Source organism: Acipenser ruthenus, chromosome 2 (genome assembly GCF_902713425.1).
Source record: "Acipenser ruthenus chromosome 2, fAciRut3.2 maternal haplotype, whole genome shotgun sequence".
NCBI classification, from domain to species: Eukaryota; Metazoa; Chordata; class Actinopteri; order Acipenseriformes; family Acipenseridae; genus Acipenser; species Acipenser ruthenus.
The window spans coordinates 7554478-7614631 of record NC_081190.1 but is presented as its reverse complement, the minus strand read 5'-3'; the positions used below and the strand labels follow the sequence as shown (position 1 = coordinate 7614631).

The following is a 60154-nucleotide window of genomic DNA, read 5'->3' as shown; positions in this document are numbered from 1 at the left end:
TGCATGAAACCAATTATTCTCACCTGTGAAGTGTTCATTTTCATAGATTTCAATTCAAAACAACTAATTAGCAGAAAGAACTCGCTAATTACACTTGATTAACTCATAACTTTTGGAAATCCACTTTTTCAGCATGTCTTATTTATGGGGTATTGGTAATTAGGTACCATACATTCTAATAGTTAAAATACTGGCAAACATATTATTAAACTACTATCTTTTTGTTGCATTTAATCAGTCGTGTGTTTAGGGTTCATGAATGTTATAATCCTGTCAGCTCTGATAAACAAGTACTTTGTGTGGTTATTCAGCTATAAACCTCACTTCTTCTCGGGGGGGGGGGGGGGGGGGGGGCAGAGTTGGTCCCACTTCTGGTCTGTTCCAACCCTGTTCTAAGTTGTTTAATTGAACCAATTAAACCTCCATCCAGACCCTGAAGGAGTTCATTATATAATATCCCCTGTTAAACCTGGAGTGGAATGGCCCTCCAGGACTGTGATGGGACACCCCTACTATAACTGACTGTTGAATGGTTGACGTCTTAATACAGTCATTGTTATTGGTATCAGTGGTATGAAGCTGATGGCACAGTAATTTCCTATTAACAAGGGGTATCTTTGGCCTCAAAGTCAAGGTTACAGTGACCAGGCAGTAAGGCAGTGCTTGATCGACAGGTTATTGTAAAATTCCGTTTCTGTTCTTAAACTAAAATAACCTTTTTCTCACGGATCTCAAAAGCAGTCCCTCTCCCTGTTATAACAGATTTGAATCTTTAAAAACACGCGCGAACACACCCACACAGGCGAGGCACACAGTGAGAAAGCCATGTCTGACAGCAAGGCAGCATTTTACAGAAGTAAAAACACTTCCCTTTTTCTTTTTAAAATAAAAAAACTACAAATGAAAATGAAAATTGGGGATGACTGAAACTGGGCTGGGGTCCAGCAGTGCTGCTTCCCTTTTATCTTTCCTTTCTTCCTCAGTAAGACCCATATTTTTTGTGGTGAAGTTTTTGCTGACTTTTCATTTGAACTTTCTTAAACCAGTGTATGGTGTTCTATTTTATTGCTCAGCCCTTGATTGACCTTACCTGCAGGTACAGTAAAGCCGGTGTTAACAGCAGACTCAATCTTTTGCATATATTGCAGGCTGCTGTATAAGCCCACAAGTTAAAATGCAGAAGACCACTTTCATCCAGAACCAGCGCTGGTCATCCAGGACAGGTTACAGCTGAATTACATTTCGCTCCACATGCTTCCTTCAATCACATTCCTGGGGCTATACTGTCATATATTATCATTAAAATATCCCAAGCAGAAATGCAGTAGAACTCTGTTAGCTGGCCTGCCTAGCTCACAAATCCAAGTACAACATTTTATTCTCCAATGAGTACACACTTATTTTAAGCACAGAACAGAGGCCTACTTTTAAACTACTAAATCAGAACACAAGTTGTATTTATGTAAACATAACGAGAGTAAGTTATCACAACAATATAGTTAAAGAGAAAATTAAAATAAAAAGGCTCCAAAAAATTACAAAGTAGCATGTCCTCAAATGAGAATAATGGCACTGAATGGGTTAATGCCATACTTGATGTCTCATGTTGATAATACCGTTAACACTTTTCTGAAATTAAAATAATAGTTGTGATATGCATTTACAACTAAATGCTAGCTTTTTTTAAATAGACACAATTTAATTGGTCTTGGAAAGCTCCATAATTGTGCAAACTACCTGTCAGCTAAATCAAATCTTCAGCGAGTAGGATTGGTGCACAATAAAATGATTCAGGTCAATTCATTATTCTGCCACTTGCAGCTAGGCAGTGTGCACTGTGCAAAACATATAAGCCACGAGTGAGAGAGCATTCTTCATACTTGCACTGAAACCTTTTAATACTGACAAAAACTCTCTGGATGTTACAAAGTTCTTGCTTGGACTGAATAAAGTCTGGGGGAATGCTTGACACATTAAACTGTAGTTTTATGCATACACTTACTTGTTAAATAAGATAAAAACAAGACAACATGATAACTAATATTCGCTTGCAATAATTAACAGATGTAAAAATACAAAAGAACGTCCTGATATTGTTTTCACAGTGCACATGACCAATGAAAACAAAGCAACCCTGTCATTGTATAGCATATAGTATAGGTTTGAGGCTTCTCTAGGTAGTTTCACTTGAAGCATTAAATAATGATATGAAAGTCGTTGACATGAAAAGGAGAAGTGTCCATCCTTCTATCCTAGTGAGAAGAAGAGCAGGGTAGTTTCCCAGAGAGAACTGAAAACGTATTGTAGACCAACCTTACACTGACAATGTGTTTGCAGGGGGAGAGGTGAGCTTGGAAGCGTTTACTTCCCCATTCACAACAATACACTCTCATATTTTACTGGCAGTGCAGTCAAACCTGAGGATCTTTGAGGGCTGACAAGAAAACCCCAAACCTGGAGACTGAACAATGCCTTGACACATTTCAGGGCCCTAGTTAGAAACAATTACAAAGGAAAAGGCATCCTTTCTGAAAGGAGCAATGCAAGTGTGACAACGAGCTAGGAATTGCTCAGAATCATAGCATACCTGCTCCTAGCTGCACTAACTGCTTTCCTGCTGGTTTTATTCATTTGAAATTCTTTTAACCCTTTCATTCCGTGTGCTCTTTTCTAAACCAGACTGCAAAGACAGACTAAAGGGTGGAGAAAAACTACTGAGTCTTTATATATTGAGCAGTACTGAACAGCATGGCAAATCTAGGGGACATGTGTTCCAAATGTTTCTGAGCAGATCTACACACTGACATAGGCAATGTGAGATGGCTTCATTAATGCTGTTCATGTTAAACAGATGCACTCCCGAAAACATGGGCCAGGTCATTGTTTAAAATGTAACCATGTAATAGGCTTTACTTTCTTTAAAAGGGGGTACCAGTTTTGTTTTTTGAGTATTTTACAATCTCAAAATGTGCATTATGTTTATAGCAACTATAATTTTTAACTATAATTATTATTATTATTATTATTATCATTATTATTATTATTATTATTAGTAGTAGTAGTAGTAGTAGTAGTAGTAGTAGTAGTAGTAGTAAGCGATAGTGCCCCTCGATGAAGGCTCTACCGTGTGGTAGTTGACCATGACTGGAGCTATGCGTCCCGAGCTGAAAGTCAAGGTCAACTACCACAGTTAGAGCCTTCATTGAGAGGGCACTATCACTATTAGAAAACTATGTTTCTCATTATCTTCTTTAAAACAGCACTATATATATAGATTTACCTTGAACTTGTAATGATTCATCGGGTATCCTTCCACTGAGAAATCTGAGTTTAAACTGGTATTTCTACAGTTAAGAATTATTTACCGATTTACTGGTAAAATAGTCTACCATCCAATAGCATTTATTTTTGCAAGAGGTCATTACCAGTAAACTGAATATGTTTTAATACTTCCAACTGGCAATACAAGTGGACTTTTTTCTTTTTTTTTATCTCATCTTTTTTCATGTTTCCCAACAAATACATACTCATGAAAATTATACATGATATACATATGCAGTGTCAGGATATACACTACACAATGGTTGTGTATATTTCTTCTGGAATAATAATAATACAACAAATCTAATTAAAGAAATTGTTTTCATTTTGAAAAGGTGAAGCTGTTCAAAAATGGAGATGGATGCAACACGGATTAGAGCTGAAGCGAGTCACTTGACTGATGGGAGGAAGACACCACCCACCAATTACCTGCAGCCTTTTCCCCTCCTGAAGCCTTCCAGATTCCCACATCTGGGGGACACATTCAGCAGGAGCTTTCTAGACTACAGACCTGAGCACCTCATGGGGTTCGAGAGGTTCCACGTAACCTCGGAAGGTTCTCGAAAACGCAAGAGGACTCCCTTCAAAGTGACACAAGTCCCGCGAGACGTGGAATCCTCTGACGAGATGGGCGAGGAGAGCAGCAGCAGAAAGACCGTGGACCTGTCTCACCTGCCTTATCCTCCCCCCCACCCCCCTCCCCCACCGCAGCCAACATACAACCCTCAAATGATAGACCTGAGCAGGTTTCAGTTTTACAGAGCGCTGGATCGCTTTGATACCAGGCGGGTGAAGCAGGAGCCCATCCAACACGACGTCATGTGGTCCAGCAGTCCACTCATGATGCACCCTCCCTCTCCTTACTTTTCCAAAATCCATCCCAGAATGATTCCCTTTCCTTTCCTCATGCCGAACCCAGCCATGCATTTCCCACACAGGTTCTATCCCAACGAATCCCTGGTCAATCACAGAGCCGACGAAAACGAGAAAGGGCAGGACAGTGGCGAAAGGGTGGACGTCAACATCCACATCGATGACAGCTACTATGTGGACATGGGAGGCGGCCAGAAGCGCTGGAAGTGCCGCATGTGCGAAAAGTCCTACACCTCCAAATACAACCTGATCACCCACGTCCTGGGCCACAGCGGCATCAAGCCTCACTCCTGTAATCAGTGTGGGAAGCTCTTCAAGCAACTCAGCCACCTGCACACCCACATGCTGACACACCAGGGGACCAGGCCTCACAAGTGCCAGGTGTGCCACAAAGCCTTCACCCAAACCAGCCACCTGAAGAGACACATGATGCAGCACAGCGACGTCAAGCCCTACACCTGCAGGATCTGTGGCCGGGGCTTCGCCTACCCCAGCGAGCTCAAAGCCCACGAGGTGAAGCACGAGGGAGGCCGGGAGAATATCTGTGTGGAGTGTGGCCTGGACTTCCCTACTCTGACCCAGCTGAAAAGACACCTGAACGCCCACAGGGGCCCTGCCCAGTACACCTGCACAGAGTGCGATAAGACTTTCCAGTACCCCAGCCAGCTGCAGAATCACATGATGAAACACAAAGACATTCGGCCCTACATCTGTACTGAGTGTGGCATGGAGTTTGTTCAGCCCCACCATCTCAAACAGCACACTTTAATCCATAAGGTAGGACTTCCGTCTCACACTGTGGGGACCAGCAGGGAGGCTCTGCTTATTTTTCAATACTGTGTAGTAAGTGATAGTCTTAGTGTTCCTAAAACAGCAGCTAGCTTTCAGAAATGTGTTTTATTCATCTAGAATGAATAAGCAGCTGTAATATTGTATGAATGAACGATGTATATCTTATTTTTCTTTTCTTAATTCCCTTCAGTCATTTCGTTATTTTTTCATTTATAATCTGTATTATCTCATGATCTTGACTTTATTACGATAACAAAATAATCACTTAACATTTTAAATTAAACTCTTTCTTTTCTTTTAAATGATATATTGTATTTATTTTAATTAAAATATAACCCCAATTAAAAAAAAAAACTTTCAATTATCAGTAAAAAATGAACACTAGGGGTGTGCAGCTGAAGTCACTATAAGTGTAATTTTGTATTAAGATTTTCCATGTTTAACTGGGCCAGACATTACAGGTACACATTATTAAAACTAAAAACATTACTCAGATTCACATTTAGGAGTCTTTTCTGAAGCAGACCTTCTTTATAGGAAAGGGTTTATAGTCTAATGTTTGCTGCATATGTAACAGGTCAGAGGTGGGGCGTGAACTGGCACACTGCCCACCGCCAGCGAGCATCTTAACCACAATGCAAAAGAGCCGGGCTCATCTGCATTCGTGGTTATACATGTTGAGCGTTTAACCTCATCTCATCTCACCAACGGGACAGAATCTGTGATGTTAGTGTATCACACAACACTGCCCACTACACATATTTGAAATATTACATACATTCAAATACTGAATCATGAAACCTGAATAAAACTAATGAAACTCCAAGGTTGATTTGATCAAGCTATACCCAGTCAGGATAATCCACATCTGGATATTATTAGATTTTTAACCTCCTATTTTCAGGGGTTCAAGGTGGTTGATGCAATCCAGGGAGATTCCCCAAGGCTTTACAATTTTGACTAAGTTGACCCCCAGACATATTGATTTGGAGTGTTTGTCCCGTTGACTGTGCATCCCTTTTCTTCCAGGGTGTGAAAGAACACAAGTGTGGGATCTGTGGGCGGGAGTTCACCCTGCTGGCAAACATGAAGCGCCATGTTCTCATTCACACCAACATCCGAGCCTACCAGTGCCACCTCTGCTTCAAGAGCTTTGTGCAGAAACAGACTCTAAAGGCACACATGATCGTGCACTCAGACGTCAAACCCTACAGATGCAAGGTCAGTAAGCCCTTCAAATCACGCACATGGAAATATCTCCGATCAATTCAGTCCCTTGGTGTCCAAGGGATTATTTCTATATGTATGCAATGTATATTTCTGTTTGGGTTTTAAAACACATTTAAACTACAGTACATTGCAATAGCTTGATGATAAAATAAAATAAGAACAATAAGTTATACAATTAGTTTGGGGCTTCCCTTGAAATGCTTTGATAGAATCTTCACTTACCTTAAAACCTTCAAGTACAATGTCGTTTTTTGCTGGCACTGTGTTATAGGGCATGTAATAACATATTTACACCATGGCATAGGTCACTGCTATATAATATTCCACCAGTAGTTATCATGTAATAACATTAACATGGGCAGTAACCTAGTTATTGACATTTTATTACACATGTATGTATTCCCTGTAATCAAAAGTGCTATGAGTTTTTTCTAAACAATTTTCTAGAATATGAAAAGTCTATTTGCATATTGTGCCTGTAACTGGTTTACTGTACTTATAAAATGTACAGTCTATTTTTTCAGGGCTAAGATTTAGATAGGCAGTAATAATTTACTGTAATGAATATTGTGACATGGCCTAATTTGCCATAATTTAATTTAAATTAGAATAATTAAAATGATTACATTATTACAATTCAATTCAAAATATTTTAACAATTGTACCGTTTAATGACTATGCAGACTGTACATTGATCCACCCTATTAGTTTTGTAATAGACACATTCCTTTATATAAACCTGACCTTCCTAAGAAGTCCCTCACAGTTGGCTCTGTGAAAATGTACCTAGCAGTGGAGTTGAGGTCTGCCTGAATGAAAACATTGCATAATGACCTAAAGGTGCTGGTGATACAAAGAGCACAGCCCCCACCAGGCCCACAGCAGCCTCAGCTGGAGCGCACATTGGCACACTGGGGGTTAAGGCGATGACCAGATAGCTGTGTTTTGGCCCGAGGCTCCTCCTCACTTGAAGGAAGGATATAGCTGCATAAACTGCCTGCTTAACAATGGCTCTTATGTCCCTTGAGAACTGCCTGCAAATAGATTTCATCTCGCTTTCTCTTGTACTTTTTAAAACTTCCTGTTTTCTCACGGTGCGTTTGGACAGTATACAGTCCTTCTCTCCCTCTTGGAGGAAAGGAACACCCTTCTAAAAAAGAATACAGAGGAAGGACAGCAAGGGACTGCCCTCTCCACCTCTCAGTCCACCCCAGTTATAGTGGGATTCCTCTCACAAGCAATTCCATTTAATATTATTATTATTACCTTCAGTATCTACAAAGAGAACCCCCCCCACCACACACCCCCCACCACCACTCTGAACAGATTTCAATTGTCAAAGAAAAACATACTCCTGCATTTCTTTGTTCTTCTAAAGCAGCAGGATTGTATAGGGCGAGGCAGTTCAGCAAACTGTGGGACTGAAATAATTCACAGCAGGACAGGGCTGGCTGGAGGGTAGGACCGGGAGTTGGATGAGGGTGTGTCACTAAAGCATCCTACTTCCTTTATAACAGACCTGTTAATGGTGAGGTGCTGTATTAGTGGTGCTGTTATAACAGGTGTAGAAACGCAAGGCTTTCTGGAAAGATTTATTGTACTGGCCTATCTAATCTAGCCATGTCCCAGAACATGTGAAAAGTGAAGAGCAACCACCCACACTGCAGTATTACTGTTAGCAGCAACAGTGGTGTAACTACACCACAGCAAAATGTTTAAAATAACTCCATGCTATCATTTAAAAGAGCAAAAACAGAAGTTCTTATTTTGCGCTCCCTTTCGTAGAATTGTTTGAGATTTTAAATGAATTGTGTTGAGGAAAGAGAAGACATACAGCACTGCCACGCAATTCTGGGCTTTCCCTAAATTGCAGTTATGGATTTGTGTTTGTACTTAATGTTTATATCCTACTTTCTGGGGAAAATGCTGCATCCACACCTTCAAACACTCAGTCACATGGTGTATGGGAGCACTAGAATGAAACTGCATCCATACCTTCAAACACTCAGTCACACGGTGTATGGGAGCACTAGAATGAAACTGCATCCATACCTTCAAACACTCAGTCACACGGTGTATGGGAGCACTAGAATGAAACTGCATCCATACCTTCAAACACTCAGTCACACGGTGTATGGGAGCACTAGAATGAAACTGCATCCATACCTTCAAACACTCAGTCACACGGTGTATGGGAGCACTAGAATGAAACTGCATCCATACCTTCAAACACTCAGTCACATGGTGTATGGGAGCGCTAGAATGAAACTGCATCCATACCTTCAAACACTCAGTCACACGGTGTATGGGAGCACTAGAATGAAACTGCATCCATACCTTCAAACACTCAGTCACACGGTGTATGGGAGCACTAGAATGAAACTGCATCCATACCTTTAAACACTCAGTCACATGGTGTATGGGAGCGCTAGAATGAAACTGCATCCATACCTTCAAACACTCAGTCACACGGTGTATGGGAGCACTAGAATGAAACTGCATCCATACCTTCAAACACTCAGTCACACGGTGTATGGGAGCGCTAGAATGAAACTGCATCCATACCTTCAAACACTCAGTCACACGGTGTATGGGAGCACTAGAATGAAACTGCATCCATACCTTCAAACACTCAGTCACACGGTGTATGGGAGCGCTAGAATGAAACTGCATCCATACCTTTAAACACTCAGTCACACGGTGTATGGGAGCACTAGAATGAAACTGCATCCATACCTTCAAACACTCAGTCACACGGTGTATGGGAGCACTAGAATGAAACTGCATCCATACCTTCAAACACTCAGTCACATGGTGTATGGGAGAGAATGAAACTGCATCCATACCTTCAAACACTCAGTCACACGGTGTATGGGAGCGCTAGAATGAAACTGCATCCATACCTTCAAACACTCAGTCACACGGTGCATGGGAGCTCTAGAATGAAACTGCATCCATACCTTCAAACACTCTGATGAAACGGGGCACATTTAGCACACAGAGTCTCTCTTCTGCTTGCTGTGGTGCAGAGCTCAGCTCATGCAAGTTGTTTCTTTTTCTTGGCAGCTGTGTGGAAAGGAGTTCAACCGAATGCACAATTTAATGGGCCACATGCACTTGCACTCAGACAGTAAGCCATTCAAGTGTCTTTATTGCCCGAGCAAATTCACTCTGAAAGGAAACCTCACCAGGCACATGAAGGTCAAGCACGGCGTGATGGGTGGAGGACTCAGCTCACAAGGTAATGGCTGCTTTTCACAGGGTAGGTTTTAGGATGTCTTCATAGGGTGATGGGTGGAGGACTCAGCTCACAAGGTAACGGCTGCTTTTCACAGGGTAGGTTTTAGGATGTCTTCATGGGGTGATGGGTGGAGGACTCGGCTCACAAGGTAACGGCTGCTTTTCACAGGGTAGGTTTTAGGATGTCTTCATGGGGTGATGGGTGGAGGACTCGGCTCACAAGGTAATGGCTGCTTTTCACAGGGTAGGTTTTAGGATGTCTTCATGGGGTGATGGGTGGAGGACTCAGCTCACAAGGTAACGGCTGCTTTTCACAGGGTAGGTTTCAGGATGTCTTCATGGGATGTTTCCATGCTTACTGGATGATAAGTTGGTATGTGAATATACCTTGATGCATGCTGATCCCTTTTACCCGGTGTGATGATGTCAGATCATTTATTTGAAAGGTGTTATTTTTAAAATGAAATATATTTGTGTTTAGCTGTTTGAAATACACATGAATAACAAATAAAACAATGTAGTTAACTAAATGCTATGCAAATAATTAGCAACCGCCAACTTTGTCCAAAATCAATAAATCAAATAACTTAGGGGGATGGCACACGTGTGACTCCAAGATTACCCTTTCAGTGTTTCTTTGCACTGCACAGTAATCATCTTGAGGAGATATGCATGCACATTAATGCAGGGATGGCTGTGTACAAACTGTGAGTTAAAGGGAGTTACAACTGATAGAATCTTTAAAGCCAGCAGTCCCAAAGCAGTTCTTGGTCCAGCTTTGTAAATGAATATATGTGTGGGCCACAATTTACAATGGTGGCATTTCATATGGGGTTGGGAGGAGGCTGCATGGAATTACATTTGCCAATTTCCGTAAAGTGCAGCTGATATTTGAGTAACAGATGGACTATAAAGGGAAAATGACCTACTGTTAATTAATGTAATCTGTTATACTCCCTGGCAGGCTTCAGAAGGAGAGGAAGGTTCCGACTGTCATCCCAAACAGATGTGGTGGCCAGCTTTGTGCAGCAGGAGCCGTTTGACCTTTCCCAGAAGAGAAGACCTAAGCTGCGGGTGTCTCACTCAGACGGAGAAAGTGCCAAGGGCAGCTCGTGTCAGGAAGAAGAGGAAGACAGCTACAGGATGGGCCAGTACAGCCCTGAGGACTATCACCATGGCATCAGCGCATTCCTGCCTCCGAATCTGGCTTACAAACAGAAGGGCCTGGCTGAGGCCTTTACAGAAGCACAGGGAGCCAAGGAGGATGGAGATGTGACGAAGGAGCAAGTGGGAAAAGAGGAAGAGGAAGAGGAGGAAAAACAAAAGTATTACCTGATGAAGGAAAAGTATCCTCGTATACAGTATTTTCCAAACCAGCTGAGTGATTCTTCAGGTCAATTCTACACTCAAAACATTAGAAGGAACAGGAGATACAGCATTCAAAGCCGAGCGATGATAGAAAACTGAGAAATACACTGTGCTCTTTGTCTGATAGGCTTCAAAAGCATTCCCTTCCAAAACTAATGTGAAGGACATTACCATTAGAGAAAACATGTATCCATCCTGTGAAGACTCTTATCGTCACAAGAAGCTAGGATTGGTGGTTAAATGATAGATCAAGTTCTGGATTGGTTCATGATGGGATATGTGGGTAGGATATGAAATTAAGCTGTTCAATATACAGGTAGTGGACAAAAAAAATGGAAACACCAATGTAAAGTCACTTAATAGGGCGTTGGGTCACTATGGTATCCAGCTCTGTGGTTTTCTCGGCTGACTTTTTGCTGCTCACACCCCAGGTTGATCTGCAGTTGCTCGCCTGTTTTGCCTTGCACTTCTAATTAATGCACGGATATCACGATCCTGGAGTATGCGCATCTGCCCACTGTTGCCCTTTTCTGATGATGTCTTTCCCTCGGAGTTCAATGCCGACATCACCTTAGACACTGTTGCTCATTAAACATCAACAAATAATGTGCACTAATTGCTTTTTAATATGTGTTACAAAGTTTGTTTGTTATACCATGATATGTGGTTATGGTGTATTACTGTTTCAACACTCATGAATGTTTGACATGTTTATTAAAGTCCTCAGCATATTTTACCTTTGGGACTGTATCTGTGCAAACCTGAGCAAAGTGGGAAACCAGTAATGAGGCAATATAAAAACTCTCTCTGACAAACCTCACACCCCCAATATCTGTGAGTGCAGAAACAGTAATAGGTGGTGATTAAGAACACACAGCATGGGATAATAAACTGATAACATTGTTTTTATAATATGCACATTCAGAGTGTATACAGTACTCATCTGAACTTGAGTTTCATCACATATGATGTTCAGGTATTTATTGTTTTTTTGACACAACACAAATGGATTGCTAATGTAAGGACAGAACTGAAATAAGGGAGCCTATATACAAAGCTCATGCGTTATTTAATGAATGCTTATGTAACTTCATTATTTAAGTGAGTTAAAGCTGTGTAGCTATGATACACTGACGTTCTAGATCCAGACCTACAGTTCTTGCTTCTTAGCACAACAAAATGTATATACTTTACTAAAGAAAACAAACATGGATCTTAATTTGTTACAAACAACCATGTTACTTATTAACTGACATGTTTCCTTTTGAATTTATTTGAAGTTAAACATAATTTTTTTTTATCATATTTGTGATAAAATAAACGACTGCACAGTAATTTAAGATGATTTAATATTAGGTTTAAGGTTTATTATAAATAATGATTGCTTCATGTGAATTTAAAGTCAATTCTATAAGCTTTAACACAGATTATAAAATGTTACCATGATATCTTTCCTGTTAATACAATGTATGTTCTCCATAGACAAGGGCATTACACTTTTCAATACATATTTCCAATTGTTGGCAAATAATTACATTTTTTTTAAAACTATTTGTTTGCTTTTGAGTTTCAATCTTTCATTTGTATTGACAGAAGAAGGGAAGAGGGTATCATTCTTGGCAGAATCCATGCATTAAACCTATGGTTAAGAGTTAACCTGCAGTCATCTTAGAAAATGTAGCTGAGCAAGCAAGTTACCTGTGCAGTGCTGTATGTGACATGGCCTGATTGCACAGGAAGGGAAACAAAAAGCTGCTGCAAAACCAATAACATGTAAGAAACAGTGCTGATAATACAGATAACATGTAAGAAACAGTGCTGATCATACCAATAACATGTAAGAAACAGTGCTGATAATACAGATAACATGTAAGAAACAGTGCTGATCATACCAATAACATGTAAGAAACAGTGCTGATAATACAGATAACATGTAAGAAACAGTGCTGATCATACAAATAACATGTAAGAAACAGTGCTGATAATACGGATAACATGTGAGAAACAGTGCTGATCATACCAATAACATGTAAGAAACAGTGCTGATAATACAGATAACATGTAAGAAACAGTGCTGATCATACAGATAACATGTAAGAAACAGTGCTGATAATACGGATAACATGTAAGAAACAGTGCTGATCATACAGATAACATGTAAGAAACAGTGCTGATCATACAGATAACATGTAAGAAACAGAGCTGATAATACAGATAACATGTAAGAAACAGTGCTGATAATACAGATAACATGTAAGAAACAGAGCTGATAATACAGATAACATGTAAGAAACAGTGCTGATAATACAGATAACATGTAAGAAACAGTGCTGATCATACAGATAACATGTAAGAAACAGAGCTGATAATACAGATAACATGTAAGAAACAGTGCTGATAATACAGATAACATGTAAGAAACAGTGCTGATAATACAGATAACATGTAAGAAACAGTGCTGATCATACAGATAACATGTAAGAAACAGAGCTGATAATACAGATAACATGTAAGAAACAGTGCTGATAATACAGATAACATGTAAGAAACTGGATTCAGCGCTCCTTTAAAACAGACTCCATCATCACATGCAAACAGAAGCCTCTTTTCCTGGTATGGGGCTGCACTTGTATACTCTTTCTGTAATGTTAAAATAAGAATAGTGACTTTTATGACAAAACAGATACACCCGGTGCCATATGCTGCCTATGAATTGTATAACTGAGACCCGTTTAACTAAGCTAACTGCAGCCAATTAAATGCATTAGTGCAGCATCTTACTTAAATACAGATGATTATACAGTATTTGAGTGTATGTGAGATATATTGCTATGAATAAAGCACTGCTGTTATTGAATTGGAATGGTTGTCTTTTTTTTGCTAAAAATAGAAACAATAAAAAATAATACATACAGTAAACAAGAAACGCTCCTAAACTAAATTAAGAAATATTGGGCATATTTTGAACGCGTTTATTTCAGTCTTTAGTACACTTTTATTGAATGAAGAACATCTCAATGACTATGTTTATATGCACAAGTAATCAGTCCTTTCTTAATTCATTGTTTTGGATGTGAAAACAAATGTGCAGAGTGTATACCAAACTCACAGGAATCAATTATTATTTATTTCTTAGCAGACGCTCTTATCCAGGGCGACTTACAATTGTTACAAGATATCACATTATTTTTACATACAATTACTCATTTATACAGTTGGGTTTTTACTGGAGCAATCTAGGTAAAGTACCTTGCTCAAGGGTACAGCAGCAGTGTCCCCCACTGGGGATTGAACCCACTACCCTCTGGTCAAGAGTCCAGAGCCCTAACCACTACTCCACACTGCTGCCCGATTATACCAAACTCAACCAGGCTCACAGGAATCAATTATACCAAACTCAACCAGGCTCACAGGAATCAATTATACCAAATTCAACCAGGCTCACAGGAATCAATTATACCAAACTCAACCAGGCTCACAGGAATCAATTATACCAAACTTAACCAGGCTCACAGGAATCAATTATACCAAACTCAACCAGGCTCACAGGAATCAATTATACCAAACTCAACCAGACTCACAGGAACCAATTATACCAAACTCAACCAGGCTCACAGGAATCAATTATACCAAACTCAACCAGGCTCACAGGAATCAATTATACCAAACTCAACCAGGCTCACAGGAACCAATTATACCAAACTCAACCAGGCTCACAGGAATCAATTATACCAAACTCAACCAGGCTCACAGGAATCAATTATACCAAACTCAACCAGGCCCACAGGAATCAATTATACCAAACTCAACCAGGCTCACAGGAATCAATTATACCAAACTCAACCAGGCTCACAGGAACCAATTATACCAAACTCAACCAGGCTCACAGGAACCAATTATACCAAACTCAACCAGGCTCACAGGAACCAATTATACCAAACTCAACCAGGCTCACAGGAATCAATTATACCAAACTCAACCAGGCTCACAGGAACCAATTATACCAAACTCAACCAGACTCACAGGAATCAATTATACCAAACTCAACCAGGCTCACAGGAATCAATTATACCAAACTCAACCAGGCTAAAAAAAGGATTGTAAAGCCTTAGTCATCACTCCTTTAATACTTTTCAAGTGAAGGTCAAGTAGGTGAGCTCTTTGAAGTCTGAGATGTGTTCTCAGCCTGCTAACAGGATCACATTTGAAAACTAGACTTTGGTGATGAGGGAGCCATGCTGCTCAATGCTGCCATCTAGAGAAAGTCGAGGGAAGAGCATTTCATATCTTTTCTATTGTGTTACACATTGCAGTTCATCATTCTAAAAAATCTAAATATGCCATTGTTTGTAATTGGCACATAATGGGTTAATCTGCGAGAACGCGTACTATTTACATACGGTAACTTTTTAACCTGAGGAGTTCATTTTATTATAGCCAAGCATGTTTTTTGTATGTTATATTATCTACAAAACTGTGTAAAAGCAAAGGAGTGATGGAAAGAGGAGCCTGAGAAATGGCTGCCTGACAGCGGGAGGGAGTGACTCTCATCTTCCCCGGAGAGCCACTATCAGCCACCCTCAATATTTCCTCTTTCCTAAAATGCACAATATGAAAAAAATGATAATATCCTTTTTGCGAACCCTTTTTTCTTCTTCTTGAAAACAGAACCCAATTCCCTTGATTCTCTGAACAAAGAAAAGGGAAGTGGAAGTGAAAAGCTCTCCTGGTGTCCCTGGGGCCCGGTTCAGAAACCCTTTATCAAGCCCTGCGGGAGGCCTTGCTAAATAAACAGAAATATCTGCTGCACACCGTCGGGAATCAGAGACAGTATCAGACAAGCTTATAAGATGACAAATACTTTCATTTGTTGATGAACACTGACTGAAGCTGATGAATATTCTCTCAAACTGACTCATTAGGGGAAATGTATTGAATGTGAACATAGTTGGCCTGATTATAAAATACAAATATCAGCTGATGTCACGACGAGTATGAATATTTTGCTGGTCTTAATAGCCAAAGAAGAGAGTTTGAAGGAGATCCCGTTACAGGTGTTAAGCAGAGAGCTCCGAGTGACACGAGAAAGGAGACATTTGATGACAAAAGAATGGGCCTGGGTTATAAGCAAGCCTGTTGTTTCAGGAATTGTGCAACACAGTCAGATGTTTTTTTTTATGTTTGTTTGCTGTAGTGTAGTTCTGTCAGGTTTTACAGTGTCCTCATCAAGACAAGACTTTTTTTCTGGTGCTGTCAAAGACATGGGTCTTTAAAGTGGGAATTTTATTGCAAATTTTAAGGTCATTATTTACTACTTTGCATCCATAATCATCTTGATATAGTTCTGACACCTCAGAGGTGTTTTATGCTGTAGATAGCGCTCACATCCTGTGATAGCAACCGAGAACTTACTTTAACCAGATACCATGCTTTGACATTAAAATACATGCTTGATATTAAAACAACACCCCTGTAGCAAACATAACATAAGATTTGTGTCATTATTTTGTCAGCTACAATCACTGGAATTCTCCTTAAGGTTACCTTGGTAACACAGTTTCTAGATGCACAGGGTTGCCAAGTCTGTGAGGGGTGCAGAGGTTCCTTTTAGGAAAAGTTGATGAATACATAAGTAATTTCTCATTGTTGATTAGGCTGAAGAGCCTCGCACTCTGGGTGGAAAAGATATTCCTTGCCATTCAGAGCGAGTGTGTATTTTGAGATACCAATCTTAAAGAGTCACAAACAGAAACACATTTCCATTCATAATCATGGTTACGGTCTATGCTATTGCTATACAAAGAGGGTGTTCCATAAACTGCATTTCTCAACCAGCAAGGTGTAAGCAGAGGTTTTGAATGGTGAAATGTACTGTAATCTGTTTTTACTATTGCATATTGAATACACAGCAGTTTATTCAGTATAGGGATGGGGTAAGTAATTTGGAGATAATACGTGCACAACAATTGGCTGTTCTTTTCCACTCCCAAACCACACCCAATCTGCCTGTTTTGTACTTCGTTGAACATTCCTGAACTTCCCTGCAACTCCCTGCTATTCTTAAGCTTCATCGACTTCATAGAAGTTTAAGGGAAGAGCAGGAAGTTGCAGGACTATGCTGTTGGGAAGTTGGTTTGATTAACTTGTCCCCCCAGCCTCCTGGCTTATTTGTTTGCTTCTGTCATTTTTTTAAATCTCAAAGCGACCCCTAATGTTCACGCGCCATTTGAAGACCAGTCAGACTGAATCATTTAGCAACCTTCACTGCTTAGGTTTGACACAGGTGATTGGCTAAACAGAAAGAACGGAGGTCATTCATTAATATGAAGGGCATGTGTGTTGTAGGCTGGAGGTGACACTGGTATTGTGCATTTCAAATTGAGATGAAAGCAGGGATGAATAAAACCCTTCATAAGCCTATCCCACTAATACTTGTGACAGACACACACTCTTAACACAAGGCGTTACATGACATTAATACTTGTGACAGACACACTCTTAACACATTCTTTTTTAATTTCTTCAACATTACTTTCTCCACACAGCTCCTTTAGAGAAGTGGTGTGTGATTATAGAACTGACTTTCATATCTAACTTAGCCACTCAGTTCTTTGTCTCTGCTATCTGTAATGACTCATGCATTTACTGAAACACCTTCAGTTGCATTTGTAAGAGTGTTGCAGAAATCCACCTAAGTGAAAATGAGTAGTACTTTTTGTTTTTAATTAGTTATGTATACCAAAACCAATTAAGGTAAAACTTAATTTAAAAATATGTATTGCTCCCACTGAGGTTAATGAAAATGGTTCTGAAGGAAGTGTTACTTTTCATGGGAAAGTCTAATTTAAAAGTATACATCACAAAAGAAGAGCATACATACAAAACTAATTTAGTCATTTGACATTTATCAGTCTTTCAACTGATATCAACTGCATTTAATATCACCTTGACAAACAAATGCATAAACGTAGAAAGTTTACATGTAAACACATTGCTGTACAGTAATTGAAATGTGACTTATAAAGCAGCACATTATTGCACACAGAACACTGCAATATGAATGTTTACAGCTGTAAGGCTGGGTTACTTCTTTAAACTAAGGTAGTCTTCTTCAGGTAATCTTCAATGAAAACGGTTTAATTCAGCAACACAGCAAATCCAAAAGGCAGTACAGAACGCAATCACATGCAGAAGATGCAGGTACAATCCTGAACAACAAACACTGCAGGTCAAAACCCACAGGACTCGGAAAGGTAGTAGGAGGTAGTAGGGTTCAAAACGACGCCCAGCCCCATGACGTCACCTTGAGCTGAAGCCGTGTGTGTGAGAACCAGGTTCAGGTGGGTTGATTGTGGTTCACACCTGTGCTCAAAATCCACGTTTAAACTAGAAACAACAATTTGTAAACAAGGGTCACCCACCCGAGATCACAAGGGCTCTTTGAACCATAAAAGCACCAGTCTGTCATCCTGATTCTTCAGATATGCAGGCGCCTTTGGCTGGGTGCACATTTACAAGGACAGAGCCTCAATGATTCCTCACTTCTCTGCCATTTCAAGGGGCATACCACTATCACAATTGATTTCAAACCTTACACAGCTTTCTTGTGGTTTGAGTATTACAATGTGTATGGCAGGTACAGTACAGCAGACTGTACTGAATGGCTGTATGTGTTCCACAGCATTAACACTTTTTCTGTTTCAATGATAGCACTATGTAACACAATTTTTGTTCCTGGGTAGTAAGTGTTATTTCCTAATTGCTTATGCCTCAAAAGTATAGAAAATGGCTATTATTCCCCACAAACATTGCTTTTGTGACCAGGACAGTGATATTTTGAAATGTACCTATTTCCAATGAGAAAACGGGCGAATTTGTGTCTTTTCGTTCACATAAAGTCAGAAAAAAACAACATATGAATCCAAATTAACATGTATTTATACTAAAGTAATACAAAAATGACTACAAAAGATTTAGAAGTGAGTAGTTTTTCGAGATTTACGATTATACTGTAAATCACTTTCACGAATCAGCCCCCAAGTGTAGTCTCCCATCATGTTCTCGTTATACTGTCCTTGGTAGCGGCGTTCAAAGTCCAGTATATCCTGGTGGAAGCGCTCGCCTTGCTCCTCCGAGTACGTTCCCGTGTTCTCCTTGAATTTATCAAGATGAGCATCAAGGATATGGACTTTGAGGGACATCCTACAGCCCATTGTGCCGTAGTTCTTCACCAGAGTCTCAACCAGATCCACATAGTTTTCGGCCTTGTGATTGCCCAGGAAGCCCCGAACCACTGCAACAAAGCTGTTTCAAGCCGCTTTCTCCTTACTAGTGAGCTTCTTGGGGAATTCATTGCACTCCAGGATCTTCTTTATCTGTGGTCCGACAAAGACACCGGCTTTGACCTTTGCCTCAGACAGCTTAGGGAAGAAGTCTTGAAGGTACTTGAAGGCTGCCGACTCCTTATCTAGAGCTCTGACAAATTGTTTCATAAGGCCCAATTTGATGTGCAGTGGTGGCATCAGCACCTTCCGGGGGTCCCAGCCGTACTCATCATACTTCAAGGCGTCCAGCAAGGTCTTGATGCTGTTGTAATCCTCTTTGAGGTGCACCGAGTGAGCCAAGGGAAGAGACGGGTACTTGTTACCATTATGGAGCAGCACGGTTTTGAGGCTCCTGGATGAGCTGTCAATGAAGGACAGTATAACGAGAACATGATGGGAGACTACACTTGGGGGCTGATTCGTGAAAGTGATTTACAGTATAATCGTAAATCTCGAAAAACTACTCACTTCTAAATCTTTTGTAGTCATTTTTGTATTACTTTAGTATAAATACATGTTAATTTGGATTCATATGTTGTTTTTTTCTGACTTTATGTGAACGAAAAGACACAAATTCGGCCGTTTTCTCATTGGAAATAGGTACATTTCAAAATATCACTGTCCTGGTCACAAAAGCAATGTTTGTGGGGAATAATAGCCATTTTCTATACTTTTGAGGCATAAGCAATTAGGAAATAACACTTACTACCCAGGAACCAAAAAAAACTAAAAATTTGTTACACGGTGTAGTCAACTTATTGTCAGTTTTTCCTCAGTCCCTTTTGAAGTGATATTTGTACATATGTAGTTCCATATGACACTTGCTGCCAAGCGATCTTTAATGCAGTTGTTTGTCAAAATAGGATGACCACAACTCCCAGCCACAAAGCCCTACTGTCTTCCCCTTTTTTGTTTTGAGTTCTCCATCGATCGGTAAAGGTAACATTAACAGATGAGTGTTAGGTGCTGCTGTTTCTCTTCACACGTGCCTCATCTCTGTTTCTCTGTTTCTGTCACTGGTGTGGAAAGCCAATCACAAGGATGAAACTAAGAATGCAAAGAAGAAGTTCTCATATCCTCTTCTTTCCCTCTTTCTGCTTTTTGGCCTTGGCAGTAGCCTTAGAACTTCAGAGGATGTCTCTCACACATTTAAAAAAGCACAGCGACATACAGGTTACTGCCAAATTAGGTAATTGTGTCCTATGTGATAGTGAAGTGAAACCCATAACTGACTTAATAAAGTCCCATTGTAAAAGGCTGCTTTGATGGGAAAATGCATACTTGTGTTTTGTGGTCAATAAAGAAATGAACAATAGTTAACCTTGTCTATCCCCCTGTGAGATAACAGGAGACCATTATATATCCAGCTACAGCAAATTCTAATTTTGACCCATTAAGTTTATGCTTACTTCTTCGATTCAACCAACATTCATTTTTGCAAAAAGACCAGTCATTCTGAAATGGATTGAAGTCGAAGGAATATGACAGTCAGTAATCACTCTATCTGAATAAACTGGCTGGATATCTTTAACCCCGTGGCAGGGTTCCCTGTCATTCATTTAGACTGCAGTGTCATTCGAGCAGAAATGCACGGCTGATGATAGCATTTCCTCTTCATCCCAAACCTGTGTGTTGGGAGCTTCAACAGCACCCTGGCATCCGGATCACTTGCTTACATGTACTGCATTTAGAAAATGACATTGCTCAAGGTATTTTCTTAAGTGGACAGCTGTAAAATAATCCACACACCTTTGTTTTAAACCCACCTGCATTAAACAGGCTGGATCTGGTCATCCAACTGGTCAGTTTCCTCCTTGTGATACTGAGGTCACTTTCAAATGTATTTTAAGAGGAAACCAACCTTGTGTACCTTAAGGGGTTAAGCAATTGACAATAACATCTCACAAGATTGCAACTTCACATTGGGATCAAAACAGGACCCATATGGCCAGATATAGGCTTGTGTTTTTTAAAGCGGCCACACTAATGTTTAGTAGGATGCACATGGCAACAACGTTTATGATTAACAATCATTATATGATGAATCCTCTCAGTTAAATGAGTGTCTCTTGCTAGGAGACCCGTTTTCCTACCTCAACAAAATACCAGCATTAAAAGCCCCCTCATTGTTTACAGGACATCTGAAAAGTTTAAGTCTGGCTTAATTTTTTGTGAATCAGACCCGAAGAGGCAAAGCCTTTGAAATGTGTTGCACAAGGTAACAAGTCTCATGATGTTTTAATGCAGAACCCAAGTCTGCTGAAAAAAAAGGGTTATTACAATGTTTTCCAATAATTGTAGTGAATAATTCACACTCTATACAGTACATCTATGCTGTGTTTATGTGAAGTGATTTTCAGTAAATGTAAAAATTCCCTGGTCACCAGCTGGAATATTCTGAATTTCTGTTCTGTTACAGGGCATAAAGCAATGTGGGTGGAGCCTAGGAGCGATGAAAGGGGTGGTGTGCGGTACAGTAACTGATGCATTCCAGGCTGCACTATTAAACTGTACTGGCTATGAAAACAAGTATGGGGAAAAAGAACATTCTCAGCACTAGCCAATTCGGTGCACCCAAACCGCAGTGAAGGCAGATCAGTCAAACCTCAGCATGACGTAATTAGGATCCAAATTAGGTTTGATTATTAAGTGAAGTTGCTATGAAGTTATGAGAAACGCAGAAGAATTCTTGAAGCTATGTGCAGATATTTACATACGATCAGCATCTTGGAGACAACCACTAAAACATCTGACTCACTGTAAGCATCCTCAATATGTTAAAAAGCATACAAACCACAGCTTGAGGTCCTTGAAAAAGCACCTGCAAGGCGTTCTAAAACATTTTTTTGATGATCTCAGTGTTTTCAGTGAAAATGTATCTAAATGGATGAATACACAAAGATGTTTTGTCCTTGGCAGCTGTATTATATTCATTTAGCATGATAAAAGGAAAGCAACTAGACAGGACAACCAGACACACTATTGTGAAAAGAACAGATAACACACACTCGATATTCCTTATAAACAAAAGCAGTCGTCGTGATTGTCATGTAGATTTGTATTGTTAACTATTATTTTATAAGAGTCCTCAACAGCCATTTCCAGAGGGATTCCATTGCATTCCCAGATTAAGACACGTCACTTCCATAATCCAACCTGAACGCAGTATTATTAATGCTTCAAGCAAACAAACAAACAAACAAAAAAAGAAACCACCCAAGAATATTTAGGGCTCTTGAAATACATTCCTACAAAGTTTATTTCTGAGTTGCTACCACTTGCTGTTTTTCTACTTTAAAGCAGTCTGGTCTCATTTGTGAAATGGATTGCATTGTGTGGTCAGCGCAGTGTCTCAAGGTGGGGGCTTCATGCAGCTACTCAATCAGCAGTGCTGACTGCAGGGGTCTGAATGTCCTTCGACTGATTCTCCTCTGATCCAGCAGAGCCGCGTGTTTCTTCTTTGCATTAGGAGTATGACACAGCATTATATCCAGAGTCACATCAGTGACCTGACCGGACAAACGCAGCTTAGCAAAGATGTCCTCGAATCGACTGTGCAGCTGAGTGCTGTGCTCCATCTTCTCTCGGACTGTCTCAAGCTTCAGGGGAAAAAAAACAAAGAATTGACATTGTTTTAGTTACTGTCTTTAACTTTACAGCCCTGTCTTTGTTCTTAGAACATTTTCCTTCTCATTGTTCTTAGAACACTTTTTTGGAACGGGATAATGGAATGCACATTTGGTGCTCTAGAATCTATTTTGAAAATTCAAAGTGGGCAACTTATTAATACTACAGATACTGTACATCAGCATGCTCCCTTTCTACTGCAGCAAGAATTGAACCACCACTTTATTTATACCGTGATATTTGTTCAGGTTGCTGTGACTAGGGAGAGGGAATCGGCAGTTCAATGAAAATATCAGAAGCTCATGAGAGAAATGGGTAAAACATTGTTCGGTTAACTTGAAATATGTTTTACAAGAATACATTCAACTCTAACTCTTCCATCAGTTTTTAACTACATCTGAGTCACAAGACGTGCAAAATAAGTAAAAAAAAGTTTGTGTTTGAAACACAGGGCTCTACACTCATGCCGTTCTCCACAAATAAGTAGTAAGTAGGGATGTGCACGACAAATATTTTGACTATCGATAATTCCACAGCTGTTGAGGTCGACTAATCGAATAGTCGCCCCCCCCCGCCTCCCATTCAAAATGAGACGTACATTAAATGCGAAATAATGCAAAGTGACAATTATTGCAATTGCAATAAATTCTGAACTTTATTTTAAAATACTTCCCTAACTTTGTTAAATAAACATTAGGCTATGTAAAAAAATACCTTCCTATTAGGAAACATACAGAAATGCCATAACAGCAGCAATAACATAAGCATACCGTCAACTCTCGTATTTTGCAAGCAAGTGTTATTTTTTTTTACCGATATTGTCACAAGCTTTTCGTTAATTACAATTTCAAATGAACTATAAAGGTTGTGACAATTAAAAAACAAAAAAGTATAATTTTTATTCAATTATTAATTTAATTTTCATTCAGTAATAGTTTAGCAATGTGAGCTGCGAGGCAAATGCCTTAACATTAGCATCCTTGTGGCAATAATGTTTTCCGGTCATAACAGCGAAATACAAAATGCATTAGACTATCTAGCTAGCTAATTTATACAATCCACTTAACTAAACGACTTACTTTTCCCACGTTTTCAAACCACACACAACATATAGACTAACGGTCTACGTTAAATCAAATCGGAAACATACCTGTGCGTTCGAGTTCCAGTGAATAAAAAATAAATAGCCTGTATAGGCAACAGCTTGCTATGTATGTGTCTAGCTTAATAATATTAATAAATAAATGAATGAATGAACAAAAAGGCCTGAGTGGCATTAACGCACTAGCCTTCCATGGAAGCAAAAAAAAATCCTAACTAAAACTTTAGGAATAGTTAGGCTAGCAATGTCCATTATTATCATCATGTTCACTTATTCTTGTTTAATCAGCATGTCCATCAGGTCCGGCAATACTGCAGCAGACGGTGCTCAGGCAGAGTTGTTTGTTTTTGTTTCAACTTCAGAGCCTGAGTAAAAATTGCACTGTGATGAAAATGCGACACAAGACGGCTGGCCGCACCGACTACATTATGTATGGCACCAAGTTTAAAGCCATCGTTGAAGGCGAGCTGCAGAGTGTGTGCAAAGCACAAATTCGAGTCCCATTCAACAAACTCCGAAGATGATGTTGCTGGCATTGTCGTGAACACAGGCAGTGATTTCCCCCCTAGTTAAACCCGAATGGTCTACAGCGGTGTTCAACACATTTGCTAGATTCTCTGCTGTATGCCTCTCCGGCGTGGCGCGAGTCTGTAGAACTACGTTTTTCATTTCCCAATCCTCGATGAAATGACAGGTTATTATGACGTACGACTCGGTTATTCGGTGCAGTCCACGCATCTGTAGTGATCACCACCTTCTCAGCCTTTGACAAGTTTCTGCGGACAGACGCTGCTGAATCGGCATGCATTTTTTTCGAGTCGAGTGGTAATTGTTTTTGTGCAGGATTTTTCGTGCATGGACTGTGTATTCAGGTTCCACAAATTTCATCAACTCCCGAAATCCCTCACCTTCAACAAAACTTATGGGAAGCATGTACTTTACCACCATATTAGCAATAAGGGCTGATGTTTTTCAGCACGTACGACGTTGTCACACTGACGAGGCCTCACCGCAAAGGATGCAATGGCGGTTTGTTGCGGTCCTCTTTTCTTTTCTGTCGTTGCTAGCGTCACAGAAGGGTGTTTGGCTTTTAAGTGGGTTAACATACCAGTTGTAGATTTGTGGTAGTTTAATTGCACTGCACATATTTTACACTTAACAGTGTTTTCATTTACTTTGTCAGAGTATTTCCATGCAGAACTTTTCTGTGAGTAAGCCATCGTTAGCCGAGGTACGTTCTAGTTTAGCCAATCACAGACAAGAAATAACAAATCCCACCCTCCAGTCAATCTTCATTACCGCTACATAGAGAGCCAATCAGCAGTACATCCTTTAAAATAAAATCAATATATACATTTTTTTTTTTTCAGCTTTCGAATGTTGGATTCATTTGTCGATAGGTGCCATCGTTATCGAATAGTCGAATGTTCGACTATTCGGTCTCACCCCTAGTAGTAAGCATTTTGATGTCTGGACATTGATGTATTTACTGTCTGTCATAAAAAAAAAAATAATGAAAAATATACATAAACAAAGATTATGTACATTATCTCTATACATTTAATTCAGATGGAGGTATTTCTTTTTACCCGTTGGGTCTCACTTTGTGTTGCTGTTCAAAATACTTGGATCATTCCATGCCAACTCAACCAGTGCCGATGCCCGTCTGTCTCAGATTTCAGCCTCACCCTTTACCCTGTAGGGGATGTGGGTCCTAAAATGTAAGTATTGCTGTAAGAACCTTAGGAACTAGTCTTCCAAACTGAACTTGCATATGGGACTTGGGACTTTGTTGTTATGATGACACATTTGAAACTACCAAGGTTCTTACAGCAATACTTACATTTTAGGACCCACATTCCCTACAGGGTAAAGGGTTAGGCTGAAGTTCGAATAAAACTTGTCAGTTACCCCTCGTCTGGCAATCTGCCAGAAGTGAGTAGGGTGCTCCTAGTATTTTGTTAAGAAAAGCACTTTTCTGGTTGAGTTGGCATGGAATGACCCCCTTGAAAGAGTTTTCTTGTTTTCTTTACTGTAGCTCTATTTGTTTCCATTATCTTCAAGGAAACTTTTCATTTCGGCAATATCTACTGTTTTAAATCGCTCAATTTCATCAGGACGATATCTGTTTGTGTTAATGAAATACAGTAGGGGCTACCTGTTGATGTTTGTTGTCATGCCGATGAGGGGGCGAGAGCTGCAGTGTGATTGGTTAGAGACAAATTTACGTCCGACGTGCACAGAAAAATAGGACAAGGTCTATTTTTGCCACCGTCGGTTTTACGTGACGCGTCCAGTGTGAATGCCTCCATAGGATGTATAGTATTCTAAAAAATGAAGTTTACACTGGACTTTGACGCTTTGACACGACACACTCAATTTGAAAAGACCTTTACTCAGCAAGGAAAACTAATCATTTAGTTTATGACAAGCTGTGATCATGGGATCAACATTGATATCTGTGCACATATGTTTTTATCATAATCACATATTCATATGAAAATATCCAATGGCTGATACAGTGTAGTACAGACATACAGCTGTATTTGTGGGAAGCGTTTACTCACCACCTCTTGAGAAAAGGCTGGCTTCTTGACGAATGTAGGAGTGTCTGTCACTATCGCCGATTCCAGAAAGGATAGAAGGTCCTTCAGAGCCCCTGACAAGCCCAGCAGTAAAACCTGTTCAAAGGTAGAGTAATGTATCCCTCTGAAGAGCCAGGCGTTATATACAGGGCTGAGAAATCATTATATGCTCTACCCAATGAAAGCACCTGATTAACCAGTACTCCATTTCATCAATTAGAATGCTTCCTTGTGTAGGATCAAATTCAGCAAGCATTCTGTGGGCATAAACTGGTGATGAATACTATCAATTAAAAACAAAATGTCCCTTTGACAACAGAGAATTTGTTAGATGTCTACTTTAATGATCTAATCAGTGGTAGATTTGAATACTGCCTCCCCTTAAACGTATAACCCTTGTATTCTGTGATCCTCACTTCACTGTATTTGTATTGCATGTCTTAATGTTAATTAGATTCACTACGTTCAGTTTACTCTGCCTCTTAAGGGATTAAAACCATTTTCTCACGCATAGTTTTGAGGTCAAAGCTGCACAGCTGATGTTTTGCGGTCCCCTTGCCCACTAGATGCTGATAAAGACAGCCCTATACCCTAACAGACAGGGTCGTTTGTGCATGTTTGTATTCAGGAAATCACAAGCTTCAACTACAGTTAGCTGCACAGCAGGAAGTATTGAGCATTAATTTTGCTGTGATACTTGAGCCAGAGAACTAAGGTACGGTTTGAAGAAAATAACAATTGTTTTAAAATCAGCTGTTTTCAGCGCTACAGGAATTTAAGGAAGTACACACTCTTTAATGCAAGTCGGACTTGGTTCCTTTTTATTTAAAGACACATAACTTTTCTTGACTTGTAAATAAACAGAACTGTAAGCGGAAAAGAATCCAAAAGGCTAACTTAGACTGAAAAAAAAAAACTGCTTCTCTCTGAAGCCCTCACCGTTTCATGTGTCTATTTTATTGCAAGGCAGTGCCCAGTGCCCACCCCCCCACTTAAAATAATGTTAGAAGAATGCAAAAGTAACTATCCAATGTAAGTTATAGAAATAGAGTACAGTACAGTGCAACCCTTCTCTGATACTGTGAGCCTGTCACAGAGCACACCAAACCCGACTATATTAAAATCCCTCAGTGCAGTACAACGCAACCCTTCTCTGATACTGTGAGCCTGTCACAGAGCACACCAAACCCGGCTATATTAAAATCCCTCAGTGCAGTACAACGCAACCCTTCTCTGATACTGTGAGACTGTCACAGTGCACACCAAACCCGACTATATTAAAATCCCTCAGTTGGGGAAAATGGCATGCTGGGAAGAGACACGACATTGGGGGGAACGAGCCACGTGGGTCCAATGGCCTCTGCTCATTCCCAACCTTTCTAATGTTATAATGTGCTAATGGTTACGAATATAAAGTGGACTTACTTTAAGATTTAGGCAAACTTTGCTTTCTGTGTTCATAATCTGTGAGTAGAGTGAGCGGGCTCTCTCAACGTCCTCCTATAAAGAAAACAAGCTCCTGTATGACCAGATTGCAGCACGACATTATACATGTATACTAGACTTTCACTGGAATCAATGAGAACATGCTCATACATAGCAGGGCTGCATTTTTATCTTAGTAAAATGTGGTCTGTTTCACGGTCTCAAAACAGGCATTTCAAAATATTTCACAATTAAACATAATTATTAAAAGCAGAAAAAAATAGCATTGTCACATTCAAAATGGGTTATTATTACAACAAATGTTCCTAAATATTTAAATGCTTAACTGAAAAACAGTAATTGGTAATTGTAGAATATTTCGTTTTTTATGTCCACCTTTTAAAGACATTCTGTTTTCACCAGACACATGAAATATCCCTTGTACAAGACAGAGTGATCTTTCAGAAATAGGAATTTTCACAGGGAACTACATATTGCACAGCAATGGGTCAATTTCACGGAAATGGTGAAATCTGTGAAACAAAAAACACAGCCTTGCTCATATATTAAAGAGGTGGTACTCTGCTGTATAGCATATTCAATGAACTCACTTCACTGAAACAAAGACCTGAGGACCAGAGCTCACTACTGTGACTATCAAGACATTCCCTGTTATGGACCTCCCTCCCTATACATGCCTCCCACCTGCAGCTTTCAAACACACACATTACAGCAAACTTTTATTTTATTTTACTTTTTAAATCTGGTAATATAAGGTTAAAGAAAGAGCTACTTTCAGGTAGTCCTGAGTTTCCTTGGACATTTCATCATGAGAATGATATTTTTAACCACCCCTTCAAACGTATTTCCTGTCATTACCTAACCAACTGCTTCCCTATTGAGTGACATGCTTCACAGCCAGTAAAACACTTTGACCCTCAAGGGAAAGGACCTGGGAATTGACCAAGGTGTTTCTTGACTCTTCAAGGTCAGAATGACAGGACATGAAAAGGGAAAAACATATGCAAACTTGTCCCAGTTATCCATAACCAGGGTTGGGGTCAATTCCTGTTTTTCAATTCCAATTCCAATTCCTTCAAAGGAATTTATATTTTAGAAACATAATAACTATTGTGATTGCTCAACTGCTTTCATTTGAAGCCAATTTAATTGACAGTGGCTCCAATTGAAGTCATGTGTTGCCACTGTGAGAAGCTCATTTTAACTGAATACTACTAATTGCAATGTTGATCAATGATGTGTTGGAATTGATTCAGAGGGAATGGGAATTGGGAACAGATTTTAAAAAGGAATTGGAATTGAAAAACAGGAATTGACTCCAACCCTATCCAAAACAGTTTAGAAAGCTGACATGCTGTTTGCCATACCTGTTTAAGTGCAAGAGCAATTGCAAAGAAGAAGGCCTGTCGAGGAACGTGCTTTCCTTTACTCTGGGTCTCCTCCAGTATTAGAGTGCAGATTCTGTAGGACTCTGCAGTGTTCTGTTAGAAAGGAGTAGAGCGTATGAAGCCTCTGCAGCTACAGTGTGTCAGCAGTGCATTTTACAGATATGATTTCATGCTGTTTGTGCTGAACGCTGCTTTCGGAACACACACCAGTTTGTAGCAGATGGCAGATGCCAGGGTGCATGTGTCCTTGTTGAATGAGACTCCTTGGATCTTCATGTCTAACAGCACCTCCAAAGCACCTATCATTAAGAAATAGATCAAGACAGCATTGCTTATATTAGTGTCACATCTCTTTGTGGCTTGACAAGAAGTCTGTTCCCTGGATGGCACTCCTACAGTAATTAAGCTGAGGTGTGGCTTGTGTAATTGAGTCACAGTGACAACGCAATGGCAGGAGCTCAAGAATGATTATATATTTTCACTTGAATACAGTGATTTCACAGCGAGGGACATTCTAGCCATACTCTTAATCACTTAATTGAAGCAAATGCACCTCTATTCAGTCAACTGATAACCACTAAACCCTGATGTGGAATGGTAACTTGGTTTAATGTAATGCCTCCAAACTAGACTACATATGCAAAAGGGATGGAAATAAGACTCCCACTGCATAGCAGTTTGATCCATTCCTGGTTTTTCTATGAATCTAAGAAGACACAGCTGAGCTTGCTGCCTATACACTGTGATTAATCAAGCTCCTAGTGAAACCTGGATTGCTATTCAATATGTCTTATTTCCATCTCTGGGCAGGCTAGTGTTGAGCCATGCATTTGCAAATGAAACTGTATGTTTTTGGCCATCATTCGCATTAACATAATAGGCAGTGAATTTGTTGTGTCATTTTCTAACAATACATTTGACTGTGTAAGCCAGGATCCTTCCCACATTTACTGGAAACCCTGCCTTTTAACAGTATGTCTTGAATAGTTTGGCAAAGGGAATGATCTGATTCTGTGGGTGTAAATAAATACAATAAAACTTCAAAGATTGCTTACTGTCATAATATCCCTTTATGAACAACATATCCATAACAATGTTGAAGGAAGTTGAATCTGAAAAGAATCCTTTCAGAGCCTGAAACACAAAAAGCATTTTTACAGAAATAAACAAAGCAGTGAGTAACAGACAAGCACTAAGATGTCCCAGTCTGTTCTAAAAATAGCATATACATGTTCAAGAACAAGGTTTGCCTTTTGAAACATTGGAATGCAGCAGTGTTAGGGACACTAACTGAAGATGTATTCAGGCACATCACTTCATGGTTTATTTTTCTATACAAACATATATTGAACCAGCTAGACTGGCTCCCATAGTATCCTATGTAAGGACTGCTAGCTGGTTACCTATTGCAAGCACTGCTCTGCCCTCTAGAGTCCATTACAAGCTCACAACCAAACAAAACTCAAGTTCACTGTCAAAGCAAATTCAAAACAATGCAGCACAATATGGAATGAAAACCACATGGCGAGAACATGTGAAATATATATATATATATACACCTGTCATCAATAAGTGAATCAATCATAAAAAACTATATTTTGTATTCATTTGTCACAGAAACTCTTTTTATTAAAAGAGGTCACCTTGTCTTTCACCAGCTCTGCTGCAGTCTCTTCCAGTCCTAACTCATAACACAACCTCATAAAGAGAGGTCCGAACTTAAACTCTCCAAATGCCACATTTCCATTTTCCTCATGGTACCTAATAGCAGCACAGAAACAAAACCAAACACACGATTAAGCAAACCCCTTTGTATCCTTACACTCTTTAACTATGGAAATAATTCAACATTAGCAGCCACTGTAGTACTAATTATTACCAATAATAATAACAATAAGAATAACTCATTATCTACTCTACATTACCAAAGCCCATAATTTGTATGTATGTATTTAGTATTTCTGTTTTTTGCTTGCACAGGTAAATCAAGCCTGTGCCAGATGCTGGTGTCGAGGATCACTCACTGTGCCCAACTGAATCAGTACCTGACCTCTGTCCTCAAGCTTTTACCTGTAAATGGCATTCTTGGCTACTTCCACATCTTCTGGGGTCTGGCACAAATGCAAGACCAGTTTTAATTCATCTTTAAGGACAAGCTCATTCCTCTGCAGCCTTTTATCCAGCGTCTGAAAATAGTCATCTTAAGATAGTGATAGCAGAGAACAGAGTTGGTAAGTTAACAGAAAATAATCAGATAACGCAATTGGCATTTTATTGCATTCATTACAAATACATCATGAAAAAAATCTAGAGTCCAAAATAAAAAAAAACAACATTTAACAGTAAGTGAACCACTGTCCCTGATTTTTAACAAGCTGTAACATTTTATAGTTTGTTTGAGTGTTAATTATCAACAAATCATGTGTGCTAGTGAGTGTTCACATCATTACAGCTGCATTTGAACTACTGCACTATTGTACAGGCTCACGAAAGGCAGTTTGTTACAGTATAGCCAATCTGCAGTCTATCTACACTCAGCAGTTATCTGCACCTCAGCCTGCAGTTCTGAGTTCACATGAATGACGAGTCTTTGTTGAATTGAACGGTGGCAATGCTGTACTTGCTGTTACCTTTGTCTCCATATATCTGATGAGCAACAGCTACTTTTCTTTGCTGGAATTCATGCAGCCGAATCACATCCTCTGAAAGCAGATGCCTTTTTGCTGCAAATATAAGCATATATTCCTATTATACCGTATTGTCAACATTAATACCAAGAGTGTTGGTACAGACAGTACACTATAGAAGCTGAACAAGACGATTCTGGATGATGGCAGCTCGCAAACTAATTTTCATTTCAGAAATGCTAACACTCAGTTCTATATTCTGAGGCAAGGTGATCTATTCTGCTAATGATGATGGGGTCTTACTGCTTTACTTCAAAGATCTCTTCTTTGCAAGCTAGACTTGGGGTCAGGCATGAGACTCAGTGGTACCACTTGCAGGACATCCCTTGAATGTTTGCTTTCTATAACACAGTAAAGGATAAGAGAATCCATTACAGATTTACAATAAATGGGATGTTTCTGTTGATACCCTATCAATTGGATCAGCAGCGATTTATACACTATAGTTTTTCGAACGTGGTTACGGGTAATGGAATGACTCCCAACAGTTCTAGAATGTAGCCCACCGTTCTGCAGCAATATCAACATATTCACACAGGAATACAGTGTGTTTAGGGACGGACATAAGACTCACATACAGTCACAGCGGTTTGAACCACTCTGGACTTTACTATTAGTGTAATCAGGTACGCCAGCTCCAATCAACTACCAATAAGCCAGCACCAATGTAAATGCAGTGTACTGTTCTGCAATGTGGTTTTAAAATCTAAAGTTTCCAAGGTCAATAGTACTCTCTGCACACAGTGCTGGTGCGTGCGGTACAAATCAGCATTTTTGTTTTATATCTATGAGTATTATTATCCAGCAGCATGTATAGAACACAATCTATACATGATATTTTCATGCCATACAGTCTAACATTACAAAATACTGTGCTGTGTAACTCGGGGCTGACAACGTGCATCTATACTAATATAATAACAGCGAGGCACGGAGTGGCAGGCTACCCCCTTGCTCACTACTATATATAGCGAGGCACGGGGTGGCAGACTACCCCCTTGTTCACTACTAATACAATAATACCGAGGCACGGGGTAGCAGGCTACCCCCTTGTTCATGATAACGTGTTACTGTACAGCTCAAGAAGCAAAAGATAAATAAATAAATACATAAATGAACGTCTGTTCCTTTCAGAATGTTGTACTCAAGCACAATATCCACAGACAGCGAGTTTTCGCGACTGCTGTTGTGTGAACATCTTAAATTACTCCTTGGACCGCAACTAAATACGTAAAATACGTACCCCCTAATCTGCATGTCCAACACTGTGACGGTTTGAAAGCGGTGATAATTCCACTTTTTTTAAGGGTATTTGTTAAGATTCTGAAATAGCCCGTCGTTAACCTGATCGCCATTCTGTCCCCTGGACATACCAAAACCAACTCCAAAAAGGGTAAATGTCTTTCCGGTAAAGAACAACAGAAACAAAGTATTCAAATCTATTTTAAGTTGTGCATATTTCAAGAGTATTCTAATTTATTTTAGATGTAATATAATACCTTTGTTTTCTTAGAGTAACTGTGTAATATAGCGTATGCAATAATATTGTATAATATGGTCCCCTTTGCGTCATTAACTGGTGTGGTATTCCAAGATGGCTGCCTCCATGGTACAGCGGTGTGTTTTCTCTGTGAGACGAGTATCAAAATTTGCAACACAAACTATTACAGGTATTTCATTGATGTGCTACAATTGAGGTTTAAGAATGAAAACAGGTGCACCAAGTGTGGTTTAGAAATATGTTTTTATAGGTGTTCCACGTTTTTAAAGAGATATCACACTTGTAATTACCTAGGGGTGACGTGAAAAATCGTACTAGCGGTAAGAGTGTGCAGTTTGTTGATACAACGACATGTAGTTCTGAGTTTTGACACATATAGTGTGTTACGTATATCAATTAAGTCAGCATAAAAAAAACCCCACTGTTTATTGAGTTGAAGTAAACCGATGCATGCTAGAGAAAGGAACCAGACGCTGTACTGTGTACTGTTTTTTTTTTTTTGTATGTTTTGCTATACTGTACAATATTATAATCCCTTTTATTTGGTGGTGAATTTGACCAGTTTTCCTGTATGTCTCTGGCTCGAAGCAGTCTTTACCTATGGATTTTAAATGTGTTAATCAGTGTAGCTCCCAAACTAAAGTGTCTCTCCTAGAGGCTTTCTGACCTTGGCATGATCCATTCAATACAATGTAACCTGTTAAAATTGGCATATTTAAAGGCTAGTATTCCTAACATGTCATGCAAACAGCTGTATTAATGCTGACAGGTAAGACTCCACTGTTTCAAATGCGTTGCTGTTGGGTATTGCCATGTTCAGGTGGTTTACACTGCAGTGGTTCAGGTGTCCATAGTTATTGCATACTGCCAGTTGTTAGTGGAAGTGTCTGTCTATCAGAATGCTATCCTTGCACTTTATCCTTCAGTGTAAACGTGTGTTTGTTTGTTTGTTTTTTTAGCTAGAAGATCTATTCTTTCCGCAGCATACATAGACACAAAAAAATGGGATCAAAGGCCGAAAGATCCTCAAAACCTAGGTAAGTTCTAAATCATTTCATGACATTTTAAATCTCCAAATCGAATGCATGGAAATGTTCTTTGTACCAATAAAAAAAGTGCTACTATAATTGAAGCAGTGGGTGCTGGTGAATACCTGAAAGCCTGCCCAGTCTACATCATACCCTTTAGAGACAGCGGTGCATGAATAATGAATGCACACTGACTGTAGACTCACTGTCTACAGTAGCAGAAATGTCTGCACACGTTTTACCCTTTATTAAGAAGACATGTATTTAATACATTTACATAGTTTACTTTAGAGATCAGACTTGTAATCTAAATTACCTGTAGCTTCACGTACTGAAATGCAGTTTTAAATAGGTCTTCGAAAAGATCGTATCTTTTTGTGATGACAGTAGGTGGCACTGTTACACAGATAACTGAATGGAAAAGCCCAGATTTTTACAATTACGGCTTGCTCAGTCTGTGTTATTGATGTGATTTGCATGTGGAAACCACTGTTTTTAGCATAAACGTGTGTGTGTGTGTGTGTGTGTGTGTGTGTGTATATATATATATATGTATATATATATATATATATATATATATATATATATATATATATATATATATATATATATATATATATGGACCAATCCAATATGTGCATTCACTGAAACACACATTTATAATGGTTACTCAGTACAATATTAAATAACAATATGCTGCTAAAAAGACTTGACTTAAAAGCAAAGACTGACTGCCATTAGAAAATAAATTAAATAAAATTGCTTGTGCATTGTGGCACTCCTGTATTAAAGAGTAAATGTAGTGTAAAGATGGGCTCAAACCCCTTCTTTCCAAGGATCTAACCATTTTTAAATGTATTCCAAAATGTGTTCATGTTCATCTATTGACCCAGCAGCTTCATTTTTTTTAACAGCAGATGTTCCTCTGTTTCCTCAATTTCTTATTGCTTTTATTTTGATACACTGTTTAGTCCAATATACTCCTCTTAAACGGTCAGTTTTAAGCAGCTGTCCACAGTTATAATAAAAAGCTAACCAAATGCGATTGTATATCGTAGCTGTGCGGGTGTCGGTTGAGTTACAGCACTACGATTAATATACATGCTCTCCATCTTCCTGTAGGTGTAATTATACTCTGTGTTGTAAAATGCTGCTGCCAGTATAACATGCTCAGCATTTTCTAATGCTTGCATTAAAGCACTTTGCATTTCTAGCCTATGTAATGCTGTACATAATGAAAGAAAGAACTCTACAGTAGACTACACAACAGTAAGGACTTGCAGTATAAGTTATTAATAGGACAGATTACTTGTATACAGAAGGTTAAGCTTCGTGTTATATTGGAGTGTAAGGGCAACCAAGAATCCTATTATCCTTAACAAGAAAATAGACGCAGCTTGCTGTGGAAAGTGTAGTAATGTTTCTGAAAGCTATGCTAGATGTCAAGGGGTTGAAGTGTAATTTATTTTGGTAGAGTAAGAAGTCTATCTGTACCACAGCAGTCTTGCACCTCAATTTAAACATTCAACTATCAAGAACATAGATAAAGGTTGTGTTCAAATTGATGGTGAACAAATACAGAAGAGGTCAGAAACAGTGTTTATCAGTGCTGTAATTATCAAGGGGGGGTGCAAGAGCAAGGTTACTGTATAGTAGAAATTGCAGTTTAAAAAGTCGGCACAAATATATTTAATGTATCAAAAATATACTCGACTAAATTCATAGGTTATGCACCGTGCAAACCCATTCACACAAGAAGGAGGCAGTGAGACGCCTGGCACACCTTGCCATGAACCAAATCTTCAAATATCCTGCCAAGCATAGAACAGTACAGTACAGCCTGTTTGCTCATAAACAAATACCTTGTTATTATAAATGAGTCAGCTTCATTGATTCCATGAGTTTGATTAAAAAAGAATCTGTGTCAGGTTTGCCTCAAAGTCACTCCAATAAACATAGTAGACATGCCACAGTTAGAAGGTTATTTTATATAGTTTTGTTTACTTATAACATTTAAATGAAAGCCGTTTCCCCTCTGCGCATAATGGCCCCTATTTATAAGCGTCTGAGTATTCCTGGCTCCTTCTAGATAAGTTGTTGCTTTTTTTTGCTTCAACTTCAATTTTATTTTTAAGTCCACCAGAAATTGATTTCCTCATCAAAAGGCATGTGCACTCTGAACATGAAATACAATATCGAAGCAGAGATTACCAGAACCTTTCAGAGCCTTCCTCCCAACAGGAGGCATTTTCTGCCAGCATCTGCTCTCCTGAAGATAAATTCCCCAGTTCAAGTTCTGTTGGATTCTGGTGACTTTTCAGCTTCAATTACAAGATATGGTCAGAGAGTGGGAGGATGTGGGCAGTGCGGTGCTCAGCACAAACCCATGAGGGTCCTCTGGGAGTTTCACATATTTTCTGTCTTTTGTAATAAGTTTTTTAAATTTTTTTTCACTCCGTAACAGTCTATATAAAATACTCCCTGTGGTAAAAATGCAATAGACAACAAATATCTCCTATCTATCTATCTATCTATCTAGCTCTCACCTGTATCTATCGCTATCTATCTCTATTTAGCTGTGAAAAGGGCTTGTTTAAGGATAAGCTCTTTTCCACATGGATAAAGATGCAGCCCTTTTCCACATGGATAAAGATGCATTTAATGGCCTCAGGGTGAAAGTTATAGCTGACAGGTTGAACTTAAAAGGTATTAGGAATTTCTCCTTTATAAATCACGAATACTAATATGTCTTTTTGGTTTTACAAAAAAAAAGTTAAGCCAATTGGTAATGTGCTTATTATCAAGCGTGTTCTTCTTACCTGTATGTTATTTTCTCCGCAGCTGAGTTAGCGACTCTAATGGACATGACTTACGAGAAGAAGCTTCCCGTCAGCTCCTTAACGATAGCCCGGGTAAGAGGAGTAAGAGCTCTAAGAATGTGTTATTAAGGGGATGAGGACGTTTGTGAAACAGGCTGTTCAGAAAACCACACCATGCCTTCTTTCAATGGATCAGTGAGCTCTAACAATCATTTTTTACCATGTTTTTGTTTAATTTGCAGAATAAATAACAGTCTGGAGTTAAACACGCAAGTACGAACTTACTGTAAACAAATATATTTATTCCAAGCAAGAACTTCGCCATTCAGGATTTTCACATAAAAATCCAGATTTTAAATTGGCCAGTCTGTAGCTGAGAGTATTCATTTTAATCTGCGTCCCCAAGGTAATCGGTGATCTGCCCTGACTTCTACTTAAAACACAAAATGTTACTGTATGTTTAAATTGATGTCACATTGGATTTGGAGCATTGTATCTTAAGTTTGTCAGAGGTGAAGACAAAAAAATATCTATAAAGCTGCCTTTCAAGTTTACTTACATTAGATGCCAATGAAGTCAGTCAAGACTGTAGCAGTAAACAAAGGTTAGGTATGGCTCTATCTCTCTTTTTTTCCTTGTGCCAATTAAGCAAGAGAAATGTAAGCACAGCTAGACTCTGGAAAGACATGCTTATTATTTTTATGTGACTTGGTGTTCTGCACAGCATGGCACTGCACAAGTCAAGTCCTTTCTACGTTGGTATAGATGCTGCTGCAACAAAACAGCCCCTCATGACATTTATAAAGTCATTGGTAGTTCCTTTGCAGTGTAGGCAAGCTATGCAGAAGGGAATGTGATGCTGTATAGAAAGCGAATACTGGGCAGTCCATAAGTAAACTGCTCTAGGACTTTCTTAACAGAATAGGCTACAGCATACAGAAGAGTTGAAAAGAAATATCCACCAAACTGAGTTTAATTTCAAACAGATTGTGCCACACCCAGGTGATGATGGCTGTCAGATTCCTGACACTATGGCATTTTGAAGTGCCTCTGTGAAGCGAGGTTATGTGGTAATTGTACTCCCATTCACAGACTGGATGTTTCTGGTTTTTGCCGTTTTAGTATTAGAAGTCGGCAGAGGGGGAGGGTTAAGCTTACAGACATGGTTGGTGGTGTTGGGTTTGCAGACGCCTTGTGAAGGGCGCTCACCTTTAACTTTAGAAGGCAGGCTTGAGTATGAGCGAGGTTGCCGTGACCGAAAGTCATTACAAACTGACAGCTGCTGGGGACTAATTGTAAACCGGTTTGACAGTCTTAGCTCAGAGAGGCTGAAAGGTCAGAGATTGCAGAAAATGAGAATGTGAAGCGGACAGATCATGCAAGTCACAAGAGCAACTCTATAATGCAAAGTGTCTGATCGGCTCTCAATAAGGGTTTTTCTATTTGTTTAAAATATTTGATACAAAAACAAAAGGTTTGATTATTTACAATAGTAGTATAAAGTTTTTAAATCATGAGTTTTTACAGAGAGATTTTGGGGAAAATCCTGAAAGGATGGTGCATTCAGTAACTCAAATGTCAAATAAACCAGGGAAGGATTCACATTAGACCTAAAAGTGAATTAACATTAATTACATTAATTTGGGGTGGGGTTTTTAATAAAAATATGACATTAAAAAAAAGGCAGTACAATGTGTAAGTTTCATTTCCACCAGTTTTATCTGATCTGTTAGACTATTAGGCCTTAAGGCTGGAGTCTCTGTTCATTCCAGCAGCATCCAACATGGTAGGGATGACAGACAAAATGTTTTGAGGCTTCAGGCCTACTTGAAAGCGACCGCCGCATTAATATTTCTGTTCTGAAAACCTTGATGCAATTTAGTCGTCTCTTGGGATCAGCATAAACAGTTGACCACAGCAAATAAAGCAGCAAACATTTCCTCGTTGATTTTGTTTTGATTAGGTTTAGGGAAGTATGTATTTTTTCTCTGAACAAAACAAGAACAATGTAAATGTAGAAAGTGTTGTCAGTTTTGTCTGTTTAATTCTGAATGACTGAATTCTGTTTTAATAATTAATAGAGCATCAGAGTTAAAGATTGCCATCTTTCTACTCTATATTAGCCACGCCCTTTGTTAAGATCACGAAATACAACAGGATTGAGATGTACTGCTGTTCAGATCATTCAGACTGCTGGAAGATCCTACAGTACCACAGATTGGACTAGCACCCTGTGATATTGATATTGTGGTACTGGGTTTTATTCTCATCTCTGACACCAATTCACCATACACCACAAAGCTTGTCAAAAGAAGTACAGTGTGAAAGGTCAATATTAATATGTTCTCCCCTTTTAGGTGCAAGGCTTCAGTTTCTTTTACATTGAGGCATCATAAAAGCTTCTGAAGGGCAATATCTGCAGAATTTATTTCCATTTTAGACTTAACGTTTGCAGTTAGCACAATTGGAGTAAGTTATCATAACAATATAGTTAAAGAGAACATTAAAATAACAGGTAGATGGCAGTTAAAAATGCTCAAGTAGCCTGTCCTCAAATGAGGGAAATGGCACTTAATGGGTTAAGCAACCCTGTAAAACCACTATAAAACTGTTTGGGCCGCCAACTGCATATTTTTAAACTCCTCTGGGAAGCAGCCGGCTGACAAAGCAGTAATGTAAAGTGCCTTCAGGTTTCTGATGTAAAGAGACGGCACTCTTTTTAGATAGTGTCTTCACATTTGGTATTCAGTACAGCTGTTTAACCTCTGTCCCTGTATCATAAACCCTTAACGATATGTCTTTCTTCCACTTTACAACCACTCCTAATTTCAAACCATCAGAGGTGGCCATCTCACTGACCAAGCTGCATTGTTTGCTGTTACAAAAATGTCATTCTGTTGTCTGCTTCCCATTGAGAGGCAGGCGGGCAGATGTCGTTGCTGGTTCATCACAAAGAGGTTACAGTAAATAGACCTCAAGTGTCATTTAATATTAAGAAACCTTCCTCCCAGAGACAACATGTAACCTTGCAAGTTTGACAAATGATTTTTATGATGACAGACGGCCCTCCGTGTGCTCCTGCCTGCTGCATCGCGTCAGACGACTCAGTCTGTGTCTTTAGAAGCAAAATCCATCATATTGGCCTCTCTCAGCCTTCCTGCATCTCTTCCAAACCCAAACACTTTCTGTTTGCTGGAAATGGAAAGAGTTCTCAAATCAAAAGATAGGTCATTGAAAACAATAAAATGCGAGACACGGATTCTAATATGTTTGTGAAGTGTATGAAACACATGTTCAATAAAAAATACATTTTATATTGGTTAAAGACATATTTTGTTTTGGATGCTTATAAGAGCTGATTTAGCATGTAATGACAATAGTTTTCCCATTTAAGTTTGTTCTTTATTGACCAATTACTAATCTTTTTTTCCCCAGTTTGTTGACAATATTTCCTCAAGAGAAGAAATTGATCAAGCTGAGTACTATCTTTATAAGTGAGTTCTTTTTTTTTTTATTAAGACATTTATTTGTTCACTTACACTATTGTAAATGAAGAAAACATTAATGTGAAGAGTGTTGAATGTTATATTGTTCTTTTAAATTCTTTAAATATGGGTTTGAATGATCAGAGTTATTGTAATTTTTATAGTCAATTCTCATTAAGACGAACTCGGATTAAACAAATGTCCTGATACTACGAATACTCTGCATGGCCCCGGCCAAATTTAACAGTCGCTTATTGTAAATTACTTCTTTATAATAAGAATGTAAATGTATAATAATTTTCATTGTACTGTAATTGAAATTTGATTTCCGTGTTACTGTAACTTCAGTTAAAAAAAAAATAAATAAAAAAAAAATAAATCCAATGCAGAAGACTGAGGAATAAAGACACTGTGCTTCACTGAAATGAAACTTCACAACTCCTGCCCAGTTTTCTGACAGTCATGGAAAACAGCTGCAGTTCAGAGATTCATTCCAGGCTTAGCTTGTTTTGTCTTTACATAAAGAGTCTTCTACTTGCGCAGTCATTTTGATAGCGTGTATCAGTCGGATGTAGATGTTTAGACCTCACACCTGTCCTGTTATCTGTTGTCTATACAACTTTAAGGACTTAATATATTTTGGAGACCTTTTTCAGTGATTTCCCTAAGGTCCATTCTGTGTTTAGTATTTTTGTTATACTTTATCTGAATGGTGTCAGCAGTGATTTCTTCAATTGTATAAAACACACTTGCATATACATGATGCAGTTGCTTGCTGAAGTGGTAAATTGCTGGATATAATGCAAATATGTCAGAAAACAGACCTACTGTAAGTACTATCCAAGATGCATGTGTAAAGAGCAAGCTCCTATTAACAGCTGTGCTTAGTGTTAGAGCTATGCAGTGTGGTACATTGTGGAAATCACATTGTTAAACTATATTCAATATTTACTGTTTGGAAAGTCAAGTAGAAAAAAGTTTTGTCAAATGTTACAATGGTTTTACCTTTAGAATGTGGCGTTTATGATTGTAGATAATTATTTTTTAATAAGCATAATTGAGTACATATTGCAGTGCTGAACTAGGATTGATGGTATAAATTCACAATGCTTAAACCAATGTTTTGCATAATTAGAAGATTATGACCGTTTTGGTATTAAACACCAAAAACGAGGTACACCCCAAATAAAATGAACCAACCACAAAGCCTCAGGAAACAGCCAGAGGGCAGCTATGTCAGAACTCTGAAGCGGTTTAGGCATTTATTCTAGTTACACTGTATATCAATGCAGATTAATATAGAGTAAAACCGCTGCTAGTTAGTTGCTGTAAACTTCAACTTCAAATGAGAAAGGGGGCAGATGCTATGTCTCAAGCAGAACATTGTTGTAATGGACTTGTCTTTCCACAGTTCACGCGGCAACACGATTTCAGGTCAATTGTCACCCTGGGTGTTGGCTATTTGATCAACGTAGTCCAAAAGGAATATAAATTACGTTGAAAACACAGAAGTATAACTCAGTAGCATTGTTTCAGACTTTTAAGTGTGCTCAAGTTGTTTTATTTCTCGTTTTGCATTTTTCTAAAAAAAAAAAAAATTAAAAAAAGGATCTCATGAGTCTGGAATAAATGCTTTGAAAATATGGCCATCTGTTTTTTTATTTATTGCTCTAAATAGGCAGGCACATCACAAACACCTATGTGTGAAGGTTTGGTGTGTATTTATAAAAGCAAGGAGCAAAATATTCCCTTCCGATCGATAGTGTTACTGAAGCAGTCACTAAGTTGTGAATAAAGTTTAATGTCTAGGTTTTAAATCATGGCTATAAATGTGACTGCAATCACAGCAAGAGCGCATCACAAGGCTCTGGAGGAAATGGTAGGCCTGTGTTGCTATAGCAACAGCAGCTCACCCCATCAGACTGTTCACTTCTCTCGGCATATCAGGGGCTGAATTAAGATACTGGATTATTGATGACATTCCGTGGGTTTAAACTAGTGTAGTCTTCCCAGGTTTTGAAAGTTTGATTGCAGTGTGAATACTCTAGATTAAATGTAGGGGTCTTAAATACAGTAATACTGAATTTTGCAGAATTTTGAAAAAGTGCATTCTTCTACCCAGCTATTTCTACCATGTAATCTGAAGAAGGGGGAAGCTGAAACGTTCAAATAGTGACTTTTCAGTTTCTCAATTACTTTTCTTTCTTAAGTATTTCTAGTGATTGACGAGTATCGTGCTGGATCCTGATTCTCCTTGGATATAGAGCTGTGTGTGTGTGTGTGTAATACATACATATATATATATATATATATATATATATATATATATATATATATATATATATATATATATATATATATATATATTATACCGTATTTACTCAAATTTGACACCCCAGAATTCAAGTCATCCCCACAAATTTGAAGACCAAAAACAAAGACCCTGAATGCAAGTCACATTTCATGAAAAAACACAATAATAAACAGTTAAATTACCTTTTCATTTCTAGAGGCCAGCATGGAACACTGTATTACCGTACATGAAGCATCAGAAGAAGTCACCTACTATATTGCAAATGGGAAGAGCAAATATGTACAGTGCGGTACTTCCAGTATTGAACGGCAGTCCTTGCAGTTTATGGTAGCTGGAAAGAGTGAATTAGCTTTAACTTTATTTCAGTCACTTTTATTGTCCTCCTTTGTTTAATTTTACCAACGTGACTTTCTGTCATGTTTACAAGCATTTTGTGACGCATGTCTCAGATGACCCAATTTGGGTACATACATGTTATATATCGTACTACAAACTATGTACAACACCACAGTGCAGATGTCCAGGGAGATAATGGACCAATAAAAATGCTTTACAAGGAGTAAGATCTAGCTTCTCCCTGAACCTTTCTATTTTAACAGCATGTCCTCCAGCCACACTTTGCTGCATATTGTGCACTGTACCCAGCAAAGTGAGGGTTATGACCTTCTGTAATCTGATAAATGTATTGGAAAGCTGGCTTGTCTTCCTAGTGCATTATTAATTACAGATTGCACCCAATGAGCAATGAGGAGGAGAGGGAGCAGGCCATCAGTTAGTTAGCCTGGTACATACTCTAAGCAGAAACAATAGAAGATAATCATAAAGAACACACATAATAGGATATTAAACTGGTAAGAAGTTTATAGTAAGATAATAGATAGTAGAAAGTATCCCTTTAACTAAGTAAGAATGTATACAGGGCCACGTTTCTTATGGCCTTTCCACCAAACTGCAATTTGTTTAATTTTTTTTTTGAGAAAGGTAAATAAATAAAAATCAGCCTGGTAAAATGCAACACAGAAGGTTATTTTGGGAACGTAAAAGTATGTATAAGTTATTTGTTACTATTTTTGGTGCCTTATCATAAACTAAGAAGAGTTTATTTCCCTAAATATGCCCACTAACCTGAACCCGAGCAGGAGTCTGTACTTACCAAGCTAAAATAAACCAAACCTTCTAAGAATTATTTTGTTCTGTTTTAGAGCATTTACTAATACGAGTACCATCAGTGTAAAAGAAGTGCACTCTAAGAACTAAGAGCACAGGTTCATAGTCCAATATTCTTAAATCAGAAGTCAGAGGGGTGATCCATGTTTCTTTCCTCTTGATCTTTATAGGTTTCGTCACAGTCCAAACTGCTGGTATATCAGGGACTGGACCATCCACAGTTGGATTAGACAGTGTCTTAAATATGGGGCCAGGGACAAGGCTGTGCATACCCTGAACAATAAGGTCAGTCTGTTCTTGTCATGGGCACCACACAGTATTTCAGACATATTTATTACAAATAGGAAAATATATGTGTCAGAATGCATTAACATGCAATAATATGTGTCTTAAGTTGGTTTTGTGCAAGATTTTTGGTCCCTATGTTATTTTATATACCAGTATTCTATGCTTCTTAAAATAGACAAACACCCCCTTTTTATTTTTGCAGTTTGCCTCGGTATTGTGGCCACCCCATCCTTACTGTTCTTTTGATCAAAATCCCATTCATGCCTGACCATAGAGAGTCCGGTATCACATTTTGAAATCGCCCAGAGAGCTTTGTTTTGTTTTGCAGACCCTGGTTTTATAAGGGTTCCTGCTGAATTGCCTCTCTTCAATGTTGGGGTCCCAGTGCTTGTTATTTTAATATCCAATCCATCTTGGCCTAACTCCCAGGTCTGAGACAGTATTGCTGATCAACCCAAAGGCTTGTTGACATTCTCTGGTGAAAACATTTCCTCACCTCACCCAATAAATGTACAGTATTTGAAGACCTCAACCATGATAATTATTTTTAAGCCAAAGCAAGTCAGATTGTCTCTCTCTACATTACCACTCGATCTATATTGACTGTTCTGGTTGTTTTACAAAAAAACATAATGTTTTTTAAAAAGTGAAGCTGCCTAAAACTTATTTATTGCTCGGTCATGTAATTATATTGATATACATATTAAACTTCATGTGCCAGTATGTAAACTGACCTTATGATAACTACTAGTACATGTTATTCATAACTAGGTTTAGTTTGGCAGGAAATCATTTAAACACCAGACTGGCCACTTTATTATTATTATTATTATTATTATTATTATTATTATTATTATTATTATTATTATTATTATTATTATTATTTATTTCTTAGCAGACGCCCTTATCCAGGGCGACTTACAATCATAAGCAAATACATTAAGTGTTACAATACAAGTAATACAAGTAATACACTTTACACCGCCACTCGACGAGTTTGATTTATTGTAATTAAATCAGCGCTGATGGGGAAAAAGAAATACAGCTGCTAATCCCATACACATCAATCAGTGCTACTTAAAGCTGACATGCAGCTGTACCAGAGTTTGAGTTGTGAAATATGTGCTGCTTAATCTCACTGAAAATTGTATCCATCATAAGACTCTGTTTATTGGTTTGTTCACATTATTAAAGAGGCGCTGTGCATTTTCAGAATATTGAATTTCGTTCATGTTTAATTGCCTGTTACGTGGTTGTCTTATCACTCTGTTATTATTTCTGCTTGGATCATTACGCACCAGGCTTGTTAATTTTTAAAGAAAAGAAAAAAAAAAAAAAACATTTTTCAATGACTTCATCCAAAGCTGAGTTTGTGAATTCAGTTGGGGGTAGCCATTACCACTATGGGTGTGCAGCTGTAACTACTGCCCCCTCTGCCATTGTGACAACTGTGAGTTTGCTATGCAAAATCAAAGTTTCAGAGGAGACAGCAAACCCAACCGCACACCCCTAGTGGTTACACTGGAACCGTTAATAAGCACTGGAAATAAAGATAATGATGGTGAAGGGAGATTCTAAGATCACCTGATATGCCGACTTATTTAGGATGTATACCTGAGTATATTTCCATTGGTATTAAGTGCTGGTGAAACAATGGCAGATCTTTGCTTAAAGAGTGCAATAATGTTAGTTACATTATAAATATAACTAGTTTAGTGATGTTATAAAAGCAGGACAGTATATGCAACCTGTACACTCTTCAGTGACTACCAGTTTTCTGTTCCAGACAATGACAGGGACTGGGGACGGGGGACAGGGGGGTTGGTAAGGTAATAAGCATTCAGTCACTTTCAATGTTAGTCTTTTTTAAATTATTTTATTTAGGTGCAATATGGAATATTTCCGGATGACTTCACGTTTAATTTGCTGATGGATTCCTTTATAAAAGATAAAGATTATAAAGGTAAGACTTACTGGAGGCACACAGCTGTACTGGTGATGCTTTACACACTGCCTCCCTCGGGATACCCTGCGCTAACATTTCATTATACATTACAGGCAGGCTTACAGGTTGCAGTGTCTTCCCTTGCAGTTAACCCCGGAGCACACGAGGAGACCTGCTTGTCAGATTTGAATTGCATGAAGGTCATTCTTTATAGGACTGGCAGGCATGAACTGCTGCGTCTTTGCTTGTTTCCAGGATAGTTTTTAATATTCCTACTGCAGGTCAGGCATCCTAGGCAATCTCACATGCTGCATCATGCCGATTAGGATGTTCGCTGTTAAATCAGGCAGCTGCACCACTCCATTATCTGCACCAGCTTCCTTGCTGCTTAAAGACATTTCTCACCTGAAAGAAATCGAGAGAGAACCCACATTATCAATGCCTTTGATGCACGACTTATAGAACACCCTGTAGATTCACAGTAATTCAATCCACAATGATCAAAAATACATACTGCTGTAAATGTTGTTCTGTAAACGAATTTCTTCAGAGGGTGTCCACTTCTGTTATTTTATTGTGTGTCTGATACATTGATTCTGCAGTGTGCATTAGGATGGGTAAAAATCCAGGTAAATGATTTACTGTATATAGTTTTCTAACGTAATATTTATTTAACTCCATTCCATTTCTTAAATGTCTGTTTACTTGAAGGCCGGGTTTAGAGGACAGTGGCAATTTATCAGCATTGCTTGTAAATCAGTACAAGTTATGAGCAGTTGTCGCAAAACTTCATCTGATCGTGTTTCTTCTATAATTTTTTATTTAATTTTTTTTTTAAGTTTAGTCGTCGCCAGTGGTTTTTACCCCGATTTTCTCCCCAATTTGGAATGCCCAATTATTATTTTTATCCCGTTTCACCGCTGCAACCCCCTGGCGACTCGGGAAACGGAGGCTGAAACACGCGTTCCTGCCAATCTGTCATTTTTTGCACTGCGGATCCACAGACCTATAGTGCCGGAGGACAGCACAGATCTGAATGGTTCGCTGGTGCACGGTGAACCGTGGATTGCCTGCTGGCCTAAGCCCTCCCTACCTGGGCGGCGCTTGGCCAATTGTTCGCTGCCCCCTAGGAACCCCCGGTCACAGTCGTCAGTGACATATCCTGGATTCGAACCTGCGATCTCCAGGCTATATGGCGCATCCTGCACTCCACGCGGAGCGCCTTTACTGGATCCACCACTCGGGAGCCCCATAAAATTTTATTTTGTAAAGCTCATACGTTCTCTTTCCAGGTGCATTCTCAGTTGTTGTTGAAGTGATGTTACAAGAAGCTTTTGATTTGACTTCAACTCAGCTGTTGTCACTCCATGTGCTGAGCCAGTACTTGGATACCAAGCCTGATCTCAAAGTAAGTGCATTATTTAATACTGCGCGTAACTATGTATAACACCAACTGACAATTAACTGAGGAACCCTCCGCGTGTAGTCAAAAAGTGATTTTTTGATTTTCAGTCTTTTTGCATTCCATTTTTAACATTTTTACTACTGTCATTTCACATCTGCAAACCGTTTAATAGCACACCCCGTTGATTGGATATGGCTCAGTTCGCTGTTTGCTTCCCTTGCTTTCATGAAGTCTGTTACTGTTTCACTTGCTAGATAATTTTATAGTCAGGCGTGTCACTGGCTCCAAATGCATGTCGGTCAGTAAGGAAAGCATGTTAGTTAATGATGGGAAAGAAGACGAGGGGACAGTTTTACTCTGCTGAAGAAATAGCCTAGAAAGTACAACACTACCTGTAAAGAAAGCTTGCAAGCAGTGATTTCTTTATGTAGTGTAATACCAGGTACCATGTTAGGAAATGAAAATACTAGAACGTACAGTATGTCTTTCAAAACTCAACATTGAAGATGATAGTTAAGATTTAATAATTATTTTGTTAACTACTGCATTATATGTGATTTTAAATATGGGTATTATGAAGGGGGGGGGGGGGGGGGGGTAATGTTTGCCATTGTACCACAAGCAAGTGAGAGAATGCTTCTGTAGCTATTTGTTCCAAATTAAGTTTTAGAAACTAGGCTGCTGGGATTGTGTTAGGAGTTGTTGCATTCAATTTCTCCCTTTGTTATCAATCAATGTTCCTGCTAATGCGCTGCTTCACACAAAGAAGAGAAATAGTGCATTGACTGCATTGACGAATTGAACAGAGTTGTGTTTGACATATTGAATCAGATTATTTTAACCAGTCGAATTCATTATGAAATTGGTGTATTGCCGACTCTCTCTTTTTTTTTTTTCTTTTCTCTTTCAAATCCCACCAGTGGGAAGAGGAACGGAACCTCGGGGCGGCTCTGTTGATCTCCGGACTGAAACAGGAGAATACAGTCGGCTTTAGTGCTCAACTTCTTGGCTGTTCCCTTCTCGGTATGGTTTTAATCTTTTTTTTCTTTCCATCACACTTAATAAAATCTTTTTTTAATGAAATCGCCCCAGCTGTCTTTCAAAGCTAACATAAAAAGGAACCAAAATGAAAGTAGCCTTCCTCTACATCAATAGACAGCAGCTGCTGAAAAGATGACGCAGTTTGGCTGAGTGACATTAGCATGCAGTACTGTAGGTGTATGTGCCAGGGGAGTCTTGTCTTCCATTTTAGATCCTCCTACAACTTGTGACTGGCGTGACGTTTCTGGAACATACTGGGAAATTGATATTCAGATATTATAGAATGCTCTGCCTTCGTTTGTCAGGGAAGCTGGGGACTGTTACAGTTTCAAGTCAAGACTAAGAGCACGTTTTTATAAAATGGCTTTCTTATCTTCGAGGGCTTTAATGTTATTTTAAAATTGCTGCTTTTGTGTTATGTGTATACTGTTATTTAAATGGTCTGACTGTGGCAGTTGTATGTGTGATGTCACCATAGCCACTAGTTTATATTTGATTGAAAATCCATATCTTACAGGTGATCCATAAATGAAATAAAACATTCACATGTAGTTTAAAAATACATTATAAGGAACAGTAATCATGTTTTTATAATTTAAATAAAAGTACACATCTAATATGGAATTACGCTTGTCAGGTGATCCCGGAGATTGGTTGTGCCTCCATGATACAGCAAAGAGTCGCTTGCACAGTTTGCATTCAGCTTTTCATCATCTGGGCATTTAATCACAAACAGCAGAGGGTTTTCGAGACGTTTCTTTCAGTGCAGCTTGCACTATACAATGCTTTGCTGTCGAGATGACGAATGAAGAAATTAAAGTTCTGCCTCCGGATAACACGAGCTGAACGGGGAGACAGTGCTCAGTTTTCATAATTAAAATTATTAGCATTGCATATATTTTGTATGTCTCATACTTATTCTACCATAACACTTCTCTTACACTGTCTAGTACACTAGGTATTCAGTACATATTTTATTGAAGCCCATCAAACGCTATAGGTACCGCCCCAGTGCTTTGGCATAATATACCCTGGTCCAATGCACGGTGCCATATAGAGATGCTGCGTATAACGATTTGATAGTGGATTTTAATACAACTTTTGTTTAAGTGATATGCATTATAGAAATCAAAAGATTGAATTTCGCATGTGAGTGACATTTATTGTGTGATTTATAGTATTCACACATTGTCACAGTTTCTGGTAAGAGAAAAAAGAAACCTTCGAACCTTTGAACACTAATTCAGTATACAGTTTAGTTATATTATAATTTGAACACAGCCCTAATTCAGTATACAGTTTAGTTATATTATAATTTGAACACAGCCCTAATTCAGTATACAGTTTAGTTATATTATAATTTGAATACAGCCCTAATTCAGTATACAGTTTTAGTTATATTATAAAAGTAGGATATTGCATGCAGCTACACTTGCTTTTTAGGCAATATCCTTATACCCAGCTTTACATGTATCTGACATACGCAAAGCCACATGCAGTGATAGTGTATTTTGCTGTTTCCACAGTCGTTTTATTTTACGTGGACTCCTTATCCCAAACACTTAATCCATTACAAATTCTTTGTGTTCTACCTATATTAGGACTCAACCAAAATATCTAAATAAGTTGCTTTAAAGAATGTGCACGTCCGAAGTACACTGTTAGCACTGTTAAATGAGTTCCCTGTTGTAAATACATTAAACCGGAAGATGTTCCCCACAGACTCGCCATGCTTCAAAGCGAGTTACTTTGCTGATTGATGTAAGTCCGTTCTTCATTGCAAGTGATCACATTGATGCCCCGTTTTGCTGTTTTAAACAGGAAAAGTTGAACTTCGTCAGGGGATCCGTGCCTTGTACCATCAGATGCCACTGATGTGGACCCCTGGGTATCTGAACAAGTCCTTGGCTGTGATGGAGAAGGTGTCTGCACTGCCTGCCCACGTGAAGCTCTCCAAGGAGGCAGTAAGGGCCTACCCTTTTCTCTGATGATTAAAACGTTAACTTTGATTTTTTTAATTATTATTATTAAATGCAGACGTGTTTCTGACTGAAGACTGATGCCAGAAATTAATAATTTCATACAGATACATGTTACACATGGAGGAGACCATGTTTTTTACGACCAGTCTTTAATAAGAATGACATTGTCTTTTTCAAAATCATGGCCGTGCTCCAAGGCTGGTTAAGTGCTATTGTTGCGTTTGTGTAAAAGGGTAATTAATCAGCGCTCCAGTTCAGGGTCGTACAAGGCTTTTTATTCTGGCTTTTTTAAACACTGACAGACTGGCTAATGTGCACAGCTTGCAGAACTGTTTTTAAAATGGCTCTAAGAGGCTGGGCATGTCATTAATTATAGAATATTATAAAAGTGTTTTTTATTTATTTATTTTATTTACAGTGAGTCATTTATTATTTATTATTATTATTATTATTATTATTATTATTATTATTAATTAGTCATTTAGCAGATGCTTTTATGCAAAACGACTTTATCCAAATCACAACTTCTGCTTCAGAGTCACTTACAATAAGACCTCGGTTTTGCATCTCATCCAAAGGCACAAGGAGGTTAAGTGACTTGCTCAGGGTCACACACAGCGAGTCAGTGGTTGAGCTGGGATTTGAACCAGGAACCTCTTGTTGTCAGGCACTTTTTTTAACCACTGGAACACCAAGCCTCCTTACATATGCAGAACTTCCATTGACAAAATGACAACAGCAGCGACTTAGTGATTTACAGCAATTTAAACATGCTTGTAAAATAAACACAACTGACTGAAAAACTCTGCAGTTCGCCCTGTCCCATTTCTTTTTTGCAGTAATCGCACCTCCCTCTCTGATACAACCTCCGCTACTGTATTCTGCAGTTCAGATTGTGGTGTTTGGAAGTGCACGACAAGGGTTAAAAAAAACCCAAAAATCCACAGACCATCATTTCTAAAAATATCTCATCTCTGGCTATGGAGATTAAACAGCAGTCTAGTTGTATCAACAAGCAAAAGTCCCTGTGCTTTATGTTATCGTATTCATTTAAATACACCCCTGAACTCATTTTAAAGGATTTCCTGTAACCTTCTTACATCTCCATGGCAGAATGGAGCAAGGTAAAGCTAAGGAAGTTGCTGCTTGTTTTTCTATATGGAGTAACAGTGTACAAGAACAGTGGTTTGTTTTTAAGTGTGGTGTACACTCAGATCAACTCCCCGACTTCTGATCAACTACTTGGTAATACTTTGTCAGTTATTACAATTCCAAATGTAATTACATGGTGTGCCAGAGTGAGACCCTTTGAGACAACTGCCATTGACCAGTGAAGTAAAAATAAATGTTCTGAAGCTACAGTGAAGCGCGTACAATGTGTATTCCACAACTATAGGAAAAAGAGAACAAAAAGATCATCACAACATTAGGGAGGGGGGGGGGGGGCGTTTTTAATGTTGCTATTGATGTAAAAACATCTTCTAGAGGATGGAATAACTGGGAATACATGTACCAATTAGGTAAGCCTGGAATAGGGAAATAAGAAAGCTGGATACATTTTTTAAGGTTTCCTCCAGAAGTTGCAAAGAATTTGTCCTATCTCCTCTTCACCTAGGCTGCTGCTCATTGATTTGATTTCTCTCAACACACAACAGCAACTGACATCAATCTTTAATTTGTAGAAGACCAGGGGGCTTGGCGTGTTTGCCTCTAGATTACCTTCCCTTTGGTTATGAAGAGTTTCAGTCACCAGTGCCTAAAGCTACAGCAACATTGCTCTAGTCAGCATAATAAGTGTACAAGACTTCCTCGCTGTTCCAAGGTTAGCAGATTCTATGACCATGACACACAGATGCACTAGGAGTTGCATTTTGTACTGCATGCACGTTTTCAATTTAGTGAGTGTTCTTTGGCTCTAAAGGGCCTGGCGCTCGTACAGTTAGGGATTGCATTTAGCGAGGACCTCGAAGTCAGCACATTACTGAGCGTTTGCCATTCTCCCAGTGTGTTTCCTGAACAGTGATGGATATGCCAGGGATATGATCATTATTTCAATGGCAGTCCACAGTTTGACAGGCTGTCGTCCCTGGAATCAAGCTCTACCCTGCTAACACTGAATAGCAACAGGCAGAGATGCTTGTCCTTGACCAGCATACTGATGATGTCATGAAGCCGTATTGCTGCTTGTACAGTGCCTTGCGAAAGTATTCGGCCCCCTTGAACTTTGCGACCTTTTGCCACATTTCAGGCTTCAAACATAAAGATATGAAACTGTAATTTTTTGTGAAGAATCAACAACAAGTGGGACACAATCATGAAGTGGAACGAAATTTATTGGATATTTCAAACTTTTTTAACAAATAAAAAACTGAAAAATTGGGCGTGCAAAATTATTCAGCCCCTTTACTTTCAGTGCAGCAAACTCTCTCCAGAAGTTCAGTGAGGATCTCTGAATGATCCAATGTTGACCTAAATGACTAATGATGATAAATAGAATCCACCTGTGTGTAATCAAGTCTCCGTATAAATGCACCTGCACTGTGATAGTCTCAGAGGTCCGTTTAAAGCGCAGAGAGCATCATGAAGAACAAGGAACACACCAGGCAGGTCCGAGATACTGTTGTGGAGAAGTTTAAAGCCGGATTTGGATACAAAAAGATTTCCCAAGCTTTAAACATCCCAAGGAGCACTGTGCAAGCGATAATATTGAAATGGAAGGAGTATCAGACCACTGCAAATCTACCAAGACCTGGCCGTCCCTCTAAACTTTCAGCTCATACAAGGAGAAGACTGATCAGAGATGCAGCCAAGAGGCCCATGATCACTCTGGATGAACTGCAGAGATCTACAGCTGAGGTGGGAGACTCTGTCCATAGGACAACAATCAGTCGTATACTGCACAAATCTGGCCTTTATGGAAGAGTGGCAAGAAGAAGCCATTTCTTAAAGATATCCATAAAAAGTGTCGTTTACAGTTTGCCACAAGCCACCTGGGAGACACACCAAACATGTGGAAGAAGGTGCTCTGGTCAGATGAAACCAAAATCGAACTTTTTGGCAACAATGCAAAACGTTATGTTTGGCGTAAAAGCAACACAGCTCATCACCCTGAACACACCATCCCCACTGTCAAACATGGTGGTGGCAGCATCATGGTTTGGGCCTGCTTTTCTTCAGCAGGGACAGGGAAGATGGTTAAAATTGATGGGAAGATGGATGGAGCCAAATACAGGACCATTCTGGAAGAAAACCTGATGGAGTCTGCAAAAGACCTGAGACTGGGATGGAGATTTGTCTTCCAACAAGACAATGATCCAAAACATAAAGCAAAATCTACAATGGAATGGTTCACAAATAAACATATCCAGGTTTTAGAATGGCCAAGTCAAAGTCCAGACCTGAATCCAATCGAGAATCTGTGGAAAGAACTGAAAACTGCTGTTCACAAATGCTCTCCATCCAACCTCACTGAGCTCGAGCTGTTTTGCAAGGAGGAATGGGCAAAAATTTAAGTCTCTCGATGTGCAAAACTGATAGAGACATACCCCAAGCGACTTACAGCTGTAATCGCAGCAAAAGGTGGCGCTACAAAGTATTAACTTAAGGGGGCTGAATAATTTTGCACGCCCAATTTTTCAGTTTTTTATTTGTTAAAAAAGTTTGAAATATCCAATAAATTTCGTTCCACTTCGTGATTGTGTCCCACTTGTTGTTGATTCTTCACAAAAAATTACAGTTTCATATCTTTATGTTTGAAGCCTGAAATGTGGCAAAAGGTCGCAAAGTTCAAGGGGTCCGAATACTTTCGCAAGGCACTGTAGATCCTTCAAGGTGTCAGTAATGTGTTGTTTATTATTTACAAATTCCGCAAGCAAGTATTGACCCTAGTTCCTGTCCGTGAAGCATTCACTCACGCATTTCAAGTCATTGAACCCAAGTGTTTTCTTCAAGCAGTGCTATTAAAACGTTAAGGCTGGGCCCTATCCACAGTTATTGTGTGTTTGTTTTGTTTAATTAGTATGTTATATGGTTAGGTCGTGTCACTTCGAGCACTACTTTGGTTCTTGATCAGAGAACCCAAGGGAGGCTAACAGATATATAGATGGTTCAAACCCTAAAGTGCATAGTTTGTGTACTGGCTTACAGTGTGATGCCTTTAGACAGCTTTAATCAAGAATAACCACACAGTCCCATTCAATTTGAAGTTTCAACGATTCAGAGCATTATTAGTACAGCTTTGGTTCATTAAATGCTTAAAAATGGATCGAGTGGTTACAGACCACGTCGGATCCCAGCTAATAGGCAATCTGAGAGGCCCAGTATCTGTACAAACTTAACAGCGTTAATACTTAAAACAATTATGATTATGCTTACCTCCCAATATATGTAAGTTTTGTGTAGAATATAAGTAAAGACAAGAGCTGTCCTCAAACCAGAGGTTTCTGAATACGACCAAACAGCAACCAGCTTTTCAGAGGTCTTCCGAGAATGGACCAAACGGCTTGTGTTACCAAGCTGAATAATGATTTACTGGAGTCTTGCCTTGGCTTTTATAGAACTTTTCCTCTGCTTCGTGCGTTAGAAGACATTTCAATCTAAACATCTGTTTTGGCAGCTCTTATCTAAGTAAGTAATACATTTAAAAAGTTCCATAACTCCTTTAAAATTAATCGTATATGATCTCATGTCCTCTACCTTCCCAATCTCTAAAATAGGTGAAGTAATACTCAGACTGATAACATATTTTCCGGGATCAAAGAGTTATTTATTGCTTATTAAGATACAAGTATGTGTGTCTGTATATATATATATATATATATATATATATATATATATATATATATATATATATATATAATTACACCAGCTCTGTTTAATTATTCCAGCCTTGGTCTAAAATATATTTCCTTCTCAACAGTAACAACATACTTTTCAGTGTGTTCTCAATAGGCTGGTTTCTTTTCATATATAAATGTATTTTAACAAACTGCTTCTCTAGCTAAAAATCCCCTGCTTCAGCAGTGTTGCAGAGATGTCCCAACTTATAGATAAGGATTCTAGAGGCCCCTCTTTTCTAGTTAGCACTCTTCAAACCATTTGTTAGTATTCTCAGGTTAGAACTGTATGCATGCTACTAGAGCAAATATCCTTATGAAGATTATCCAGCAAGTTGATCAGAGCTTGAGTTGAATTGAATTTCCAGTTCAAATGCTTTTAGAAACAACTTGATGTATTGTTTGCAAACTGCTTAGAACAAGAACTCGCAGATTGAAACGAAATGGCTGTGCCTTAATAAATATTTTTTCCATTTGCTGTTTCAGTTGTTACAGCAGAATAGACTTGTTTCTACCAATTGCAGCTGTAGGATAAAGTAAATAACTGCACACAATTTCAAGAAGTATTGGATGTTTGCTGTCTGTTCCTTGAATTAGCTGCATTTCATTTTTTGTATTGTTTGCTTGCCAGTTGGATGCCCTAGAGACCATACTGCAGACTCAGTCTTCGACAGCCCCGGAGTCCAGTGAAACTGAAGGGGCAGGTGATTCACAAGACACCAGTCCAGACACCACAAACGTAGAGAAGGAAATGGAGAGGACAAAACTCCCCGACTATATGAACAGATTTCAAGTAGGTAGTTGTGGTGCTGTGTTTATTTTACACCCCCAGGTTTGCATAATGTTTTATTTCTAACCTGTTCATTACCCTAGGATTTGAGTCATGTTTTATTCCTGTTTCTGCAATTGTGGGTATTTGGCATGCCTAATAAAGTATTTAGCAGATTTAACATTTTTGGGCAGTCTGAGCAAGCCTAAGCAAGGTGGAATTTCTATACTGAGGCCATAGAAATATGCAGTCTCTTCCCCTTTAAAAAATGTGCTGTGGAAAATCTCTGATGGTCATTGATATGGTTCTCTAACTGAATTGGTCAGGAAGGGATATTCATGTCCTGAGTGGCTTTCCTATTTAGAGTACTGAGGAAGGTAAGGTGGCTGAAACATCAGGTTCTGTATGTGTTAAATACAGTGACTGGTCAGGCTAAAACGATGTATTCTTAATAAACCCAGGAGATTAGCATGGGCACTTTGATTTGGAAGCTAACAGAGTTACGCAGCCTTAGACAAGGTCTGTAAGAGTACTTGTGGAGAAGGCTAGCTTCCCTGAAGATGGGAAAATTGTATTGACTGAACTTTCTGCTTAGTGCCATGGCTCCCCAGGTTTAGTGAAGGTGATTATAATTCTTTCTAGACAGTGTAATGCTGCCTGGAGATGGAATTGCTGCTGAGCACCAGCGCTATCAAGCAGAACTAAAATACATATGTTTTTTTTACAGTAGAACCTTTATGAACAATTAAACAAAAATAAGTCAGGAGAGCTGTGTTTAACTAGTACAATTCTCTTACCATCTTCACATTTTTTATAGTAGCCAGGAGCCTTGTTTCCAGCTTCAGGTGATATGTAGCTTCAAGGTTGTACAGTATTTATTAAAATGCTCATGATCTTCTTACACTAATATATTATTCTAATATATGTTATGTGCACAATAACACACTTGGATGTGTGGGGAGCGAGCGAGTCAGTACAACCACACACCTTCTTGTGTGTTCTGTTACTTACATGTTTGCTCAATTTGTATAACTTGTAAACTGCTATATGTTATTTCAATATGCTTTCAGAAAATCACAACCCACAGAGTTGTGTAAGTTGCATGTTAACTGTGCATTTAGCTCTTAACAGACATTGGCTAGTCTAATGCTGTTAAGTTAATGACGTGGAAATCCTAAACTATAAGGTATATGTTGCGAATGTTTGATAGGCTACAAAGGGCTCATACAGCATTGATAGATAAAGCTTTCAGCCACAATCAGTGGAGTAGTTATCAAGTTAATGGTCTTCTGGATCCAATAAGAGATATTCAGCTAACTGTAAACAACATCTGGGACCACTCCATAGCCCTCTTATTCACTGTCAGGGAATCTGGCTTTCTGTCAAGGCAGTCCCATTCTTTGTAACCTGGATTGTACGGTGTGAACACATGTCCTTTCAGCTATCGTGTCTGGAGCTGTCCTAAGCGAATCTGTTCACATGGTTCAATACGGATATCCGCTGTTGAGTTTTTCATTTTATCTAGCCTGTGGTTATCTGGCACCTGTAAGCTGCAAATACAATGATGTGTGAGTTACTCTATCAATCCTATTTGGATAATGGCATCATGCAGAAACACCTGTAATCAGAAAGTGTGTGTGTGAGTACTGTATATAAAGCATGTTAGGTGGGCTAAAGGAAACACAGTTATGATATAATAAGTTGAATGAAACTGCATTTAAACTTGACACAATGGACATGTAGTGTAACTATAACCCGCAGTTTACAAACTTTTGGATAAACTCACGTAAAACAGCAACGCAAACTATTTTTCTGAATCTAATCTATTTTACAGCAGGAACTCATATAAGCATAGTGTATGAGTGCCTATGTTTAGATCGCTGTGTTGAATTTTTAAATGGATATTGATTGCTGCAAATGGGTTTTTGGCACTCTCTGAATAGTTATTTTTTCGCTGCTTGTTTGTTTGTTTGATTGATCGGCAGGAGCTGAACGGTAAGCTGCGGTCCCATGGCAAGGTTGAATCTGAAAGCATGCTGACCCTGACTGGCAGCCTCATTGAAGAGAAGCTGGCCGCCATCGAAGCCACTGACATTGCCGGGTATGAAAAGAAGCTGCAGGAGTGGGAGGAGGAGCGAGTCCATCTAGCAAAGAGGGAGAAAGAGATGAGAGAAAAGGCCCGACTGGAGCGAGAGGCCAGGCTGGCAGCCAAAGCCTCCTCTTAGTGCAGCAATGTCAGGACACCAACACTTTCTATTGGTACATCTCTGTAACAAGCACATCCCTGCTGCATTGCAAATAATAAGGTCCTGTTAGAAAACATAGATATACCGGTATGTAGTTTGTGAATCTCAATACAGAGCTTGACATGGATTCTTCTGTTGACAAGCCAGCAGAGAAAAATCCCAGGTGATTTATAATGTCTAGGCTGAGTCATAGTGAAGGGATTGGTCTGGGCAGAGTTGGGTTTTTAAATTGCTAGATACCCTTTTGTTAAAGTCAGATTTCTTGTCATGTCTCCTCTGCACCTGTTCACCCAGAATCATTCCAGACATATTGGTCCCAAACGATGTTGACATGAACAGGTCCACTTAAAATTCTGCTTTTTGAGTTATCAGTTGAAATTATGTATTACTCAAACAGTCACCTGTTGTTCATGCAATTTTGTTTTATTAAAAAAAAAGTTAAGATATGGTCATTGGTTGTGTTTTCTTTTTTCTCTAAAAAATATTAACATTACATTATTGTTTATAGTTTAAGTATCCCCATTAGGGGAGCTAATATGTTTTTGAAAATCTGCCACCATTGATTCCTCAACAGCTCATATATCGAAATACATTTAACCCATAAAGTACCAAATTCATTTTTTGTTTTTTAAATCTGAACATAATCTGTATTTGTCATTTGACTTAACTTTTGCAGTTAACAAAATTATAGTAAGTTATCATAACAATATAGTTAAAGAACATTAAAATAACTGGTAGATGTCAGTTAAAGAAATTACAAAGTAGCCTGTTCTTGGTCTGTACTTTCACCACTTTGTCAAAGCCGTTTATCTCCGAGACTACTGGAACTATGGCCACCTGTGACACGATGGCACATGTGGTGACGTCAGGCCATAGACAGACAACAGTTTTGGTGAGTGAAATGCGCTGTTGTGCCAGTTTATTATACATAAAAAGATTTAAACACAAAACACCGAACAAAACAAAAGGCACAATGGCCAAAACAAACAGACTAACAAACACTGACCTTTAACAAGTAGTGTGCTGGTGTAGAACTGGCATGCATAGCAGTTGCTGTTATTATTATTCGTTTTTAATTCTCTCTCCACACTCCGTGCACCACTACACACATACACATAAACATAAAATACACACAGGAGCTTCAACAACACACATTTTTCCTTTCAAAATAATTGCTAATAAAGGAGCCTGGTGCTGGTATTGTGTTCTGTATATCCATGTCATGGAGTGCTTTCATCAGCTTACCAGGAAAAGAAAACACAGTTTTAGTATTTTGGTTGTGAGTTGTGCTTCATTACACCTTACACATGCCTTCAATTGAAATGAAGGACTGAAAGACTTCTACA

At 38.9% G+C, this 60154-nt stretch overlaps 3 protein-coding genes across 4 annotated transcripts in view; 2 read left to right on the top strand and 1 right to left on the bottom strand.

The window, feature by feature from the left end:
- Window positions 1–13681, top strand: part of LOC117403825 (zinc finger protein 366-like) — a 15254-nt gene extending 1573 nt beyond the window's left edge. The window contains exons 2-5 of the mRNA XM_034928457.2: window positions 3657–4971; window positions 6016–6207; window positions 9283–9457; window positions 10421–13681. Coding sequence (XP_034784348.2) covers window positions 3673–4971; window positions 6016–6207; window positions 9283–9457; window positions 10421–10923 — 2169 coding nt within the window. The 5' untranslated portion in view covers window positions 3657–3672 and the 3' untranslated portion in view covers window positions 10924–13681. The remainder of the gene's footprint in view (window positions 1–3656; window positions 4972–6015; window positions 6208–9282; window positions 9458–10420) is intronic.
- An 8379-nt stretch (window positions 13682–22060) lies between these two features.
- On the bottom strand, window positions 22061–33357 carry LOC117403954 (pentatricopeptide repeat-containing protein 2, mitochondrial-like). The gene is made up of 10 exons (XM_034006473.3): window positions 33227–33357; window positions 31927–32019; window positions 31367–31496; window positions 30940–31057; window positions 30352–30430; window positions 29504–29595; window positions 29276–29389; window positions 27888–27962; window positions 26445–26558; window positions 22061–22747 (listed from the first exon to the last, which is right to left on the bottom strand). The coding sequence occupies exons 1-10, from the start codon at window positions 33336–33338 to the stop codon at window positions 22523–22525; spliced, it is 1152 nt and encodes a 383-aa protein (XP_033862364.2). The 5' UTR covers window positions 33339–33357; the 3' UTR covers window positions 22061–22522.
- LOC117403906 (small ribosomal subunit protein mS27-like) lies at window positions 33323–59260 on the top strand. Of its 2 annotated transcripts, none has more exons than XM_058987949.1 (11): window positions 33323–33376; window positions 34444–34521; window positions 37354–37424; window positions 40767–40825; window positions 44468–44582; window positions 46470–46548; window positions 47823–47938; window positions 48856–48958; window positions 50798–50940; window positions 56425–56586; window positions 58548–59260. In XM_058987949.1, the coding sequence occupies exons 3-11, from the start codon at window positions 37371–37373 to the stop codon at window positions 58785–58787; spliced, it is 1071 nt and encodes a 356-aa protein (XP_058843932.1). In that variant the 5' UTR covers window positions 33323–33376; window positions 34444–34521; window positions 37354–37370; the 3' UTR covers window positions 58788–59260. The 2 variants fall into 2 exon arrangements, with proteins under 2 accessions (XP_058843932.1, XP_034784346.2); XM_034928455.2 differs by lacking the exon at window positions 33323–33376 and adding an exon at window positions 33546–33653.
- Window positions 59261–60154: the final 894 nt, after the last annotated feature.

Coding starts and splice junctions, on each gene's coding strand:
- LOC117403954 (XM_034006473.3), bottom strand. CDS start 33,338: ATGGCGATCAGGTTAACGACGGGCTATTTCAGAATCTTAACAAATACC. Junction 30,431..30,939: donor CAGAGCTGGTGAAAGACAAG/GTGACCTCTTTT, acceptor TTTGTGTTTCAG/GCTCTGAAAGGATTCTTTTC. Junction 29,390..29,503: donor CTGCCATCTGCTACAAACTG/GTGTGTGTTCCG, acceptor CCTTTCTAACAG/AACACTGCAGAGTCCTACAG.
- LOC117403906 (XM_034928455.2), top strand. CDS start 33,578: ATGGCTGCCTCCATGGTACAGCGGTGTGTTTTCTCTGTGAGACGAGTA. Junction 48,959..50,797: donor TCTTGGCTGTTCCCTTCTCG/GTATGGTTTTAA, acceptor TGTTTTAAACAG/GAAAAGTTGAACTTCGTCAG. Junction 56,587..58,547: donor ACTATATGAACAGATTTCAA/GTAGGTAGTTGT, acceptor ATTGATCGGCAG/GAGCTGAACGGTAAGCTGCG.